Source organism: Amblyomma americanum, chromosome 5, assembly GCF_052857255.1.
Source record: "Amblyomma americanum isolate KBUSLIRL-KWMA chromosome 5, ASM5285725v1, whole genome shotgun sequence".
NCBI classification, from domain to species: Eukaryota; Metazoa; Arthropoda; class Arachnida; order Ixodida; family Ixodidae; genus Amblyomma; species Amblyomma americanum.
In genome coordinates, this window is record NC_135501.1 from 111275574 (window position 1) to 111347350 (window position 71777).

At 47.3% G+C, this 71777-nt stretch overlaps 2 protein-coding genes across 2 annotated transcripts; both read left to right on the top strand.

Annotated features, from left to right (window-relative positions):
* The first annotated feature begins 15833 nt into the window (after window positions 1-15833).
* On the top strand, window positions 15834-19579 carry LOC144134116 (uncharacterized). Its single transcript, XM_077667094.1, has 3 exons — window positions 15834-16064; window positions 18799-19499; window positions 19574-19579. The coding sequence occupies exons 1-3, from the start codon at window positions 15836-15838 to the stop codon at window positions 19577-19579; spliced, it is 936 nt and encodes a 311-aa protein (XP_077523220.1). The 5' UTR covers window positions 15834-15835.
* A 548-nt stretch (window positions 19580-20127) lies between these two features.
* On the top strand, window positions 20128-58885 carry LOC144134117 (uncharacterized). Its single transcript, XM_077667095.1, has 11 exons — window positions 20128-20480; window positions 23514-23712; window positions 27288-27430; window positions 28923-29158; window positions 30243-30336; window positions 32797-32957; window positions 40451-40757; window positions 45079-45294; window positions 48902-49024; window positions 56785-56991; window positions 58685-58885. The coding sequence occupies exons 1-11, from the start codon at window positions 20253-20255 to the stop codon at window positions 58877-58879; spliced, it is 2109 nt and encodes a 702-aa protein (XP_077523221.1). The 5' UTR covers window positions 20128-20252; the 3' UTR covers window positions 58880-58885.
* Window positions 58886-71777: the final 12892 nt, after the last annotated feature.

Consider the following 71777-nt stretch of genomic DNA (forward strand, 5'->3'; position numbering starts at 1 on the left):
TGAGAAAACTTCGAATGTATCTCTGATGTTGATGGCCCTTACGGGCCGCTTCATCTGCTTTTTCATTAGCCATAATGCCACAGTGAGCAGGTACCCACTGAAATGGTATGCAGTGGCCTGCGGCAGTAGCTAAATGATGGATATACCCAATGTCCAGGGAAACTGGCTGGTGATTCGTTTTCTTCAGCACGTTGGCCAGGATCTGCAGAGATGCTTTTGAATCGGTAAAGATAACCCAACGGCCGGCGGTTCGGCGCAGGATGTAAGAAACAGCTTCCTTAATGCCGTGAAGCTCAGCTGTTGTAGAGGAGGTCCTCCGCTGCAGCCGGTAAGAAAGGGCATGGCCTGTTGAGACACATAAAGGCCACAAGAAGAAGTTTCTTTAGTAGTTGAACCATCCGTGAAGATATGGGTGTGCTGCGTATATTCTTCGATTAAGTAGGCGAGAGTAGCTTGCAGAAGTGCTGCCTGTGGCATGCGGCTCTTTGCATTCGCACCTGGAACAGACTTCTTCACCTTTAGAGGAGGGAGTGTCCATGGAGGAAAGGCCAGAGGGAGTAGTTTCTGTGGCTGATTAATAGTAGGAAGGGGCAGGAGCTGCACTGCCTGGCCAAAGCTAGAGTTGCTGTGAGTTAGGTGGACACGGTGTAGGAAGTGCTTCTTCCCTTGCAGGACATGGCGGAGATGGGTACGCATAGTTTCCTGGGCGGCAATTACCTCTAGTGGGAGACATCCTGCCTCCGCTACTGTTCCTGATGCAGAGGAACCGTTTGGAAGGCCAAGACATATTCGCAGGCTGTTGTTCCGTGCGGCATTGAGAGTCTTACTGCTTGATGTAGATAATCTTTGAAGCACTGGTAGACAGTAGCGCAAGGTTCCTTCAACATAGGCTTTTTCAAGCAGAAGCATTGATCGGCAGTTGCTACCCCACCTTGTTCCCGCTATGAACCTGAACACTTGCGATGCTGCAGTAATCCTCTCGCGGAATTTTTTGATCTGAGGTGACCATGACAGATTATAGTCGATTACAACACCCAGGAATCGCTGACATCGTACATATGGCAGCGATCGTCCGCCTAGAAGCAGCGGATATCGGGTCATCATTTTTCTTGTAAACCCCATTGCAACACTCTTTTCTGGCGAGAGACGAAGACCTCTGGAAGCCAGGTACATCGAAATGTGCAATAGCGCTCTCTGAAGACGTTGCTGGGTAATATAGCGCGAACGTGACGCGGTCCAGATGCAGATATCAGCAGCATAAATTGTTATGCGGACCCCTCGCGGAAGGTGTCTTCTTATGTGAATAAGGACAATATTGAACAGGAGAGGGCTGAGCACCGCTCCCTGTGGTACGCCCCTCTCCACTGCGTGAAAGCGTGTTGGACCGTTTGGAGTGGTAATAAAAATTTGTCGTTCTTTTAAATAATGCCCAATCCACTTGTATAGCCTTCCTCCAAGGCCAAGACTGCCTTGATGTCTAGGAAAACGGCTGTTGGGTTGTACCCAGCATGAAGGTACTCCTCAATTGATGAGACGAGGGCGATGATATTGTCAGTCGCAGACCTGTTTTGACGGAACCCGTTCATTTCTTGGGGGAACACATTTCGGCTTTCTAGGAACCAAGTTATGCGCTTGCAGATCATGCGCTCCATGAGCTTACCTACGCAGCTCAGTAGGGCAATGGGCCGGAATGATGCGTAGCTTGTTGGCTGCTTACAGGGTTTCAAAACGGGCACGATTTTCGCTAGCTTCCATTCCGTGGGGACGTCACCAGCCATCCAGGAAGAATTGTAATACTCCAGGAGTCGAACACGGGAGGTGTGGGATAGCTTTGCAATGGCGTCATAGGTCACCTCATCATGACCCGGAGACGTGTGCCTGTTTGTCTCCGCGATAGCTGTGGATAGTTCTTCCATAGTGAAAGGCAGGTCTAACGCTGGCACTGCCGCCTTTGGGATGCCTGTTTGACCATCTGCGGAGAGTGTCGAATGCCCTGACCCTGCCGACACCAGCTTGTAGTATTCTTCTGAGACTTCTTTTATAGATTTTTGTTCGTGAAGGGAGAGTGCAGCGAAGGGGTGGAGTTGAAGTGGCGTGCGCATACCTCTAACCATCCGCCAAATATTGGTTACTGGTTTGCGCACATCCAGCGTATAACAAAAGTCACGCCACTTTTGCCGACTGAGTTTATCCATGTAGCGTCGAATGTGACGCTGTGCCCGTCGGCATGCACGTAGGTCACCGAGGCTTTTTGTGCGCAGAGCTTTCCTTTCAGCTCGCCTGCGTATAGCGCAAAGCATTTGGAATGTGTCATCATTTGAAGGTAGGGTATCATTTTTAGCTGTAATTTGTGTACTCGCCCTCAGGCAATACGCAATTGTCGATGCTAATTCCTCATTGCGAGTTGCCGCAGTAACTCCTCTGCTTACTGCGTCCTTGTATGCGTCCCAGTCTGTAGATTTTATAAAGAATTTCTTTGGGTGCGGTTCAGGTGTCCAACGATATATGAGACAGATACTGCGCCATTTCCTTTCCCCAAAAAAGCAATTATTATTAATATTAATATTATTTGGGTTCCTCTGCACATGGAAAGCCGATATGAGGATTGGGTAATGGTCGCTTCCACGTGTCTCCAAATCAGTGCCCCAGCCAAAGTTGTGGGCGAATGAACTTGTGACAAATGTCAAGTCGATGCTGCTGGTAGTCGTCGGGCCTCGAAGGTAGGTGATGCTGCCGTCATTTAATGGCTGAACTGAATGCTTGCAGAGAAGTTTTGCAAGCTTGGCACCTCGGGCACATGTATGTGAGCTGCCCCAAATTTCATTATGAGCATTGAAGTCTCCGCAAATAATATGCGGAGAGGGCGTCCTTGCTATCAAGTCTTCAAGTCTCAAAGCATCAAATGGCGTGCCTGGCTCAAGATATACTCCAATCAGAGTGTACTGTTGTCCGGCAATAACTGTGACAGCGCATACGTATTCATTGTCGCTGTGAGGCGGGACATCAACCGGTGAGGCCGGGATATCCTTGCGAAAGCCAATCAGCAATCTGCTGACGTTATCTGGTCGTTGTGAGTGATGGAAATAGTATCCATTGAGTCGGAAAGTTTCCTCGACGCGTGATTCGCAGATGACTATGGAGGGGAAGCGGTACGCTTGCACGAGCTGTTGGAAATCTGAGAGTTTAGAACGTAGCCCGCGAGCGTTCCACTGGAAAATGGTGCATGTACGAAAGATGTTGTGGATTGTCAGCTGCGGTGAAGTTCTCGCTGCGGAAGCCATGATTACTGAAGTGTGCTATTACGCCTCTGCGGAGCGTAGGAGACCGACAACAACGGCTCCATTGCAAGGACAGCTTCTACTTCTGGGAGTCCTCCTGACGAGGGGTTTGCACGGATAAGAGCGTTGATGGCTGCAAACAGCATCGGAACCAGTAGGCATGTGACATCTTGTTCAGAGCTTCCGGTTTGCTGCCCGCCGCTGATCTTGTCATGTTGTGGCGCCCTTGGGTCAGAGCGAGCGACGCTGTTTGTCGGGTCTTGTGTAGTGCGTTGCAGTAGCTTTGATGAAGGAGAAGAACCAACGGACTTCCCACGCTTCTTTTTTATCGCATCTGCGTAGGTCTTGTCAGCTGCTCTGCCACGCTGTGTTGACTGATTCTCGGAAAGAGCTGCCGTAGTCGTGAAAACCACGTCGGGGTTAGGTGGTGGTTCATGGCGCTTAGGGGGTTTCCCTTGTGTTTGCTCTGCCGTGCGAGCAACTGTGGCTGCTTTCTTTTTATAACACCCTCCATAGGAAGCAGGGTGTGGGCCACCGCAGTTAGCGCATTTAGGTTGCGCTCTCGAAGTGCATTCTTTGTGCGAGTTGGGGCCAGCACACACTTTGCAGCGCACGGGGCCGTTACAGTGTCTTGATATGTGGCCATGCCTCTGACATTTATAGCACTGAGTTGCTGCTCCGACGTATTCAGTTACAGGGTAACTACAGAACCCCAGCGTTACTCGTTTTGGTAGCGGCGCATCTTTTGCAAATTCCAATATAACTGTGCGACGGCGTACCTCTTTTATCTTTCCACCATCCTCAGGAGTGTAGGCGGTTAGCCTCCTTGCTGAGAGGACACCTTGGTCGCGTAGATATTCCTGCAGATCTTCGTCTGTGTAGGTGACAGGTACATCTTGTATTTTGCCATAGCTTGCCATGTAAGAGTATGGGACTCGGGCCTCTACAGCAACTCCAGCCAGCTTAGTTACCGTGAGCAGACGGCTGGCGGCGGGCAGCGTCGATACTGTAACCATCAGGCTCCCATCCTTGTGAATGCGATGGCTGAGGACTTTTTCTTGAGCCGATGCTACAACCGCCGAAGCCACAATGTTGGGGTTGGCTTTCCATAGGCTTCCTCCTTCCTCAGTGGGCCTGAAAACTACAGGAACACCGGTAGCTCTCTTTTTCTTGTACGATACAACTGTGAATGATGCTTGGTCCATGTCCTCTGGATGGTCGGTCAGAGGCTCGTTGCTGGCTTGGTCGTCGCGCAGTCTCTTGTTTGGCGGGCCCTGGTCTGTAGCCGCAACTACAGTGCCGCTGGACCCGCCGCTGGCGCTGCTGCCATCAGTGCAGCTTGGAGTTCAGCTGGCGGTGATGTTCCGTGTCGGCGTTGATACGGCGCACAGCGCCGAGGAGGTCGCTTGACGTGCTTTTGCCGGCGGCCAGGGACCCCCAGGTCGTCGCACGTCGAGGACACACGCCAAAAAGACTGGAAAACCTCTGAAGTGAGAAAATAAAGCCGAAAATTACGGACCGGTGTCATACAGCCGGCCCACTAATCGCCGTCTTCTTCTTCCCCCTCTCTCGCTTCTTTTGTTCCCTTTCCTTCTCCAACTCCTCCTTAATTAGCTCCCAACATTCTGCTATCTCCTCCTCGTCCGCACCGAAATCCTCAATTGCCCTAATCAATTGGGTTTTCTACGGATCGACCCACAATCAATGCCCAATTCCCCGCATACGAGAACTAGGTCTGGTTTGCGCAGCTTCTTCCAGTCCATGACTATTTAAGCAACGGCAAGTCTTTACTCACGTGGTCAGAGGAGCCCCGGCTGCCTCTTATACCAACGTTCGATTACCTAGGCTAGCAATTTTCCAAAGTTGTAAAACCTGGCAATGCTCCAAGAGAAAGACCGCGCACTTACCATACCAGAGTCAGGACCAGGCGCAGACCATCCCACCGCTGCCAACCAGTTGATATGCTTGGGTATCAGGACCGAGGTCTTCACCGCATGACGATGAACTCTGCAGACGACGGAGGGAAGCCTTCAGGGTTGGTAAACTTGAAGGTTTTTTTACATATTTACAAGAAAAGCAGGGAGACCAAAAGTCAGTGATGAAGTGCCGTGAAACCAGCCAAATCGCGGCTTAAATACAGTGGGTATTCCCTAGGCACCTAGCTAGGGAAACCGGTGGCTGATCAAGCGTCCAATGGGCAGACACACTCTTCATAGTCTCTTCCCTAACCCCGTGACCGCTCCGCCCCCACAAACACGTGCACAGGCGATAAGGAATCCTGGCGCCTTGAGGTCCTGGAAAGCTGTTTCCGACCGGTTGAGCAGGTGCATAAGGTCGTTGGCTTAGCAGGCGGTGACCCCCTCCGTGGGAAAGAGGCGTCCTGGAATGTGGTTTCCGACGGGTTGATCATGTGCATAAGGTCGTTGGCTTTGTAGGCGGTGATTCCCTCCGTGGAAAGATGTGTCCTGACGGCCCCGGGCATTCCAGAGGGTAAGATGAATCAGCCGTGTCCGCCCCCGCTTTGTCTGGCCGCGAAAGTGCAAGCGAGAGAGGCGGGTCCGGCGCCTTTTTTCGGGTCTTTCTGCCGGTCCACGTGAGGGCGCAGTTCGGGAGAAATACCGCATTCCATACTCCGGACGAAGGGATGAGAGGCCTGTCGTCGCAGCTCACCGTCGCCAGGAGCCGTTCCTAATCCTCTTCTCAGGACTGTCGACAGCACCTTTGGTCAAACATAGTTCGATGGCGCCTGCCGGGCTCGTCTGTTCCCGCTGTCGGTGCCTCCGATCACAACACTGCATTCTTACCACAGTCACCGCACACATGTTTACACAGATGGGTCAGTTCACTCGACCAGTTATGCCGGGTCGGTGGCGATACCGGCCAGATCCATCTTCATGAAAGTGAAGACGACCTATCCAACACCTTCAACTGGTGCGGAACTCGCAATCTTACGGGCTGCGGTAGAGTTCATCAGTCAAGAACCTCCACATGACTTGAGGGTTTTCATCGACTCTAAAGCAGCCCTTCAAGCCCTGCAAGCTGCGCTACGTCGCGGGTCGCAGGAACAACTTGTTGCTGAGATCCGTCTACTGTACCACGGTACCATATCCAAAGATCATGACATAATTTTTCAATGGCTGCCAGGACACTGTGGTATTAACGGTAATCACCAGGCCGATGCGGCTGCGTGTTCTGCTCACAACGACAGACTTCCAGTGAGGATCCTAATATCAAGAATTGATGCTGCGTGTGGGCTTCACCCTTTGGCGCTGGAGCTCACACTTTCAGCGTGGAACACGGGAGAGTTTTGCATTCTCCGCCCCAAGACACTAGACCCTGGACTGCGCCTTCGTCTTCCACATCACTTACTAAGTCGCGAAGTAACATTGTTATGCCTTTTATGGATCGGTGTTGCTTTTACCAACCGCTATGCTTTCCGGATGGAGATGCCCGACAGTTCTGCCGTTGAAAGCTGTGGTTGTGAGGAGACCATCGCTCATCTTCTCTGTGAGTGCCCTGCATTTGCGAGTGCAAGACATACACTTAGTTGTGCCCTCGACCGCCTCGATCCTCGTCCATTAACAGAGCAAAATATCCTCGGCCCGTGGCCACAGCAGTCGACTGCCCTCAAGTCATACAAGACACTCTTTGCCTACTTGAGAGCGACTGGATTCAGTGACAAATTGTGACAGCGTTGTGCGTGTGTGTGTGTTGTATGCCTTTTTCTCCTTCTCTCTTCCTCATTTTAGTCCCCTAATTCCTCTTCCCCAGTGCTGGGTAGCCAACCGGAACCCCTTTCTGGTTAGCATCACTACCTTTCCCTCCTCCTCTTTATCTATTTATTTATTGTGCTCGGCAAATTCTAAGGAAGCCGACGGCTTTCGCAATGAACACTCCGGGGCTCAGAGCTCCATCGTGTAGAGATCCGTAGTGAAATGCCGAAGAATATATGTCTTGTATATTTCACGAAAGTGCATCTTAGTCTGCCGCACAAAGAACCCGTCTTTTGACATTAACGAATTCATAAATACGATACATTTTGTAGCGCCTAATAAAAGATCAGTCAAACGGTGTGATTATGAACTGGCAGGCCTTCCAACTAAACGCAGAGGCACAAAAAAACATACCAAACATCCTGCACGTGTCCAAGCTGCAATATCCCAATTTCGCATCTATTCTTATCCGGATCTTCACTGGTTCGCCACAAGAGCTACGTTCCTGTATGTTCTAGAGTATCTCATGCCGAAACGTATCAAATAGAATATCTCGGCAAACGCCCAGAAACGTTCAATAAAGCTTTGGGTGGGCTAAATATTTTGTGACAATGTTTTTAGCTCTAAACGAATTCGTGAAGCTCAAAACTCGCATGACGTACTAACACTTCGATTCGCCTTGTTTAGACTGGTCTGAGAGGGGCAACGAGAAAAAAACTATTTAACTGGGCCCCTTGCACCCCCGACAAGCTTCGCGTTTTTGATTTCCTCAGAAAACTGTATTCAAGAGTTTTCTTATTCAGTGTTAACTAAAGCAGGGGAGCATTTTCTCGCCTACGTAGAGAAATCGTCCTATATCAGTGAATGTGTTTTTCTTTATATAAGACTCACTTAGGTTATAGGGTTTTATGGTTACTGTGGTAGGTAGGTAGCGCCCGCCCAGTTTAAAAGCACATTGCGGTGTCCCTCATAGCAGTTGTCAATTTTTTTCGGAATGAAAAACTACTTTATTTGGCTTGGCTATACACTCCCAGAAACAATTATATTGCATATTTGTACGCATTGGAGATAGCTTTAGCACATCAACGTAAGATTACGTGATTCATTTCAATTGAAGTAATTTCTTTATTTATTTATTAAAATACCTTCAGGGCCCCAGTGGGGCGTTACAGAAGGGAGTAGATAAAAATGTAAAAAAGTAAAAACAATGCAGCAAAATGAAAACAAAAAGTAAATTGAAAATGTAATGTAATGCAGCAAGGAATGAAAAAACGTAAGCTTGATGATGATGATGAAAAACTTTATTGAATTCTTTTCGTTAGTTCCGGAGAGTCTCCTTGCAGCTGCGTCTTGGCGCTTGCCGCAGCCGCCGCCGCCGTCGGGGGCTCCTTAGCAAGCGTGGTCCCTCATTCCAGGGCTCCACTGGTCCTGGCCACCTCGCACGCGTGCTGCACCAATGCCCTTCAAGCGGTGAGCTCGCTGCTGGTGAGCAGGCCCTCCCATTGCTCCGCACTCGGGTTAGTCTGTTTGTGGAAGGTGTAATTGTGTTTACACTCCCATGTGACGTGGTAAAGTGTCGGGACGTCCCCCACCAGGGGCAGCTGTCGCTGTACTGGGTGGGGAACATTTTGCTTAGGACGTGTAAGTTAAAGAAGGTGCCAGTCTGCAGCCTCCTCCAGATGACCGCTTCTTGCTGTGTGAGGAGTTTGTGGGGCGGGGGATACTTGAACCTGCAGCCTCTGTAGTGATTTAGGATGTCTGCGTACGTCGGGTCCACCATCGAGGGGTTCTCGAGGTCCTCCGTCAGCAAGGCTCGGTGCGTGATCTCGCGAACCTGGCTGTCAGCCCTCGAGTTGCCCTCGACTCCGGTGTGTGCCGGTACCCAGAAGACCTTTTGCTTCGCTTTGAATCCCGAGGCTCTCGCGCCGAGGAGGATGCGTAGGGCCTCCCTGCAGATCCTTCCTTGCTGATATCGTCTGCAGGCCGTTTTGGAGTCCGTTATTATAATCTGTGGCTTGTTTCTGCGGTAGCCTTCGACCGCTGCAAGCGCCACAGCGATCTCCTCCCCTTCTGCTACCGTACGTCCTCTCGCGGATGCGCAGCTGATCGTGTCGCCCGTGTGGTCTACGACCGCCACCGCCACTCTCGTGATGTTGTTGCGTCTATCCCTCGGATATAGTCCTGCGTCCGTGTACACCGTGTTTTCCTGCGTGGCTAGGTGTCTCTCCACGTATTCTGCTCTTGCTTGTCTTCTGGCCGCGTGTAGGTTGGAGTCCATGTTGCGCGGCAGTGGGCAGCTTGAACAAAATACAAATCAGATTACGTAAGAAAACAGTCTAGTCAAACACATAGTTTTCCGCGGCATTTTTGAATAAACAGGTGTCAGAAATGTCGGCAACCAAGGTGGGCAGGTGGTTCCAATCGCTCGCCGTCTTGGGTATAAACGAGTTAAAATATGCATTGCTTCGGCAGTATGGAATGCGTACCTTGTGGCGATGATACGTGCGAGGTGATATGAACGATGGTTCAAATAGAAGATCCCGTTTTAGCTGATGATTGTGGTAGTAAATCTTGTGAAAAGTTAGTATTCGCGCGAGTTTTCTACGAAGGGAAAGGCTAGGAAGGTTCAAAGTATTTTTCATTGTAGTTACACTAGTAGTGCAGGAAAAATTAGACAAAATAAATCGGGCGCTACGATTCTGTACTGACTCTAACTGATTATTAAGAGTTTCAAGTCCCGGGTGCCACACAGAGCACGCATATTCTAATTTTGATCTAACTAAGGTTTTATAGAGTAGCAGTTTTAAAGAAGATGGAGCCATGGAAAAATTACGACGCAAGTAGCCAAGCATGCGGTTAGCATTGTTAACAATATAATCAACATGTGCCTGCCATGAAAGGTTAGCAGTTATATGAACCCCTAAATATTTATATGTGGTAACTTGCTCAAGGAGAGAACCTGAAATATTGTAGGGAATAAGATTTTCGTTAGCAGACCGGTGTGAAATACGCATGACCTTACACTTGTTAGTATTCAGTCTCATGAGCCAAATATTACACCAACTAGATACCTTATTTAGGTCACTTTGAAGTAAGGATGAGTCTGAAGCGGATTTGATTACTCGATAAATAACGCAATCAACTGCGAAAAGCCTAATTGTGCAGTTAATAGAAATTGGTAGATCGTTAATGTATATTAGAAACATGTATATTAGAAAATTGAAAACATAAATAATAATGGATCTTGAAGACCGCACCTAAAGCATTAAAGTCGTCACCAGTGCAGCGCCATCTGTTGCGATAAGGCTGCCGCAGTTGGCAAACTGAGGGTTTATTGAAGGGACACGGGAGTGGCCTTTTCCCTGCAGTGGGCGTAGTCGGGCTGATTATGATTATAATACCTACAGCTTTACTGAGACGATTTCGCAGTAAATTCTGTCTTTTGCGTCTTTACAGAATGCATCACAGTATATACAGTGTGAGATTCTTTTCCGAAGAGAACTCGCTTGAGATCAGATACAGCACATTCTGCGTACGAGAAAAGCTGTCTGATTCCAGGCTACCAATCTGCTTAGCACTGCGTGGGAGCTTCTGTGGAAGCTACAGTGGGACACTTTTGTGTTTCCTTTTGTACAAAGATCACCCAGAAAAAATCCACAATAATTCAAACAAAATTAACAGAATTTGTATTTCATGAAATGGGATTACTCGGCCATTATGACCTCAACCAAAGTTGCCCTGAAACAAATCTCCCTATTTCAGTGAATGCGTTTTTTTTTTCGTAAGGCTCCTTATGTTATAGATTTTTTATGGTTACTGCTCTAGGTAGCGCTTTCCCAGTTTAAAGGCTCATTGCGATGTCCCTCATAGCAGCTGTCATTTTTTTACGGATTGAGAAACTACTTTATTTCGGTTGTCTATACACTCAAAGAAACAATTATATTGCATACTTGTAGGCATTCCAGATAGTTTCAGCGCATCAGCATGAAATTACGTGATTCATTTCAATTTAAGTGACTGATTTAAAAAATTGAAAACATAAATATTAATAGATCTTGAAGACCACACCTAAAGCAGGAAAGTCGTTTTCACCTGTGTAAAGCTGCCTGGTGTGATTTTTTTGGCAACATTTACTTTTTCCGGCATGTCATATTGAAAAGCGCCTGCAACCAAATGAATATCCAAGGTTAGGATTGCTGGGTTGACAAAACAAAGGGAGCTCGGAGTTGAAAGGTTGCGTCGGTCAAAAAAATATTCTCACTGCTCTAGCATTATATGCCTTGCTTGCAAAAAAATCTGTATTGTCTGCAAATGAAGCCTAGGAGTAACTCGAATAAGTTTGGAGGAGCTACGCGCCAGCAGCCGCCAATGGGCCGAACCTCGGGCAAACTCGAAGGAGTGTCGTGCCTGCGGAAGCTAATTAGAGAAGGGCGACAGGTGTGAAGCAGAAGAATACGGAGTCGAAGGCGTTAATAGTTCTTTTTTTTTGTCTCCCAGACGCACCTGTTTTTCTTCAAACATTGCTCATGGTATCAACTTCCACATGTGTCACGAAATTCGGTGCACATTCAGAAAACTGGTGCGGCGAGGAAGCACTCTCGCCAGCGTCCACCATCGAGAATTCTAGAACACAGGAGTAACGAACCTCAGAAAGCCCGTAACCTTAAATGTGTTCCTTTCCTCTCTACTTCGCTGGCCGGCATGGCGCAAAAGGAATCACGCCCGCGCACGCCGTCGATCATTCAAGAAGTCTGTAGAAAATATTACTCATCGCCGACGGAGGTGGTGGTGGTAAACATTTATTGAATATATAAAATGAGATGTTTGCGCCCAGGCCCCATGGCCCAGGTCCTCACAAATATAGGTGTAGCTCCAATTAGGAATCCCCAATTGCGTCTAGCACCGCTCGCGCCCTGGCGACCATGATTCTTGGGTCTGTGGGTCATGGCAGCTGAGCAACGCCGTCTCCCATGCCTCCCTAGAAGAGTGGGAGATGAAGGATTGGGAAGTGTGGGGACTCGAATGGCAGGCCCAGACTGTATGCAAAGCTTTCGAGAACGTCGCTCCGCACAGGCTGCATCCACCATCAAATTCTGTATTGAAGTGTTCCAATACTGCCGGGCACACCATTGTATTTGTTAAACTTTTGAGAAGGAGTCGCTCGTCTGCTCTCCGGAGACCCTTAGAGGGTTCCGGAAAGCAACGACGCCAGTCCTTATAATATGTAGTGATGTATTTGATTGTAATTAGAGATTGGGTAGGTTCGGAGTAGACTTCCACAGCAGCTGTGAGTGCCCGGGGCAAGAGCGCGCGGGCCACCTGATCGGCTAACTCATTGCCCTGGAGTTAATGGCGGCCGGGAGCTCAGATGAGGTTCCAATTTGGAGGGTCGCTGACGCGTGTTCTTGAGCATGCTAAGTGCTGCCCTCTACACTTCGCTCTCGCGCCGGCGGCAGCCGATCGGAAAGAAGACTCGAATTTTCTGGAAACCAATCTCCACTCCTCACCAATGGCGACACGCGACCGGCGCGAGTATGAGTGCGTTAATTTATGGTTACAACTTTGTGTAATCGAGATTTTGACGGAATCCCATCTGGCAAGGAGGAAAAATTGTAACAGAAAAAAGGAGCACTCACCAAAAAAGGAAAAAAAACAATTGACGTTTCGGGGCCCATACGGGTTCCTTGTTCACAATCGCAGCGGATGGACGAAGGTGGTGACTTATGTACGGTGCAGGTGGAGTAATGAGCATGCGGAAATCTCAGGAAGATTACACCGCATTCGGTTCAAAACCTGTGGTGTCGTTTGGATGTGGAGTGATTCCAGAAGTAAGCGGGACGATAAATACTTCTCCGTCGCGATGACTGAGGCTCTGTCCCAACCAATTGCATGCGATTCAGCTTGATTGAGTTCAGACAAGGCATTTTCTTTCGTGCGGCTTTTGGCGATGTCATTTTGATGTTGTTTTAGGCGCCTAATAAAATTGCTTGATTCACCGATGTATGCAGCTTTGTAGTCCTTGCGCAAAATTTTGTACGCCACAACGGGAAATCTGCTTCGTTCAACCTAATCTTTAACTCTAACAAGTTTTTGCTTCAGTTTACTTGATGAAACGAGGGCGATACGGACTTTGTAGTACTTGAAGAACCTGACTAAGGCCTCGCTGACTCCTGGACCGTAGGGGATGCTTGCCCGCTTGCTTTTCTCGGTAGCTGTTGTTTCCATGTTTTAACGTGAACAGCGGCGTTCTGCTGTCATTATTATATTTTGCGAGCAGACGTTGTTGGCAAGACCCTTCCTCACATATTTTAGTCAGGATCTGATTGTCTTCGGGCTTGAACAAAGGGGGAAAGCGCGACCGAAAGGTGCGGTTGCAGCGGACCGATTATGCGCGAGAGGATGGGCCGAATGAAAACTCAGGCACCGAAGACACCGACCACTGTGAGTGGGCTTGCGGTACACGCACGTTGCGAACCCATAGCTTGTTTTTTGCACAGGTACGTCCAGGAAGGGAATAGCGCCATGGTGTTCTTCTTCCTTGGTGAGTTGTATTGTCGGCTGAAAGGAGTTCAGATGCTCAAGAAAACGGCTTGCATCCTGCCGACGAATCAAATGGAAACAGTCATCGAGCTACCGGAGAAACAGTTTTGGGGCTATATGAAATTAACCAAGTGCTTCTGCTTCAATGCGTTCTAGAGCAATGTTTGCTCATACGACAGAGACGGAAGCACCCATGCCTCAACCAAACAGTTGTTTTGTAGTGTTGCTTCTTAAAGACAAAATATGTGTTGCGCAAGGAGAATTCGAGCAGACGACAAAGGTCAACAACCTCAAAAGGCGTACGTGAAGGAAGCGAGGCGTCGTTTTCTAAAAGGCGATTGCAGGACGAAACTGCGAAGTCCACCGGGACGGAAGTAACCATTGACTTCACGCCGAAAGAGACTAGCACATCCTCGTCGTCTACAGTGACGTCCTTAAGCTTCTTGACGAAGTGGGAGGGGTACTTTACATACGTCGCTGTTCTTGCAACCAGAGGGCAAAGCACTTGATGCAAGTAGCCGGAAAGCGCGTGCAATGGAGAGCGCGCAAAGTCTACGATAGGGCGTAGTGGTACGTCAGGTTTGTGCACCTTAGGAACGCCATTGAAAGCAGGTTCCAAGTCACTAGAAGTGCTTGCTGTCTGGTGGGACAAACTTAAAGACGTCGGAAGATCGTCTTTGAAGCTTTGTCTCTACCTTCTTTGTGGGGTCACGTTTAACTTCTTTGTGGGGTCACGTTTCAGCGACTGCTCAATTTCCATGCTCCGATGCATAAACGTGCCTCTAAACTGACAAAGCTTCGGGTACTTGGGTATGATATTGTTGCTTCGCATCATATAAACACAGCGTGGATTGGAGCCACATTTTTTAAAGATGTCTCTAACGGTCGTGAGGGCATTTGGCTGCACAATGACGACGACGCCGACAGCTCAATTGCGTCCTCTGCCCGTGATATATGAATCTTAGCAAAAGTAGCGCTTGACGCGTCGTGACTCGGCTTACTCCCACACCGAGAGCGAATGAAACACCGCGGTTAGAATCAACACAACCGCTGAGGCTGCTCTAGAGCTCCAAGCCACACCTCAGCCCTCCTCCCTCCACCCCCCCCCCCTTCCCTGACTGTTCCTCAAATTCGGCATGTATAATGCTGTGCTCCAACACATGCCGGGTATTGACTAATTAACCTTCGTAAGCCTTTTCGGGTGAGTTCGTTCATTTCTATACACTGCTTCAGAAGCGCGAAAAGGCACAGGAAAGGCCATATACCACACGAACGGGCGAAGGCCGAGACTAACATATCTGTGTGACGTGTTACCGGTTCTTTCTTTCCTCTTCGTATTTAAATCGCAGTCAAAACAATGCAATGCTTACTCTCTTTATATTCTGCCCTTCTGTCTTTCTAGAGTAGCATTGTGAGAGTGTGGCTCTGCATATTTTGGAGCCAAACTATTTCTGGTCTTGCCGTCAGTTAACCTGCCAGCAGTTCATTAAGGTTTCGAAGAACCTTTCAGTATAACTCAGGATCGGCTTTGAAATTTAGGAGTTGCTCGGGTCGCTGTTCTCACCCGTAGAGGTGACAAATGCATTTGACGAATATATCATCGGGCAATATTTTTCTCACTTAATGATGCGCTCCTGTTCTTAAGATTTTGAATGTTCAGCTTCTGGTGGAGTGCGAACACAGAGCGAGCATAACGCCTCCCGATGCGCTCACAGTAGAATTTGTGACGCATGGAAGGCGGAAGAAACACTTTACGCCTGGAAGGTAGGACGCCTGATGGCGCAACTGTGTGATGGGGGACCAATGGAACGGCTTGAGAGAATACATGAACATCTTCAGTAGCTCTGGCTTGAGCAAATGCGGTCTAATTTTCACGTTGTTTCTGGCGACATTTTCATTTTTAGGAACGGAATTGTTGAGCACTGATTTTTATTAAAACTTTCATTTGTGTAGAATGCTGAGGTAAATATCCACTCAAATGTACTTTTAGGCAAGTCTCTCTTTCTTGTTGTCTACCCATTCACCCCCCTCCGCCCCAAATAAAATATCTAGTTATCAGAATTTTGTCAGCAGAATTTTCCCCCTTTTTATTTTCGCACTTTTGAAGGTCAATTTTTATCGTAATTGAACCAGTGTTTGCGTTTTGCATGCCCTGAAAGTGGTGTGTATACGTTTTCTGACCAGAGATTTTCTGCTAACTACACTGAAGAGTATGGGAGTAAAGAAGAAACGTCGGCTTCGCGTGACGCGCGCGCAATGCCTTGAAAGGCAAGAAGAAGCCGAGCGAAGAGCCTGCCGGACGCCATGTTGTCACCGTCCTCTGGGAGCACCAAAGACAGCGAGAGCCCAGCCACCCGCGACGACGGGGGGTCGCCGCCGAGGAGAGACCTCCAGACGTTGCCGCCGACGAGGCCAGTGCCGCCCAGGCCGCCGCCTCCAATCGCCGCGACCTTGTACAATGGCCCTCCTCACGCATCGCAGGCCACTGAGGCGTCGCCGATGGACCTGCGAAGAACTGCGAGTCACGGAGGCCGTAAGTGTTCCTTCAATAGGAACCCAAAGATGACTGGCAACAGAACTTTTCCCTCTGTAGTTGACTTGCAATGAAGGCAGCAGGTGCCACGCTAAAATAGTGAGCAGCTTTACACACAAAAGAGGTGTACACCAGTCACACGTCCACTGCTGAGCAATGCTATAGGTTTTCGAGCGTGAACGCAACCCTCACTATAGTTCGCATTATGAAATTGTCAGGTCCACAAGGCAGAACAAGCAGAGAAAAAGGAAGCCTCTAAGTCGTCTGTTTGCTCTGCTCTTTGTTCTGTTATGGCCACTTATTCTTGTCTGTCTTTATGAAATATAAAATAGAAAACTGTGGGCCACACTTGTCAAGAGTTTGATTTAGTCGCCCTAATCGATTCGTAACCAAAGGCCAAAATTTCGTACATCATCTTTCCTGTGTAACAACAAGTGATCAATCTTCCACTGCGCTAACACTGAGGGAGTAAATATGCGCGTTCTTCTAGAACGCAAACACGTGAATGCAAGTTGGTAGCTCATGCCCCTATATCTGCACGACTGGCGCAAGCCATGGACGAAGGAGCTAGTTAACGGAAAATAACGAAGGAGCAAGATGAGGAGAGTAGCGGGCAGTGCGGTGACGATTCGCCAAACGAGAAGCGCCTGTGATTTCCTCGAGTCCAGTGAGAGGCTACCGTTGCTTCGCGTCGCTCATTGAAGCCTCGATTACATAAGGCAACTAAACAAGCATTCAATAAAATTGAGTTTACATGCAACTGTTCCCTTTAACTGACAACCAAACAATCACGCACGTGTACGCTATAACCAAAAAATAACTGAATGAGAGGTGTTTTTTACGATATATTTTCAGAACAATGAAATAGCAGTTGCTATGTCCCCTTTATTCGTACATCGTTCTGGCATAATATAAACGGTCGCCTCCAACAAATATTCACAGTTTTTCATACAAGGCAGGTATACGTTTTGAATGAATTCTATTTTCCCTAAAGCAGTTTTTATAACACAATTTTCTTTTTTAACCCGTCATGCACCGAACCAAAGCAACTTTTCGCGCGGTGGTTTGATTATTCCACGTCACAAATAGCTTGCATTGCCGCATGTGTAACGCAATATACGATTTCTTATAAATATTGCGCTCAAGTCATCAGCTCATTACATATCACCAATAACCTTCGTGCCTGCGTGAGCTGTCATGACAGCATTTTATTCTCTTATTCACCCTACTACGACCGGGAAAACGTCTTAGTACGGTCCTCAAGAAAGAAGTATTCTTTTAAACACTGACGTTTCCTCTTTTTGGTGCTTAAATTCCTTAAATTTTTCTGTCATCCTTGTTCCTATGTGTTTTATCACTTCATCCCCTTCTAGTCGAATACCCTGATCTGTAACAATAAACCTTTGTTCTAGCCTAGTCTTATTACTCATTGCATTTAGATGCTTCCAGAATTTTTGAGCTGCTTTTTTATCCTTTTTATTTACTTTTGACATCCATTGGGCACACTTTCTTCTAATTTTCTCATTAATCAAATAAGATGCTTCCCTTCAACACTTTATGAAGGTATCCCATTTTCTGTCTACTTCAACTTCTGGTTCCCCCTTCTTCTTGGCATATCTGTGTTCCCTGGACGCTTCCTGACGTTTCTATATTGCCCTCTTGACCTCCTCATCCCACCAACTCGGGTTTGCGTCTTTTCCCTTTTAGCTTTACTCGCACCTTAGCTAGCTCTTGCTCCAATAATCGAGTTAATTTGGTATAAGTTCATTCTGTTTCACTATCCTCAAAGATTACTTTCTCAATTAGTTTGCCTGCTGCTGCTTCCAATTGCTCTTCTGAGTAAAAATTACCCTCTGATTGTTCATCTCGCTTCAGTCCTACTTTGGTTTATCTCCTGAAACTCAACTTGATACGCTTGTGGTCACTACCTAGACTTCTGGAACCGTGTTCATCTATGCTCATTATCCCTAATCTATTATGCATCCTCTGTTACATTAATGCATAATCTATCGTCAAGTGCAGACTCCCTGCCTCCCACGTTATGAGCCTTTCACACTTCTCGGTACTGTTGCATAAAACTAAATCATGCCTGTCACACATGTCCTGCAGCATGCTTCCTGTCGTATTTTCTACATGTAGTGCCATCTAGCGAATGCCACAGCAATTCACATAAGTAGCTCAGGTTAGCCTGGAAAGATGGCGCTACACATATGCACCAACTTTTCTTTTCGGAAATCCTTTCTAGAGAAGAAAATAAACCAGTCTCAAATCTTTACGGACAAAGGGTGTATATCTCTGCAGTGATATTATGTGTGGTAGTGAGTTGAAGGTGACCAGGCAACTCAACGATTCATTTTCTTGATATAGTGCGATTTCGGCCTTGCGTGCTTGTGTACAAATAATCATTAAACATGCTTTGTGGGTAAGTCAGCAGATTGGCCAGAGCATCACAGATAGCGAGAGCTTCTCTCTCCAGTGGGGCAAGTTCACATGCGGATGTCATGCCGCTGCGCGGAACGCTTAAGTTTCGTTCAGCGGCGGTCGTGTAATCCTCCCTATTCGACGCTGTGGCTCTGGATTTCTTCGCATGCGATATCAAAATAGAGATGAAACAGCCTAAATTTCGGATAAAAAAACATCCTGCTATCTCTTACTTTTCACGCATATATTGCATGAACTAAGCGCCGAGCTGAGAACACGAGCCTTAACTGTATTTTGCGTTTCTCACATACAGAGCAGCCGGATCTCGGCTCGGCCGCTGATAAGCACGGGAAGCTCACTTTGCCAGCGGTGCCGGATGCGAGCGGCGTGAGCCCCTCAGTAGGCTGTGATGACCGGCCAAGCGACCGAAAAGAGCTTACATCATCCTTGAAGACCACAGATGGCGTGCTACGGCGAGAGAACCAGCACGACCGACAGCCACAGGGAGGCCCCGCACCTGGTGACGACACCAAGCGGATCAGTGTGCTTCCTGGTCAAGTGGCCGTCGTCGGAAAGCACCCCAGCGCTGCCAGTGGCGAGGAGTCGACGTCCAAGCCAGCTTCCGCAATACTAGCGCCTGCACCGCCACTGATGACTCCGCGACCGATGATCGAGATCGATAGTACGGCGCCGTCGACCGCACCACGGCTCATCCTCACTAAGGACAAAGGCATCGTCCCGGCACAGCTCCTTCCGCAAGCCGACGAAGCCGTCAGGTCGACCGCCGCACCACCTCTTCATGAACAAGGTGGCATGGCAGCAAAATCGCCTTTGCAATTGGGAGCTACTGTGCTTGTAGGAGCCAAGAAAGAGGAGAGGCTGTCTTCTGATGACACAAGTCGGCGGTCCCATGATGACCACGTACATGCTATGCTGGGCCGTTCTATACAGCCTGATGAATCGACATCCTCGGACAGTCATGACAGCAGCTCGTCGCCTGCGAAGCGCACGTCAGTAAATGTCAGGCATCCAAGGACAAAAGCAAGACCTACGTCTCAAGAGCCCAAACTTGCCTCTCTGCATGTCAGACGTGAGTCGGCGGAGTCCATAAGTTTGCCGATACAAGCCAGACATGCGACGGAAGGCTCCATTCATGCACCGGTAGATCACAAAGGCCCGTCAGTACATGTCCGACGTGCGTCGGCGGAGTCCATACGTTCGCCGGTAGAAGCCAGACATGCGACGGAAGGCTCCATTCATGTACCAGTAGATCACAAAGGCCCATCAGTACATGTCCGACGTGCGTCGGCGGAGTCCATACGTTCGCCGGTAGAAGGCAGGCGTGCGACGGATGATTCCATTCATGTGCCGATAGATGACAAAGGACGGCCAGCACATGTCAGGCGTGCGTCGGCGGAAGCCGTACATTCGCCGGTAGAAGCCAGACGTGCGACGGATGATTCCATTCAAGCGCCGATAGATGACAAAGGACGGCCAGCACATGTCAGGCGTGCGTCGGCGGAAGCCGTACATTCGCCGGTAGAAGCCAGACGTGTGACGGATGATTCCATTCAAGTGCCGGTAGATGACAAAGGACGGCCAGCACATGTCAGGCGTGCGACGGAAGACACCCTACCTGTGCCGATAGATGGCAAAGGCACGTCCGTACATGCTACGCATAAATCGACAGATTCCGGACATCCGCCAATATCAAGCGGTGAGCCACCCTTGCAGCAAGTCACTTCGAAGACAGCAGAACGAGACGTTATGGTGCCGTCCGAGAAAGCAGAGACAGTAGCCGTCGGCCACAATGCAAAGAGGTCGTTGACCGAAGAAGTACCGCCTCCTCCACCGCCGAGTGCCGACGGGATCGGCGCATCGACCAGAGCCGCCGCATCTTCAAGGGCAGACATGAAGAGAACCGGAAGCATCGCTCCGACGCCTCTCGCTCAGTCGTCTGCTCCACCCAAGTCCAGCTGGTGGCCCGCCTTCGCCGTAAGTCTGCAGTCCTTCGTGCTACTGATTTGAGCTTCTGCACTATTATAGGCTAAGGGAGTAACTACTCATTAACGTGTGCCCGACTACTGTCATATATGGCTACAAATTGCGTGCAGCTTTTATATAAACCTCGCAGTTTAAGATTTGCAATTTTTCTTCGTCGTCAGGGCAGATTTAAAATACAAAGTTACTGTGAAAGATGTATAGTTGCCTTTATAGCAAGCGATTCGGTGAATACTAATGCATAATTGCTTATTTGACACTGCTCCACATTCTGGGATTCTACGCGTCGCGGTGGCCAGTGGCTTTGACGTTCCGCTGCTGCTCAAGGTCACGGCTTCCATCCCGGTCGTGGCGGCCTTATCGTCCCTTAGTTGTCGGCGTTGGAGGAGGTAAAACATTTTACGGTCGATATGCGTTGTTTGTCCAAATATGAATCAGGTCCGCTGGCACACCAGGTTCCCAAGTTCGGATCCATTGTTCACCAATGGAAGTTGTTCCGATAGCAATAACAGGTTGATGCACCTATATCTAGAACGCGTCATTCTTGATTTTAAATTCATCGATCCCTGGGAGTCCTCATACTAGTCCTAGCATTGTGGTGCAGCGGTTAAGTGATGCACCACTGCCCTGCGATGTCAGGTGCCGCCACCGGTTGTGCTCGTGAGACCCAGGTTGCTATTGCGTCCACCGGCTGCGGTGGCCAGTAACGTATTGCTGCACTACTAACCCCTCCAGAGGCGCCGTCACGCGGCCGAACCGTATTCTCGGGCGCCTGGCTTGACCTGGACATGCTAGGGCCTAGCAGTTTCCGTCTTCCTCCTCTCGTGGTCCTGCTACTCTACTTCTCTGCGCGTCCCAATACGTCTCAGTAAACCTGCTTTGTGTACATCACCTCTTGTTGTAGACAATATATAATAAAGGAAGGCAACAGTCGCCGCAATGAAGGAGCATTGACGAATGTTTTTTTTTTAGTTTGATAGCCCTTTTAGTTGCCGTTCATCGCTTTTAGCCGATTTGTGATTGATTGCCTGAAGCTTGTTTTGTGGCTAGCTGCCCAGCTACAAGCCGGGATTGGGAAGACTGCTTTATATATATATATATATATATATATATATATATATATATATATATATATATATATATATATATATATATATATATATATATATATATATATATATATATATATATATATATATATATATATATATATATACGCTGCCTACTGACAGGTGGCACTTCAGTGAATGACTGGTCCTGAGAGGTTGCTCGGAAAAAGCAACCAGTGTCTCAAGCCAAACCGTGCAGCACCTGCTGTCACATAGCAGTGGCTCAACGCTTAATCTCCCACCTCTGCGCCAGTGGTGGTATGAGGGCTTCTAGGGATATGTATGTAAAGTAGAGAGCGGCCAATTGAACATATATAGGCATTAACCCATTATCGCTATCCGAACACTTTCTATCCCTAAAGAATGAATCCGAACAATGGAACCAAATTAAAAACCGACGACCTAGCGTACCTAATTTGTGCTTGGCCTAACAAATCGACCGTAAATTACTTGTAATTTGTGGGGTTAACCAATGGGAGAATAATAGTGTAACAAAGAAAACCGTATATAAAGTGTGTTCAGATGAAAAATTTAATCTAGGTCCTATTACCATTTTTTTGTGTTAAGTAAATTTTTATATTTGATAGTTAAATGTGCCCACACAATGTAATAGTACTTGGTTTGAAAGAAACGATGCAGTTTTTTGGATAAAAATCGTACATCACAAGAGGTGAAAGATATCGCCTTAATGATTTCGCAGAAACGCCAATTTGGTTACCCGCAAAATTTAGAGTAAAATTTTTTGGAGACTGATTATTTTTTCAGAAATTGTATGCAATCCTTGCTCTTGGAAACAATAGAAAATTTCTTTGGTTTCTCTAATTTCGTACAAAGAAAATACTTTACTATTGGAAACGACAGAAAATTTCTTTGGTTTCTCTAATTTTGTACAAAGAAATCGCAAACAGTGTTGAGAAATGTAATAGACCCCAATCAGGGCAGCTTCTATTTTAATTTCAGTAAAGATGGAGCAACAACTTGAAACTGAAATTTTCTCTACCGTCGGACAAAATTTGTACTCTAGAACGGCAGATGATTTTTAATTAGGCTGTTAACTCAACAAGAATCAGAAAAATTCAAAAAGGGTGAATTTTGACACATTAAAAAAAACGTTGATATTTTCTTCAAAACTTTTGTTGAAAACCTTTAGTACCTGATATAAAAGACGAAAAAAGTGTTGCATTATATTTATTTATTTATTGTTTCGAAGTATAAAATTAAAAGCATTACACAGGCCATATTTCGTCGAGCCATACTGAGGTGTTTGCCACTATGAGAGAGGGCTCGATGAGGAAATTAGAAGAAATAGAAAATAGAAGAAAGAGAGAAATAGGGCTGAGATATCGACGCCAAGGCCGGTGTCTCTTCGTCGCTACCCTGTCGCATTATAAGCAGCAGCACACATGGCTAAATTATTTGTTCGTTTGTAGGCGGAATTTTTGAGGGCGCCGTAATCGCTGTGCGTGATCGGGCATCTCGCGTGGTAATTTGTATTATTTCGTGTTTATCGGCAGTGAGCGAAAAAACTAGTGCATAATAGATGTAAAGTTAGAAACTTTTCAATCGGACTTTTTGCAGACCGCTCTACAACATTCTGTTTGGAATCTGTCCCCTAATTTCGTTGCTTGCGAATTTGGCTAATTAAACTCGAATATTTATGCGGTTACGCACAATATAAAAAATAGTTTGACTTGCTCCACGCAATAGTCGGCGGCATGCATTTGGTCGCGTCGCATTAAATGGCTTCGCACATTTTTAAACCCCGGTTGAATTTCGCTAGGACACCCCGTATAGACACATCCACTTGGAAGATTGCCCGTAAAACGAAGCACTAACACACCTGATTTGTATTTGTCCTTAGCCTACTAAATTGTCCATCATTTTTATTGAGCTTACACATGGACGTGGCACCTCACAGAATCCTTTCTCACTGGCGGCTGCGGACGCCGTCCCACCGGCCGGTGGACACGAGGAAGCGGCCGCTCCCTCCCACGCGCATCGCCACTCGGTTGCGGTCACCGAGAACCAACGCGCACTGGGTCGCACCAACCTGCGCATGAAGCGGGCCCCGGTCATCGCCGAAGAGCTGAGGGAGTACGCCGCCGCGCTCGATACTGGTGCGTTGGTCTCTGGCCACAGTCCCAGCTGCCCGTTTAGAGGAGCTCTGCTCTGGCCCATTTAGTCAGCACCCGCAGTGAAGATAACGTGCAGCAACAAACCTGAGCAGCGGTAGAAATAATGCGTTTCGTCATTTTAATCCGGGGCAAGTCCCTTTGTGGTCAAATATCTCTGCCAGATTAGCCTTATTTTTTTGCCGTTCGTAATTCCTGATCCCAACTGGCCGTTGGTCAGCATAAACTAAACCTTTTTTCTTCATATACACAGCTGTCCTAACTGAAGCTCGTTCGTCAGTTCAGCTCATTACATTTCCTGACCCAGTTCAATTTACCTCTTAGTTTTTGCCTTGTTATGAATAACTGATTGAGGTTTCTTTTTCCCCGACGGTGTCTTTGAAGTTTACGGCCATCATTTATCTTTGTACAGCACTCGACGGCTTCATAATTTTAATTTTTACAGTGTTATTACCATTCCACACACATTAAAGCTAGTCTTGTGAAACCAGGTGCAGATTAGTTTTAAAAAACCTCTGCAAGAGTAAGTTAGTGCTTGCGAGAAGATTTCAGCTATATCCACCTCCTGCAGTGGCTTAGTAGCTGAGCTCCAGATCTCAACCTCGCTACCGGCGAGGGGTGCATTTTAAACCGGGCAAATCTCAACAACGACCAAGTTCTGTGCATTTTCGGCGCAGCTTAAAAATACTCCAGTAGGTCGACATTAACCCGCAGCCCTCCTATGCGGCGTTTCTCGTGGCCCATGTGCAGCTTCGGGGCGTTCAAACTCCGCACACCACATTTCAGTTAAAATATAGAAGATTCTTTGCTCAACAGTGTTCCAGGTACGCGGGGCTGGAACAACGCTCTGCTTCAACGCCTACGTTTTTCTGTGGGACTGCGTTTTGCAAGCGCTACCTAAAATGACAACTCCATCCAATTAGTGATCTTAGTAAAATTTGATTCTTTGACTCTTTCAGGCCATGTTCACATCTGACATTCGGAACTTGGTCCTTTTTTTGAAGTGTACTTGCATACTCTTCAGTAAGGACGCCAAAAAGCCATGATGTCTGAGGAGAGCATTACTCCCTGCGGTAGACATGTTGCATTTGATGCATACATAAAAAGAAACAAATGCAATTAGCGTAGTAGTCATGTCGGTGCTTTGCTACAGTGAAAAAAAAAGTGAAATGCGCAAGCAACAACCACGAAAAAAAATGCGCTGGAGAAAAAGAACAATCCTGAACTTGAAGTACTTCATTTTCCATAAAAAAAGACAACGCCATCACATGCACAAGGGCTGAAACAGCAACTGAAGATAAATGTATAAGAAAGGAAATTTAGCGTTGGTTTAGCTCTGGTTAAACCTGGATTGACGCGATAGCTGCAGCTGGCCGAGTGGAACTTGGTCAGATGAATTGCAAAGTCAGCCTTTCGCCGCTTCGTTTAGCTGAGCGGTCCTCGTTAAACTTCTTCCCACTTGACACGGCGCATGCGCACAGCTGTTGCAGCTTGGTTTCGCCGGCAGCGGAATCTGCTCCGCACCACGTGGCTGGTCACGTAACCAACCACGTGACGTTGGTGTGGCTGCGCCGCCACGTCACGTGTCACCGCCAAGCTGAAGGCTCGAAATTCTACCGTAAAGTAGCTATCGCTACAAAACTGCACAGCACTTGTTACAGTGGGTGCAGATTTGCTAACCATATGAAAGCTCTAGCCACGCATTGAGCTAAAGATAGCAAGTAAGCAATGTTATTCACACTCAAAAATCTTGCAGGATATCGCACGATGTACGAAGTAATCTTGCAGTAAACAATGCAATCACTTTTTCTTGCATATTTCTTATTTTTACACTCGCACAGAACGTCATGAATGTATCTGTTTTAATTGGGGATAATCACATAATGCCGGATAATCATACACTTTCTATCGCCGAGATAACAGGATTTAAAACAATTCCCAGCGGCCGATTAAATCGCAAGCCGCACTGTAAAGGACGGGTTGCCACCGTTAGATGGCAGTAATGCGTAGTTTCTAGGATCTGCGTAACTGAATCGATGTCGACGCCCATGTTGTACTTGCCATGCCGGCCGGTGGTGCCGACAGTTATATTTGGTTTTCAGGTTGTTTTTTTTTTGCTGATAAAAGTTCTATTTTCGGTTAAAGTAGTCACTTCGTGATTAGAAAGCGGTACCCTATATCGATGTAGGCCATCTTTTATCAATCCTCAGTTTTATTTTGAAGACTTCAACCTTTGAAAAGTTTCATTGCCTTGCTCTCGTGCTCATTTGAAAGAAGAAAGCATAACTAGAATTTCTCTTCGTACACCTCTAAGTCCGCCGTTAGCTCGTCAGACGTTCCCTGACAGATGCGAATACTTACGCAACATGCTTCCGTCGTGCACAGGAGCCGCTATTCTACGCCTGGGCGCTAGGCAGGTAGAAAAATTGATGCTACCAACAACTACCTAACAACTACGAGACAGCTACCTTCCAGTTGGCGTTCCGATCTCCTAAGCAAACAACTTCGACGCGGAACGCAGCAACGGGCACCTAAGAACAGCGCTCTAAAATTAATTACGCCGAGCATGCCTATCAGAAACCCTGTTTCGTCAAAAGCGTATTGCTGCAGATCTCCCCCCGAGCAGAGGTGCAAATTTTGATTATTACCTCCTGCGGCAGCTCAGTGGCTTTGGTGTTCACCTGCTGATCACAGTGGCCTGGGTTCGGCTCCGGCTGCAGTGGGTGTATAAATTAGTCATCAGTCCTCTACTATGGCTTCCCTCAAAGCAAATATGTCGCTTCGGGATAACTCCACATGTCACATTTCCTGTTATTGTTTCCTGGATAACAACGCCCAAAGCCCAATGCAAAGAAAAATTTGTCTTCTCCCTGTCTCTCCTCTTTTATTTTTCTTGATCTTTTGTGTATCTCAAACACTCCGCAGGATTAACTAGAACAGATATAGTTATAATGAACCAAAAAAAATGAGCGGGTCCTAAATAAAAGGTGCACGTCCCAATTAAAAGTAGCCAAGAGGGCTCAACTCAAGCAGTTGTTCGATATGAAACGAGGTAACCTGTCTGTAATGAAGACTCGTTCAATCGGAATAACGTGAACAGAGTTTTTAGGCGGTTGCTTCATCATGAACTAATTACGCGCGCAACCTGTACACATTTCTTATTGTGTAAACAGTTTGTGCATATCACCTCGCCTCCATCCTTATTCCTGCCCCTCACCTCTTTCATTTCATTTCTCCATTCTGCCTGCTATCCTTTATTTCCGCTGCCCCAGCGCAGGTGCTTCAGTATCGATGGGAGGTGCAGGGACTAGCAAATATCTTATCCTTCCTTTTTATTGTTATTTTAATAAACCAGTACTACTTTGAGGTGGAATCCCAAATTAAGGGTTTAGCTTCTGTGTTGGCCTTGACGAGGAATTTTGGTTACCTGCAATTATTGTAACACTTCGCCTCTACCCAAATTTGAATTCTGGAGTTTAGCAGCTCAAGAGCCGCGACCACTTACCCACGATGGCGGGATCACTATGCGTATTATCGGACGGGGCATACTTTATTCTCAGGTGGAGGAGCGTGGACTGGTTCCGCACCTGTAGCGCCGCTTGCAACGACCGGAGGGGCTGCTCCGCAGCAGACCGGGTTGATTGAGGACTACCTGGACTACGAACATGGCCCACAGCTGCTGCACAGCCTGGACAGCGAAGTGGTAAACGCTGCGCTTAAAGCGTCACTGAAAACAAACTAAACTTGGCCCTTAGTTATATACATTACCGAGTTATGATGAGAAAGTGAGTAAACCGTGTTATGATCTGAAAGACAGTGAGGACAGACAAAAGAAGTTTTAGAGGCACACTGAAGATGAAGTCAACCTATTTTTGTTCTTAACAAATCCTATGCCACTTTCCGGGTATGCCCGCGCATTCGTTGCCAACGAAATTGGATTTAATTTTTTTTTCTGCCACTCTGTTCCAACTGCTAATCTTTGAGACTGGTCAAGTCAAAACTGGAATTGACTCTAGGATCACTGTTCTGGAACTGAATGTAGTAGAAAATCAGCCTCAAGAATTTGCTAAAAAAATATGTCTTAATGCACCGCAGTTTGCTTACATGAACGGCCGGTGGTGAGGGCGCCTGTATTTCGGCTAAGCACGTTGAAGCTTGTAAGAGCTCTGGTTTAAATAAAAATGGCGTCTGTATAGTAAGGACGTGGGAAATGGCGACTCTGTGAAATGTATTTCTTATGCATACTTTTAATCAAGTTACAAAACGTTTAGAGCTCGACCTCCGTGCCATGGGCGCTCCACATCGCGCAGAGCGACGTCCAGCGGCAGCGTCTGGTTCTAGATAGCGCATGTGTGATGCTCAGACGACACTCAAAGATTCGTATTCTCGAACCATGCGCTGCCACTAGACGTCGCTCTGCGCGCAGCGGAGCGCAGACGGCACGGCGTAGCTTCTTACTGTACACTAGAGGGAAAGTGCTTAAGTGCTTAGTGCGCGCAAAGTAGTTTGTCATAGAAAAGCGGGGGCTCAGTCAAGTTTCTTACGGCACGAACATAGCCTATGCGCAGACAGGGAGCGTCCCGCAATAACAGACTACACCAATAAAACGTTTTCGTTTTTCTCAATGCAAGAACGGAAGCTTCGAAAGTGCAGTATTTTAAGCGCTAACAATTTTTTTGAAATAATGTTCGCTTTGAAAAGAGTGTCTGTCAACGCAAAAATATTATTTTCAAAGGTGTGCTATATTTGCCGGCACGGAGAGAAAGCCCTCTCTCGCCATGAGCAATTCGGTTATCGTTTACGCCTATATGCCGTTCTGCCCACTTACGGTATTGTGCAATAAACATATCTTTTAGAGTACATGTTTACTGTAAAACTACGCTTTCTTGCAGCGTATAATTTCCGAAAATTTTTATTTCTGTAGTAGTTATGTTTAAGGGCGAGGCCAAGTGCACTACGCTGTCTTCCCGACATTCCTACGGTGAATGAAGCGCTCTGTAAGAAACTCGTTCAGACCGTGGCACCAGCTTTACTGTAGGTAATATTTAAAAACTCTATGTGGAATGGATTTCGAGTGCTCTAGACAGTATGTGGAAGAGTGTACAACGGCAATCGGCCTGTCGCTGTCGAATGCATCGAGCCCCACTATAAACCTTGGCAGAGATGAAAATCCGTTCACCTTATACGCCTCGCAGAGCATTTATGATACCTCCCGGCGGCGTCGCAAGCGTCGCACCTGTGCGGGCCTCCTGGGCAGGTGCGTGCTCTTGTTAATCCTGGTCATGGTGCCCTGCACGCTGCTGTTCCTCACCTTCCGCCTGGGGCAGCTCCTGTACAAGAACACGCCGCAATACAACGTCGCCCAGACGACGACGACCAACGCTACTACCAACGCAGCAACAGCCGCTGACACCACCACCGTCCCCAAGGAGTAGGCAGTTTATTGCCTAATTCCGTAGTATGACTATGTTTTCGATTAGCCCCACCTGTATGACAATAGAGCCTACCTGCACAACAGTAGACGCCTCGGATAAATAGTTAATTTTCTTTATCACGTTTCACGTTGCCCGAATAATAGCATCTTTGTTTATCTGTGAAACGAGAATTGGTGGTTTCTGAGGAACGTAAATGGTACAATAATTACCTCACATCTCGCTGGACACTTCAAGCGTGCCGTGAGGAAAAGGAGGAAGGTGGGAGTGAAAGAAGAAAGATAGAGAGAGGGCCGTAGTGGAGAGCTTAATAATAATTTTGACCACGCGGGGATCTTTAACGTGCGCTGACATCGCTCAGCACACGGGCGCCTTTTGAGATACGCCTCCGTCAAAACGTGGCCGCGGCAGTCCGGTTCGAGCTCGGGTGCTCCGGCTGTAACCACTATAACCACTTATCCACCTCGGCTGGTTAACTAGGGTGAGTTGCTCAAGTTGCGCATTACTTCTTCGCTTGTTGATGCTACACTGTGACACTAACCACGTGGACATATTTACCTCATTACGTGCACCCCCATCGACTTGTGGTTCTAGGATCGGCGCTCTCTATAACAATGCGGGGCCCGGCTGCCGTTTGAACCTCTCTCTGTCTGCTGGTATGTTGAGGGGCACCGTCGGGTGCTCTTTCGAGTAATAGGAGATCTCACTTCATACGTATCACTTCTGACACCATTAGCAATACGGCAAAACCTTAAAAACCTATGAGAAACACAGGTGACGATGTATTTCATCTATTATGCACCGCTGTCCCAATAATCGAACATGCTGAAATATAAAACAGATTTAATGAACCTAAAGCAACACTGAATATGGCACAGTTTCATCACTTAACCACTTCTCATTAAGCCGGATATTTACTTTACCGAGAAAGCTTCAACACCGCTGTAACACCGATAACGTTTGTTTGAGTGGTCATTCGGGCTTGTTGGTAATTAGTTGATACCTGACAATTGTCGAAAGCTACTTTAGCGCCTGGAACGAATACACTCGCCACTAAACCTCATTTTCGTTCCGTGATCGCAGATCGCAGACCACGGCCTCAGCTTCTACGACTACCTCGGTTTCTACAATTGCCGCCACAACGACGCCTAGTGCCACCACCATTTTTCCTCCTATGGTAATGATGTTTACTGCCTCAATTGCTTCAATTCGCCTAAGCTGAAAAAGCCTTTGGGTTCAGAGCCAAACCTCTTGACATAATAAAAAAGCTAGAAACATTACGTCCTGAGAAATCTTACCGCGCACTGCCTTGTGATATTGTTGTCACGCCAAGAAGAACAATTAAAATAAAGACACCACTATCCAACGCTTCTGAATCGCATCAGTCTTGTAGACATTTAAACACAGTTGGTTTTTAATAGCTAGTAGGCGTTACAATTCGTGTTCGGGACTTAGCAAAGGTAGAATCACTCCCAACCATCGGCCGCAGCGCGCATGAGCTATCACTTCAGATGAAGGCAGAGGTACTGATTACGTGGTAAGTGCCGTTACAGAAATAAGATGGCGATTGCAGCCGTGTAATTACGAAGGATCAGCGCCAGTTGGTCCACTTTGCGCTCTTGCAGTTCTACGCTTTGCTTAAGAAAAATTTTTCTGCCCATAAAAAGAGGATAAACGATTTAAAACCGATTTTGGGGTGCCTTGTGTTCTTGCATGCTCTTCAACTTCTTTAAAAAGATAAAAATCAAAAGCAATATCCAAGACTGCATCATCAGATGCATCTTTGCTTTTACTGTGAACGTAGAGGACTAGCTCACATCGGGCGAATTGGACTGCTGCATAATGTTCCGATCATCACAGTTCACATATGTGCTCATACATTCCATTGGTTATTCTAGAACAGAGGTGGTGTCGTACCCAATGAAGTGCAAACTGAGGGGCGACTATTGCTGGAACCGTGGTGATAGACACAAGAGTTATGCATGTTGATCCTAACGCATGCCAAATATGAACATGATAAACCATGCAAACGATGCATTCAGTTATGGGCATTGCGCACATTTTTAGCATATTTAGAGATGTATTGAAAATAACACATACACAGCCAGCTTTTGTACCGCAGTCTTTCATGAAGACTAAAATCAGGTGGAACAAATTCACTCCTCATCTATTGCATTGGCTAGCTACGTTTTCGTGAGAATGGAAATGCCTGGATTGTGTGAATGCAGTAGTGCCTCCAGCTCAGTATTCTTGTTTCCTACACTTCTAAAGTAAAAACAATCAATTTTAGTGAGCGATGGTTTACACTGCGTAGTCAAGTTCGATTCTTTCCATTCAGTCGATAACGGCAACCACTCTCCTCATACCGTTTGTACATGACGTCAACCCCGTTTAACATTTACAGAATCTTAACTTTCACGCGTTTTGAATTTTCTTTCACTGAACTTATCCATAAGTATTTGACTGTTTCGCGCACCCTTTAAAAACATCTCGCATACAAAAGGATCGCTATTCCATTATTCATAAAAAACTTTCTGTATAGGTGTTTTATCACGACGGTTCATAATTTTTAAGACATCTTTCGATCAAGTCCATGATATCTTTTGATACTTGTGATATTTCCGCTCATTTTATGGTTGAATGTTTCTTCTTTTCGGCTGACTTATGTTGTGACCTAATATTTCTATTGTGCTGACACAGTTAACGTGTTCGTTCACAGGTGCCTCCTTAGCACCTCGCATCAAAAGCTCCACCTTCTTCGCGTCCTTCATATCGGAATCAGCGCGTCGGAAGACGCGATTCATTTCTTCTCCGTATGCAGTTATTTTACGCCCTCAATGAAAGAAACAACACCATGGCGGCAATTGTAACAAGAGTGCTCGGTGGTCGACAAAGTGCGGAATTTCTGGCGCTCTCTGATGTGCTCTTTCAAACCTGCGAAGAACTTCCCAAGATAAGGCGCGGTAAACGTCTACGAGAATCTCAAACAACTTTGAACAAACTGCGCGGCTAGAAACATTCCAAATAAATCTGGTAGCATCTCCCGTTAAAAACAAAGCGATGAAGCCGCGTTTCGGCGACTTCGATCATTTGTAAATATACATGACAAAGCTTCGCCACAAATTCACAAATTAAGCGCGGCCGAGTGCAGTGGGCATTAAGTCCTTCGACGGCTACCGAGCTAGCTTGATTTTGTCGCCGCCGCCGAGTTGTTCCTTTCTTTATGCGCGCAAGTCAGGAAAATTACCCGTATTCCCTGTGCGCCTCAGTACTGGACTAGCGCCACCTTAACGTGACAATGCCATACCATACAACACCAAACCATCCTACAAAGCTACGCCACGCAACACCATGCCGCTCCGCACCACGCCGCACCGCGCCGCATCGCATCGAGCCACATTGCACCACAACACACCACTCATCGGAATCTACCGCACGACATACAGAACATACTAAACCGTACCATACCATTAGAGCTTCCCTGGGTATCCAGCAAGGAGGCTAGTCTGCCCTAACCTGACTTTTGCGGGAATTTTGTTTTCCTTTGTCTTGAGTGCTAACCTGGACTGTCCCTGCAATGTCTTGCCGCGGCAAGTCTGTGCCTCCCGCCATGTCACGTCTAATGCTCATACTGCAGGAGGAGCTCTACGACGACACCTCGGACAGGGACCCGAGTTGCGCAGAGCCGGTGTACACCGCGGGCGCAAACCTGACAGATGTGGTCGACTTCAGCAGCCGCAGTTACACCAACCGGACCGCCACCCAGTACCGGAAGCTGCTCTGCGTCCTGGACAGCAAGTACGTAGGCGACAATATTGCTGCTTCATTCTCGTCCATTTAAAGAATAAAGAAGCACCATTGTAAACAACATTTCGATCTGAGAGCGGCCGCTGTGAGCGGGAGTGGTTGGAATGAATACCATCACTTTTGATTTCAGTTCACTTGATCGTACACTCTAGCACCCAGTGACATAGTGGATGCACAGTTCAGTATTTAAAGCCACCTAAGTCAACATCTCTGCCCTAAGGCGATGTTGAGAATTGTAGCTTCACAGAGCATGGGCGCAATACGCAGGTGGTGTCCTATCTTCAGGTATTTGCAGAAAGAGTTGCTTCGCCAGTAGATGCCGGCAGTACAAATTAGCACAGTGCCGCTACATGACGGTCTCGTGAGCCGTGCAGTTTCTTGTTCGAATGAAAATCCATATTTGCTGCTGTAGTCACGTAGTCACCCATGAAGTCATTGCAAGTACCGTAATTTTCACCAAATAGTGGGTGTACTGAGTATGTTTGAACGATAAATTTTTACTCTGCCTGGACTACAGTGATGCATATTCTTCGTACACAATAATTTAGTTTTAAGCTCGCCTTATATAATTTGCCGTGCCTAATCTAATCCTCACAATCACGTGTTATTTAATGGCCATACTTGCGCTGTTTACGACTTCATCACACTACTTGCGGTTACGGGGTCGGCAAGCTATATCTCCACTTGAATAATACCACGCGTGTTCTCTCTACAACCGAAGTAAAAAATTATAGACGGCAAACAAGAATCATGCGGGGGTGCATGATTTAGCATTAGGTACCCCACTTTCCTACTGATTTTTGAGGGTGGAGTGGAATCACAGAAACCAACTTAATTTAATGATGATGATTATGGATTTTTATGGCGCAAGGACATCTGTGGCCAAACAGCGCCATGCAACAAGGTATTTTTGATTGCTCAAGGTGGGTTCAAAGACCCCTTTCCCAAGCATTTCACCCTGAATACGCCGTGCACCAGACCAGGGGAAAGCTTGTACCGATTGTATCACCGGTGGGTACACGGCGCGGCACTGGGGATCGAGCCCCGCACCTCCTGCATGCGAGGCAGATGCTCAACCACTTGGCCACCGCTGCGGTGCCCAACTTAATTTAATGCTTAGTTCAAGAAATCATTTTGCTATTTCTTCTTTCCAAATAAGTTGTGCGCTATATCCAATATCTAGTAATCTATTTTGGTTTAAACTCAAGGTTACCACCACCGCTTTTCGTCCGACAAATGACAACTTGTGTAGTTGACTCACACTTGTGTGAAGAGCGAAGAACAGAAGGAACGAGCGCAGCCCCCCGCTGACAGTGACCGCTTTCCTCCTGTCAACCCCTCCTCTCTCCATTTCTGGGATTGTCCGCCACGTTCCATTCGTAGCGATAGCTACATTACGGTAGCATTTCGAGCCTCCAGCGTGGCGGCGACGCCATCCCGTGCCTGCGCCGTCACGCTGTCACGTGGTTGGTCACGTGGCGCGGAGCAGCTGCCAGCGGCGCGGCGCCGTGGCTGATCAAGTGGTTGGTCACGTCACCAGCCACTTGATGCGGAGCAGCTGCTGCTGCCGGCGACGCTGAGCGCAGGTGAAACAGAGCTGCCATAGCTGTGCGCATGCGCCGTCTCAAGTGGGACGAAGATGAAGAAGGAACACCCAGCGATACGGAGCAGCGAAAGACTGACTTTGCAATTCAAATGAGCAATTTCCCCTCGGCGAGCACAATCTATCGCGTCACTCGGTGTTTAACCAGAGGTAAATCACCACCGATTTTTTTTCTACCCTAAGTACCACACACCGCTTCTCTGATTGGCCGGTCCGTTCCCTCCTGTCCTGTGAGCTCTCCCACGATGTCTGATTGGCCACTCTTCACCCTCCCACATTCTCTATATTCCAGCCAGCGAAGTCATTCAACACCAGATGGACAAATTTTGCGAATGCGGCAGAAGCAATCCTGACGCCTGAGTTCATGAGGCATTCGCGTAGCCTTTTTGGTATCACAAGCGGTCAATGCAATGCGCTGGTATGTATTTCGCCTCACGGACGGAAAGATTGTGAAGTCAGTACTATGGACATCTGCTTTAGAGGAAAAAAATGCCGGATGTCAACAGTAACCGAAACAAAGGAGCATAGAGGGTGTCTCTTTAAATTCCGTAGTTATTATCAATTGGAGAATAATAAAAAGAGAAAAAACAATTATATTCCAGTGGGATCAGTGCTCGTGGTCATGGGTTAGGTCTCCACCGGTGGCATGCAGTTTTTTCTTCTGCTTTTAACAGTTTTGCACTGATATAAACTACAAATTTTAAAAACAAAGGACAACCCCTATGGCTCTTGGTTACGGTGACTGCTGGCTTCAGTCATTTATGTCATAACGAGCACTTCTTTCCATATGCTCTTCTCTGCGGCTTTCGAGGAAGTAAATTAGAGAGGATTACATTGAATCGATCCCTTTTTTGGTATACAAATTGTACCGCTTTGTTTTCTGCTACAACTTGGATACTGCTGGTCATGACAGGTTCTCATGTTGCATAATTAGTAGTAGCGATTGAAAAGGAAGGCAATCTCAAAGAAATCGGAGCGAAAAAATTGATCTTTCGGACGCCTTGTGCATTCGCAGACAACACCCGCTGTCTGCGCGCCGTAAACGCGTGGTGCGAACACTCTATGGAAAATTTTATTTTCAGCAATAACCGAGCAGTGCAGACTGTACAGCGGGTGCGGAATAAATTACGCTGCACGAACTTCAGCAGTCTGTTTACTTTTGCCACAAACCCGCCACTAATACTAATACTGCTCCGTTGCGCAGCATCTTGCCTTGTCTTTATTAAGTTGTTTTAGTGTACAGCGCTCGTGTTTGTCACATTCCCTTGTAGCGGCAAAATGTCTGGAAAATTGTTGCCATGAACATAATACATTTAATAATATACTTATGTATCTGTGTTTAGTAAATGCATCAAACGGACACTGAGCACGAGTTGAAGTTGGCCTGCATCGACAGACTTCGGCATGCTAAGCATAGAAAGACCACCCTCACCAAACACGTGCATTTTTATTTCGTGGATTTCTTTTCTTTCTAAATTCTATAAACGCCCCAAAGAAGAATTTTATGAACTATAACGATAAAGATAATAGATAATTATCAACATTTTCACACCGCAGATGAAAGCTGACGGAGACGACGATGTGCAACGCTCAGCGCGAGAGTGTGTTGCTGTTTAACACGAGGCTCGATCGTCAGCGGCGGTAGCCTAGCTGGTGCTCTTGTTCACTGGCCAGGTTTCGAATCCCAGCCGGGGTTATTTATCTGATTTACTTTTCCTACACATTCCAGTTGGCAAAAAACAGAAATATCGCAAGATAATTGGTACAAACGCAGAAACATCGTAAGATCTTGATCGCGTTTACCCGTCGGAATACTGCTTGTGCACTAAAAAAGCGGCAGGTGTTTAACGTAGTCACTCGGTTTAACGTAGTAAAGGGGACACATAAACTGCGCCCTAAGGGTATGATGCTATACCTTTCGTGCGTTAACGGCCATATATGCAGAATTGATCAATCTCTACTTAACATTCATAGTTCGCTGTGTGTCCACATACCAACCCTGACGCCGTGGTGCAGCGGTTAAGCGTTGCACTGCTGGCTCGCGGCGGGAGGTCCTGTAACCGGTGTGGATTATGTGACCCATGTTGCCATTCCCGAGGAAGCTGTCGTCACCGCTATTTGCCACCTGTCACGGTGACCAGTTTGCTCGCAATATGTTAGGCAGGATGTGCTGAGGGCTCAAGGTTACGTGACCTGCGTGGTTAGACGCCCTCCTCTGCACGAGACGAAACGCAGAAGAAATGACATGATTCTCGCATGTGCTCGCGGTTGATACGTCTAGTGTAGTGCTTTCACTCCAAAAGCAAAACGCAGGTGTCGCCATCATCGGCCGCTTTCGCAACTAAACTGCATGGCTTGACAGAATTCTCAGCGCGCATCCCAGGCCTTATGCTACACCGCAATTCCTTTAAAATCGGCGGCAAACAGCCAAGCAGCACAGGTAAGCGGCGCCATATTACGCACATATAACGCCAGATATTGCGCGGACTACTTGTGCTGCTTGGGCACAGTTTTTGGACGTTAAAATCGTTAGCTTGAATCCAATGCCGAAAAAAATTGTAAATTAAATTTCTCCACTTAAAACGCCTCTTTTTTGCTTGCTGAAAATCATTAACTTAGCTATAAAAAGCGAAGGAATTATTTTTATTGAGAACAATACATGAACGGAATTGTCCTTACTCTCCGTTTAAAGTGAATTCAGACAAGAGGACCGGATCGCGCTTGGACCACAGGTCTGAATGTAACATCAAAATGGGTCCGGGACTGATGTTCCGCATTCACATTAACGCCACGCACCACAGCGAGCTATCTGCGCGTCCACTACGTATTGCCATGCTCGCAGCGCTAGCGAGGCTTAATTTGCTGAACGAAAGCGTCGTCTCGCTGCACTGGCTTTGGCGCTTGTAGCATTACAGGGCGAAGCCATTTGTTTAATACGATGTAATGGTGTCCAGGACTCGCAGTGCAAGGAGCTGTCAAACATATCTAGGTGAAAACAAGCGCCAGTGACTAAGGCCAACGTGCGTTACAAACGTGATCAATCTGCCACTGAGTGGCTTTGCAGTTCTGAGTGCATTCGCAGTTGAGAATAAACAACAAAATTTTATCACAGACACTGAAATCTGCTTATGTGTGGGAATGCGAAAGCTGTAAATGTACAACTGCACAAGGTAGATGCATAAATTTCGGTGCCGCATCAAAATATCTTACAATATCCTTCGAATTTCGTGCCATAGACAGCGGACGGCGGCGTTCGTGCTGGCGGGAAGTATAATGCTTCCACATTAAAAAAAGACTCGGTTTTGCAGCACACACGTCAAACGAGAAACAAAGAAAACTTGAAACGCGTTCACGCACAAATCACGCAGCGGCAGAAACACAGTGCTAGACGAGCACCGTAATTCCATCGACTAGAGCGTGCCAAAGCGAAGATTGAGCACGGAGTACAAAATCGGCTTCATTCCGGGCAGCTAGCCAGCGAGCGACCGCACGTTAACACACCAAGTACAGATCCCACTGAAACATAGGCTAAACAAACTCGGTGCGCCTCCAAGCGAGCGGACTTAGATAGGAGCCGGTGTTTTCAATTCGGTCGGCGACCCGGCGCCAGCGGACTCTGCGAAGGCCCCTCAGGTTCACTGAGATTAGAGGCGTTTGCGTCACGTGGTAGTGGTCCGCGCGGACAACCCGCGATCCGGTCCGCTCGTCTTAACACACCAGTGACAGTGTTCATAGCTGCTCTTTCCTTTCTTCATGCTAAATGTTTTCTTCCACATTCTCGCAAAAAAGAAAACATTAGGGCACAGGGGCCCAGTGCAATGCTGCCCAACCAATGGAAAAGTTGGCATGAGGAAGAGACAACACGTTTCATTAAGAGTCATGAAATTTCCTCGGCTTTACATCACACTCACCAGCATTCCATAGCGTGTGTACTATCATATTTGCCGCTCCAGCAGACATCAGCACCACAATTCTTCCAAGTATTAAAATATGCACCTGTTTCCCCTGAGCCGCCTGCAGAGCGCTGCAAAAGACGCGCTACAGCTCCTATTTGCGATTGAATTATGTAAGCTATCAAAGTACAGCGCCACAGCGTGTTTTGGGGGTTGGTTTACTCAACGATCGGACGAAGTTGAATTATGCACATTGTGACAGGAATCATCTCAATCTCTACCCCAAAGTTGGAAACACAGCTGTTTACCAATCGACCGTAGGTCACGGGGTCGAATAAAAATAGGGTGTGGGCGCATTTCATTTCATGCCTTTTTGTTTCTGGCAGTGCGTATACGACTTAACTCTACATGGCGTGGTCAAGCAATGTGCGCTCAGTTATGAAGTGCGGACCGCGGGCCGGTGCGGCCAAGTTGGCCCAACGATGCTCTTGTACTGTGCATTCTTCTCTTCGTCCCTCGTCGTTTTTGCGCGGTTGCAATATGCACTCCATCGCTCTTTAATTGTGCACGTCAGAGAAGAATATCAGGTTAAGGTAAGAGAGCGGGCTGCCTCTATTTTTTTAATTGCCGTTCGCGTGGCATACACGCCTCATTTACACTAAAACGCATTCGGTGCAATATATTGTAAACTAACAGTGGATTCATGTCTTCATTGAAATGTACCTGACTTAAGAGGACCTTTTAACGTAATAAACTAAACTTGAACTCAAGTTTCAAGCTGTTGTTCAATAAACTCTTTTTAAACTCGGAACTAAAAACTCCCTTCAATCAAGTGCAGTCACCTGCACTCGCATGTAGTGGCCGTGCTCATTTACAAACTAGTCTTTGTCGTCTGAAGCGATGGGGAACCCAGTATTACTGTTGACGAGACAGCGTCAAGGGCCGCGTGTCGCAGAAAAGCCAGCTCCGCCGTCGTTCGCAATGTGCGAACAATCAATGAAATATCCCCAGGGAAGCAACCTAGGGACCACCTAGCAGGTGGGCCGCCTAGATCACGTCACCCTGTGAAGCCATCCCAGCTTGCCCACCGGACTGTGAGCTAACAGCCCACCGTGAAAAGTGGCACTTCAATAAATGATTCGTCGCGGGAGGTTGCTCGTGAAGAGTAACCTGGTTGTCACGAACCCCACAAGGGGCAGGACCTGCCATCGCAGTGAAGTGCCGCATCGCTCAACCACTGCGCCACTGCGCTAGGAGTGGTATGAAGAGTACCATGTATCTATGAATGTAAAGTAGAGCATGTCCCATATAGAGCCCATATATTCGTTAACCAACTAACGCTATAGCGCCATACCAGTGCTGTGGCATGTTGCAAGTTGCGCGTCCGCGCCATAAGTGTCGCCACGGTCGGAACGATTGCAGCGATCCTGGTATCTGGCAGCAAACGCGGCTGGAGTCAATGACACAACGCGTCTGCGCCGCCAGTGCCGCCGCGGGCAACGCTGCAGCGCAGTGGCAGCAGACGACAGCGACCGGCGCAAGCATAGCGAGCAAAGTTTTGAGCAATTTATGTTTTTACCGCCAACTCCCAGGCACCGCCACCGTCGCATTTCAAAATCGTCCCCATTGGCTCTACGGGAATGTCACACCCTTGGCCATACTCTTGAAGCGGAGCTTCTGTGTCGCGTCCAGTTTTTCTCCCCTTATGCATACTCTGACTCGTCATGGCTCATTCAAGCATAAAGCTTCGAGTAGACGTATAGAGTATAAAAGGAATAGTTGAGGCCTTTGTGAGGTTGTGGGAGTTTAAGCGCTGTGGCAAACTATTTTCGACTCTGAACTCTGAGGCCTTTTATACTTTATTTCTTCCTTCTCAAGAATTTGTAGCGATAACGATAGAGGAAAGGGCCACAGAGAGTAAGTCATCACAAATCCCCAGCGACTCCATCGACCGTAGCAAAAAAATGGCATGCTTATTTTTCACGCAGGTACTTCTCCCCGCGGCGCCTGTACGTCCTAGAGCAGCTGCCAACTGCTTACTGCTCGGAGCTCATCTACTACGCACTGTACGTCACTAGCACGGTGAAAGTGAAGCGTGGCAGACTGGACAGCGAAATATTTGACGCCATCGTCCGCCTTCGGGAGAGGCGTCTCCACCGTGGCAAGAAGATGCGTCTCCACATTGCCCTGGGAGGATCGCGCCGGGACTCACCCTCGCTGGTGCGCCTGATGGAGAACTACGAGGTCCGTGACGCCGTCATCAACGATCTCCACGCGCTCAGTCGACACTACGATGTACGTGCACGGCAGTGCTCTACCGCTGCCCGGAGAGGGTCAGCTTTTTCTAGCGGAGGTTATGAAGAGAATTTTCTCCGACGGAGACATCCGTAGGCGTCTTCTTGTTTAACCAAGAACTCCCACGCTCATCTGCTGACCTAGGCGGACTTGAACCGCAGGAATAAGTATCCAAAGAAGTGGTCTGCTAGTATTCATCTGCATTAAAGGAAGTTCCCCTCTTTTTTGGCATATGGGATACGGTGCGATCCACGAGCCACTTAAAGATGAAACGAGCAAAAGGATATGATTATGGTACAAGAATGGGACTTACTGCACCATTTATTTCTTATGAGAAAACAGTTATTGCGTGCGGAGAGTAAATGTGGCCGACGTCTATTAGTAGCTAGTCTCGGACGGGGTAATGTTTGTCGTCTTCAAGGATTGAGTTGTCGCAGCGCAGTGACTGCGAAAAGATAATCCTTTCCGCGATTTTAGTTCTTCCTGGCTCCGAGTGTCGAGATCACCCGAGGTTATTGAGTGTACTAACGACCTCAAGCGCAGTTAAGATTACAAAGATGTTAAGGCAGTGATAACAGCAAAGGTAACATAAAATTGGAAAACTGCAATGTCATTAAGTTTATCTTTGTCTGCAAACGATAACTGTACAGCCACTCTACACTGCACTGTGGGTATTGCTGTGAGCCCAAGAAGATTATACTATTTTCAGCAGGATGCTCAGCAGCAGATTTAGTTGATGTCATCACTCATAACACAGGGCCAATAGCTACTACGATGACATCTATATAATGAATTGTTAGATGGCGAAAACCTCTAAATTAGGTGGAAAGATTGGAACTCATGCATGCACTTTCTAATGAAGCACCTAATCGTAACGCACATAAATGCTTTAAGAAAGACATATGCGGCCGGCACAACACTGTTCGTTTTAAGAGTGCGAAAACAGGAACCAGAAACGCTGTCAGATGAACAAGACCAACCTCATTATTGCTGTTCGCTGTACCTCGTGAGAAGTAGTCACGACGCAGGCCTTGAGAGAGAGAGAGAAACAACTTTATTGCCATAAAGTATCGGAATTCAGGGCAAGTGGGTTTGGTGTAGCCCCCAGGCGGGACGACTTCCTGAGCCCAGAAAGCGAGTGCCAGTTGGATGGTCTTGTCTGTCCTTCTGAGTATTTGGTTCCATCCCTTCTCGGAGGGAGCTGGCAGTAGGGTTGGTGGGGGCTGGTCTCCCGCAAAACCGCAGAAGATATGCGCCTGGGTGGCCATTTCTCTATAGTTACAATTTTGGCAACGGGGGTCGTATTCCTCGTCTGTTATCAGTGATAGCCTAAAATGGCTGATGATCGAGTATGCGACCTGCAGAGCATGGTGACTTCCGCTCGATTTAAGTTGGGCTGAGGAGGCGGTAAGTGGTGTTTCCTTTCTCTGTGGAGGTGGTTTATTTCGGCAAAGGTGTGAGGAGCCTCGACAAGAGCGTGTGGGTCCGTGGGGCCAGCAACTCGGCCGCTTAGGCCCCGGGCTACTCGGTCGACCCCTTCGTTTCCAGAGTTTTCCGCGTGCGCGGGTACCCAGACAAGGTTGATCTTATCGTCGGGAGTGCATCCGCGAGGGGTGCATGCAACGGGGTGGAGCATGCGCTATGACAAATTGAATTCGCGTAAATCAGCAGTACATGTTAAATATCCCCAGGTGGTCAAAATTTTCCCGAGACCTCCACCACGGCCCCTCTTTCTTTTCTTCTTTCACTCCCTCCTTTATCCCTTTCCTTACGGTGCGGTTCGGGTGCCCTCCGAGATATGTGACACAGTTATTGCATTTTCTCTCCCTAGAACGCATTTTCAATTTGTTTATTTTTTCAGTAAAAAAAGTGAGCTGCACACATCGTACTGACTCCTGTGGCTATGAAAACAGTTCCTGAGGTCTTGTTCTGGGTGATTTTCGGCCACAGGAGGCTTTGCGGAATGAAAATTTGTCTTTTCAGAATGCTGCATTCAGCATTACGCAAGATATACGGGGTATAATAATAACTCATTGTATGGATTAGAGTTTTACGTTTTTCGAATGTTAATGTGCAGAGCGCAGCAGGCTTAAAACGTTAATGAATCAAGCTGATGCGCTTAAGAAGTCAAGCGTACGATAGGCATATAGGCTTTAAAAAGTGACCGGTATGTTTGGCTCTGCCCTGGCTCGTTAAGGCCGAGACCAGCTACTCCACAGCTTTCGTTTCCCCGCCTCGCACGTTCTTGGGCGAGTACACAGAGTTCTCACTCATTGCAACGCATACAGTGTGAAGAAGAAATGTGCAAGATACAACCAACGCATGCTTCGTAGATTACGAGTCGAATCCCGAGCAGTCGTGTAGGCGTTGTGGAATCAGGGTGTAGAAGATGGTTGTGCAAAAATACTGGAGGATATCTACAACGGCTGCACAGCTACCTTAGCCTTACACGGTGAGCAATATAATTTCTATAAGGAAGGGTTTCAGGCAGGGAGACGCAATGTTGCCAATTCCATTCGCTGTCTCTTTGTAGGAGCTTATCACAGGTATAGATCAGGAACCGCTGGGGATAAGAGTTCATGAAAAATACGTTCGTTATCAGCGATTGACTGATGACATTGTCTTTCTAGGTCACTCTAGAGATCATATACAAAGCGTGATCAGTGAGCTAGAGAGCAGACAAAAATTATGCAGAAAACCAAAGTAATGTTCCACATTCTAAACGAGAACGACAGTTTACAGCTGAATGCGAGGTGCTGGAATTGGTAAGAAGATATGTCTACATATTGAAGGTAGTGGCCGCAGATCAGAATCACGAAATGGAAATAACTAGAAGAATAAGAATACAGCACAGCAGATTTCGCAGGTTCCCTCAGATCATAATGGGCAGTTTACCAATATTCCTGAAGAACAAAGAATATAACAGCGGCATCTTACCGGTACTCACCTACGGGCAGAAACGGAGAAGATAACATAAAGTGTACAGCTTTCGTTAAGGAAACCGCAGCGAGCTATGGAAAGGGATGGTAAGTGTAACGTTAACAGAAAGGGAGAGGGAAGAATGAGGCATGGCTCAAACGCGGGTTTAAGACATCCTAGCCGAAATCAAGAGGAAGAAATGGTTTTGGGCAAGGCATAGAATGCAAAGGCACGATAACCGACGATGCTTAACGGTAGCGGACTGAATTCCAAGAAAAGGCAAATGTAGCAGAGGCCGCAGAAAGTTAGGTGGGCAGATGAGTAAAAAGTTTGTGCATATAAGTTGGCTGCAACTGGCACAGGACAGGGTTAATTGGAGAGCTGTGGGAGAGTCCTCCGCAGTGGGCTCAGTCAGGTTGATGATTGTGATGATGTGTGAAGTTACATCAGCGCACTGGCCGGATGCTGCGCTTGCTGCTCTAAACGTTAATCAAAAATGGCAAAAAGGGCGCGATTTCGCGTGCTCTCACCGCGAAAGGCGCAGACAGAAAGCAAAAATATGCTAGTGGTGTGCTATGCGCAGTGTTGCCTTCTTCACGCCTTTAACATTTAGGACATAGAAACATGTTGGAACAGGTAGCTAAGTACACTGTGCACAAAACTGTAGAGAAAAATGCAGCTTGAGATTGGAAAAAAAGACAGCTGTTGTCACAGGCTACAATGACCTGGTGCTTACTATCCTGTTTCGCCTTCTTCGCGCCTTACACTTTTGTAACATAGATTGATATGGAGGGTGATAGCTAGGTGTGCTGTGTGCGAAAATAGAGAGTGCAAACATGGTTCACATTAAAAAAAGGCAGCGAAAGTCGCGACGAACAAGCGCAACCTATATTCTGCGAACTTAATTGTGTCGCCGTCTTAGGACCTGTATCATTTGCAACATACATAAACACGTTCCAGGCTGTAGCCAAGTGCGCTGTGAACAGAACTAGAGAGGGAATTACGGCATGACCTTGGAAAGCGGGCGCCGAGTGTTGTGTCGCCTTATTTTTGCCTTTAACATTCGGAAAACAGATTCATGTTGCGGGCGGTAGCTATGTGCACTCTGGAAAAACGTGAAGGACAAAACTAGCTTCACAATGGAAAAAATGGCAGCTGATGTCGTGACAGAGTAGATTAACTTTGCTGGGTGCGGGAGCACGTCTTCCTCACTTCGCGCTGTCTTTATACTGAGGCAAAAATTCCGTAGTAATTTTATAGCACACCCTATTTAATGTCTTTACACTGACATCTTTTGCCGCTTAATTGCGGGCGATTAACATAGTTTTCATGGCAGAGTTAGGCTGCACCGATGGGTAAACCGAGCTGAAGGCATAGTCTGAGCGGATGTTGCACTGAACAGGGCGTGGCCATTCACTGGGACCGGCCGGGAGACGCATGTGACAAGGAGTTCACGAGGACCTTCTTCCGGGCTCTGATCGAGGACCTGCGCAGGCGCAGATTAGCCGTGATTCTCATCGTGCCACCCGTAGTCGAGCTGGTGCGCAGGTTTTGGCTCATCAACATCATGCGCTACCTGGAATACGTCATCGTGCTGACTCACACGCTGCGCCGGAAGGTATGTATATGTATGCCACAGACGCCGTCGGGCCCACTTATAGCCAGGCTGGAGGTTAAGCGGATTCCATTCGTTGCATATGCAAGGATGCTTTACAAGCTATCCAGCTTGGTCATGTGGCCCTCGCCGAGACTCTTCCTATTAGCTGCTTTAGTGACAGGATGTATAACTAAGCACGGTCGAAGTGTTGACTGCACGGTATGGTAGGTCGGCCTCCTCGCTGAGGAGTCACTAGAATGAGCAGCACGCGTTGCAGTGATCCGACGGTCCTGCTTCCTCCCAACTCTCTATGGACCCGTGCCCCATTTCGGTGCTGAACCCGGTGCGGTGCGCACCACCAGCGCCCTAGTATAGTAACACCGCTATTCTCCGCCTCCAATTCTTGACAAGGTCATGAGGATGCCGCGAAGAAGTTGCGCAGCAATATAGCGTATTGTCTGCTGTTTTTCAAGGTATTATGCATGTTGCAGCTACGCCGAAGTTGGAGAGACGAATGGGCAGGTGATACACGCCACGTGACCGGCTGGGTCAGCAAGGCATGTCATGTGACTGGTGGTCAAGCTGCTCGAATTGCTGTCACTGGGTGACCGCTGGATACAGCTATTGTATCGCTTTCAGCCTTGCCCCTGTCTTGCACACACCACGCTTCTGATTCGTCCTACTGCAACGGAGACACGCCTTCACTGACCTTGCAGTCCGTCGGCGCGCGATTTGTTGGTGGTTATACGGACTTTCAGTGCAGATTTTCCTCTTTTTTTAGAGTGGTAGCCGCGTTCATTAGCAGCGGCGTGGTCACAGGGGATGGGTGATGTCTCCGAACTTCGAGAAGCGCATTTTTCATTAGTTTTAGGGCAGCGTGACGGCGCTCCTTTTCACTTAATTATAGTTGCGCTGCCAATGTTATTAGTTGTATCTAAGAAGCGCTGCCATTGGCCTGATGCGTATTTTGACGGCAGCCCAGCCCTCTTTCATATTAAACGAGCGTTCCTTATAACTTTAGCCGCAATATGTGTTGTCGGCTCTAATTTGCCCTTATTTTATCCCCCATTTTCGACTGGAAATTGTATGAAAAAAGAGAAAGTCCTCGAATGGTACATCAATGGTTGGAGGAAACAATTTGCGTTCTACACACGGAGACCAAGGAGAAGTAACGCCAATCTGTACGCCACAAAATGCTGCGGCATGATTGGAATGAAAGCGTGTGACGACAGCACTGCAATATTTTCTTTCATTCGGAGTGATATGATTCTTTTCGCGCTTTTTGCTTTGATCTTGAACCCTGCTGTAGCGTTTGCAGTTTCGATCCCTTTTACCTTTACTATAGTAAGCTGACCGGTTGTTTCGCAGTACGCTTTTAATAAGTGGTTTATTCGCACACCGCTAACGCTTTTCCTTTTCTTCCTACCTAAAGAGAACGCTGTGTACGTCGTGTTTATTTATTTACACTCAAGGCCTATGAGACGTTAGAGAGGGGGTGGGTACAGGCGTTAAATTACAAACAAAACATCAAGACGCACCCGCCGCGGTGGCTCAGTGGTTAGAGCGCTCGGCTACTGATCCGGAGCACCAAGGTTCGAACCCGATCGGGGCCGCCGCGTTTGGATGGAGGCGGAATGCAAAAGGCTCCCGCGTGCTGTGCGATGTCAACGCACATTAAAGATCCCCAGGTGGGCGAAATTATTCGGAAGCCCCCCGCTACGGATCGTCTTTCTTACTTTCTTCTCTTAGACCCTCATTTATCCCTTCCCTTACGGCGCGGTTCAGGTGTCCGCCGATATGAGAGACAGATACTGCGCCAATTTGCCCAAAAACCAATTTTCAATATGGAAAAAAAAAAGAAATAGATCCAAAAGCAAGCGCGTACGCAGAAAATATCAAGCAAAGCTTTAAAAAAAATGTTCTTTGAACAGCATCAAGAAAAAACTAAGTATCTAGCTAGACACCAGAAGAAATTTTATTGTGTCTTTGAATGTCATAGGGCCTCGAATACAAACAATTAGGGCGGGCAGGTGACTCCAATCTGCTATAATTTTCAGTTCGAAGGAACAAAATATAATTTTAAGGTAATGTAGGGCGTAAACACAATATTTATGATGGACAAGCGTTGATAAGAAGGTTCGTCCAGAAATGAATTGAATTTTCAGTAAGGGGTTAGGGAAACATCTTTTAAACAGGCCAAACGGAAGACCTTCCTTCTAATTTGTGAGTTCCGTAGATCTAGTTGGGACTTCATTAAGAAAACACTCTCAGTACGGGCATAATTAGATAGAATGAAACCCTCACTCATAAAAGTTGGATCGATGTTCTATGTCGTGAGTCAGTGTACAAAGAGCTCCATCCCGTATTGCGCAGGTATACTCTAGTTTAGGTTTAGGCTTTAGTTTTAGGTTTAGTGTTCAGTTTGTTTTATTTTTAAATTTAAGTGATTAGTTTGAAATTATTGTGTTAAAATATTTCGAATTATTTAAAGTAAATTATTCGGTGACACTAAATATATGCTACGAACGTCAGTGCTAGCTTACGCCGTCAGTGACGAATTAGTTAAGCGCCAGTGACCTCCACAACATCATAGAAAGTCCCTGGCAACAAGAATATGCAGTCACCAACGTAATATATTTGAAAAAGCACTAACTGTCTTGACTGTCACCATGGCGGTCCTGCTATCGCTTTGCGTCTCGCGAAATAGCGTACGCGGACTCGAAATTTATGATTCTGGCGGTATTGCCTCATCTAAGCAGTGAAAGCTCTCGCATCCAGATTCCCCGCGCTGCTTCGCTTAAAGGGCGTCCGGCTCTGTAACTATAGGTAGTTGTCGGTTTGGCTGGAGTCCATGCCCATGTTCTCTAACCTCTTCTACGGGTGTTATATCGGGCTACAAATATTCAGTGCTACGGTCTAAGCAGCACGAGCTGCGCCACGTTTGAGCCCGCAATCAAGCTGCAGGTGTTGCGGGGCGTCCACTATGTAAACGGCTTCTCTTTTCCTGGACGACGACGAGGCTATTGTAGTCCGATCTACCACTGATTATTAACGCAGTGAAATGATGGACGATTAAGTGACTGATGTTTTTGCTGAGTCTGATAGGCTAGGCGAGTGTAAGGTTTATGGGGGTTTAACGTCCCAAATCGACTAAGGCTATGAGGAACGCCGTAGTAAAGGGCTCCAGAAATTTCGATCACCTGGGGTTCTTTTACGTGCACTTACATCGCACAACACACGGGCCTCTAGAATTTTGCCTCCATCGAAATTCGAACGCCGTGGCCGGGATCGAACCCGCGTCTTTCGAGCCTGCAGCTGAGCGCCATAACCACTCAGCCACCGCGGCGGCCTCGGCAAGTGTAAGGTAATTCTTATACAATAGTACCAGGATTTGTATTCTTTCAAAATTTGGCATTTTTTCCCCGGTCCCCACTCATCTAGACCACGTGATCACGTGGACAGCATTCTTTAGACAACTGTGTTGCCAACAAACCTGAAACCGATTCTTTCTTCATCAAGTGACTGCGAGACCTTTTGGTTATGGCATCTTACCCCGACGTTTATCGTTGCTGCTGTAAAATGAAGCCTTGTGTTTACGCTCGGAGTGCGAAAGTTTTCTTTGCTGCAGGAATTGTTGGATTGTCCAGGAAGGCGACAATTCGCGGCAGCTTCTTACCACGCTGTCAGGGAGCACGTCTTCAAGGAGACGTCTAATCCCCTGCATGCCGCGAAGGTCGTCTACTCTATATCTGTAAGTGATCCCGACTACCAGAATATGTTCATGGACGTAGTGTAACTTGAAAACTAAACGGACGTCACCCAGACACTGTCTGGATGATGCTCGAGACAGCACGTGGGCAAAAATTAAAAGCTTTCAAACCTCAAAAAGACACAAAAAGAAAAAGTTCGAAACTGTTAAGCTATGTTAAAATATATTTTTTTTTATGTCGGGTTCGAACCCGACAGCGGCAGCCGTGTTTCGATGGAGGCGAAAACGATAAAGCGCCCCTGTGCTGTGCGATGTTAGCGCAGATTAAAGGTCCCCAGGTGGTCGCGAGAGAGAAATAACATTTGTCAGCATCCGTCAAACGGTTGAGAGATCCGAGGCGCAGCTCAATCCCAGCCACGTCCGGCTACGAGACCCATTGCTGCTTTGTACATATCAAATCAGCACACTCTACAAATTGAGCCGCATGACATGACCACCACCCCCCAGTACCTTGTCGCCCTTATCCAGCGCCACTCGGCGACATTTACAGACGGGCTGCTTTATTTCAACCTACCGTCTGTCATGCTTTCACCCCACCTTTTCTCCTCATTGTAACATCTGTGGTGTGCCCAGATCCACACTTTCCACTACCTTTGGGATTGTCCTTCCCCAGAGGCAGCACCCTTCATTCCCAATCCCACTCATTCTTCCTGGCAGGCTGCTTTACGGACCGCTCAGCCCGCCGGCCAGAAATGGCTGGTGGATCGGGCTTTATGTGAAGCGCAAGCCTGTGAACTCCTGGACCAGTAGGAAACCACGATGGAAGATTTTTTTCGTCCAATAAAAGTTGTGTCCATCCATCCATTCATCCCAGCCATGTCCCCCCCCCCCCCTCAGCCGTCGACCGGGTTCTCTTGGATCTCAGCCGCGGTCAGGGCGAGACGGATGACTTTACGCTGCCCCTGTTCCTCCTGTTCGAGAAGCAGTGCCTCACAGGACACGTATGTTCCCTAAGATTCTCCTAACTTACGACATGTCCATGTCATATGGATCATGTCCGCTATGCCCTCACAGTGCTTGCACCAGGGGGTAAAAATATCCGGGTTCCACTTGCTATAAAGCTGGGGGTTTGGAAACAGTACAATTTGTAGCTTACACTACACAACCTCTTCATTTTGGTCACCTGCTTGCACACTTTTGGGAATACCGCTCGGCCTAATCTTTAATTATTTATCATTTCTTCACGCGTACTAAGGTTTTCATCGAACTCTAGGAAATCCTCATCGCGCGAGGGGACGGGGTAGCGTATGAGGCGACACTGGGATTACGGAAGGTAGCTACTCCTCGGGACAGTATGTGTGCTTTCTCGTTTCCCCGCAACCCCTGTTGCGCCGGTTTCCAAATAAGCGTAGCCTGTTGTGACAGTGGCAGGACACTGGCCAACGTTTGTGCTGCTACTGCTTGCTTTCTCCTCTTAGTCCCTCCTTTATCCCTTCCTTTACGGCGCAATTCTCGTGTCCGCCGATATTTGAGACCGATACTGTGCCATTTCCTTTCCCCGAATACCAATTTTCAATTTTCAATTTTTTTAAGAAAGGAAATGCTGCACTAACTGGCTCACCTCTCGGTGGACACCTAAACCTCGCCGTAGTGGAAGAGAGAAACTTAGGAGCGAAGGCAGTAAGAGAGAGAGAGGGGCCATAGTGGAGGGTTCTGGAATAGCTTAGGCCACCTGGGGATCTTCAGTGCGCACTGAAGACCACTTACTTTACTCTGCGTATAAGACAGCACTGGGAAGTGGACTATTTGCTTCGTAGTGCTGGTAGTGAAGAACTTTTAGTTGGCGGAGATCTTATAGTTGACAATTTCAGAGGTGGACTGGGTCCTGGTCGTTGGTGGTGGCCGGCAGCCCGTCTCTGCCGGCGACCTTCTCCGCCCACTACACTAGCCTCAGTTGCGAGGCCGCATCGGAGCTAGAGACCAGGACCTCCCACCCCTCTGAGTCCGCAAGGGCCCATTGGGCCTGAGGTTGAAGTTGTTGGCAGACGAATATAATGTGGTCGAATGGGGCTCTCGGGGCCCCACAGAGAAAACAATCGGGGTATGAGTAGAAGGGAAGAAAAGCGCAAGTAGCGCTGGGGAGGGAAAGGTGCGACCCTGGAGTTGTGGCCACATCGTCTCTTTTATTGTCAGTGATATCTGTGGGGTCGGGTAAATTAGACGTTCTTCGCGTTAGTGTAGCACGATGTCGTGGTATGGGATCAGCCGGTCTCTGACGCTGCCTGGGTCTTCGGTACATACCGTTCTGTTGACGTACGCTCGAGCAGCGGAATGGGCTGCTTCGTTCCCCGGATTGCCTGAATGGGCCCGTACCCAGATTATTTGGATGGGGCGAGGTGGCTGGGGGTTGGAGATGAAAATTTTATAGGCGGCAGCATGTATCTGCTCGCGGGCAAAATTTTGAATGGCGGTTTTATAATCGCACAGGATAAGAGGGGAAATGGAAAACGATATCGCTAGCGCGATGGCTGCTCCTTCGGCTTCTATCGAGGTGTTTGCCCTAATCAAGCATGATGTCGTGTGTATTAGGTTCTTGGATAGTACGCAGGGGGCGTACGCTAAGGGCTGGGAGTACTCTGCGGCGTCTACATAGACTATGGTTTATTTTCATGTGCTTTATGCAAGGCGGGGGCGCGGGCTGCTCGTCGAACCTGGTGCTGGACTGGATGCATGTTTTCAGGTAGGGGGTGAATATTGAGATAGTCCCAGGCGTATTTCGAAACCTTGTGGGAGTTAATGGGAGGTGGACCTACCGGTAGGAGCTCGAGTGAGGGTAGAATATGGCGCCCAGCGGTAGTCTATCTGAGTTATGTGGTGTTCTTCAATCAGCTCATTGAGTGTGTTGTGGACTCGAATGCCTAAGGTACTAAAATTGGGGATGAGTTTGGGCAGACTTAAGGCCGCCTTGTAGGGGTGTTCGATTAGTGCATCGGCCTTTTCTGTCTCCGTTTTTTGATGTAGAGGTAGGGCAGGAAGTATAGCATTCGGCTCATCACGAATGCCTGTAAAGGTCTTCGGAGGTCGTGTTCGCGCATGCTGCGGTGTTTACTGACTATGCGTTTGATCAGTCGAATAATCTGGTGCGTGGTGGCAGTGAGTTTGGAGTCTCCGTATTAAGCCCGTTGACTTGCAGGTACAAGCATATCAGGCGATGCTTGTGCACTTCTGGCACTGGCTGCCCATCTGTAGTGATGAGAAAGGACGGGTTATCCTTTTTGGTGGAGGAACACGTGTTCGCGCTTGACTGAGAAGCAAGCGAGGCCTGTGGAGGCCGCGCACTCCGCCACCACGTTCGCTCCTGCCTGAAGTCTCTTCCTTGCTTCCGACATTGCCTGTGGTGGCCCACCGGTTAATGTCGTCTGCGAAGAAAGAATGGAAGTGTCAGAATTTGTGAAAGATTGTGGGCCCTCGGGATGAGTCTGATGTTAAAAAGAGAGAGTGTACAGAAGCTTGAGGTGTTCCTAGCTTACCCAAAGAGAAAGCTGTGCATTTCAGGGGACCGATTCGGATTGCTGCTGTGCGATCCCGGAGGAAAGCGGCGGTTTAGATGCGCGTTCGACGCCGTACACCCAGATCAGACAGAGCGGCTATTATGGCAGCGTAGTATACGTTGTGAAAGCTTTTTGAAGGTCTCAGGGCAGCAGCGCTGGCGTTCGTTTGCAATGCCGGGGTTGGAGGATGTCTTTCGATATCTGAAGCATTATGTAATCATGTAGAAGGGGCCTTCGAAAACCCAGTTCGTGTGGGGAAACGGGTTGTTGGTTTGCATGTGTTTAACCTGTTGAGGATTACGTGCTCTAAAAGCTAGCCGAGACAAGAGGTGAGCAAGATTGGAGATTTGTTAGGTTTAGCGATTTGCCGGGTTCAGGAATGAAGGTAAAATGAGCGTGGGTTCACTCTTCAGGGAGAGCGCCTTCATTCCAGCGCTTGCTGAAGAGGTTCGTTATAGCTTGGATAGAGTTCTAACCTAAAGTCCCTGGAGCTTTGTGATTTGATTGGCTCCAGGTGCAGACGAGGTGCGAAGTTGGAACATGGCGGCTCGGACGTTCCACTTATTTATGTCCTCATCTATTTCGGGGTTTTCTGCTCCCAAGTAGGGTGGAAGAGAAGTCCTGGGTATTGTCGTGAGATTTGTGGCTTTGAGGTTCTTGATCAGGGTGTCGTCGTTCATGTCTAGGCTATGGATGATACGGGTTACACTACGATGTTAGGTGTTCTTGGTCTGATCAGGTTCTAGTAGGCAGCGTAGGAATTTCCACATGTCCTTTAGCCCTTGGTTTTCAGCTAGGCGGTCGCCCACCGGTCTCCACTGCTGTCGGCTTATTTGCACTGCATGTGCTTCTGTGTCCTTCATCAGGGCCGTGATTCTCAGCTTCAGGAAGCGGTTGTGTTTGTTTTTAAGCCAGAGTTTTGCACGCTGGAGTGGGCCACCCACATGTGCAGTGGTCTGCTGTCGATCACATCCCACTCCCGAGTGCTCCGTCTATCAGAAGTGTCCGTCTTCACAATCTTAGCGAGATCTGGCATCCAGTGTGCTTGATGTTCAATGTTGGCGCTGGCATTTGAACGGCGGTGTCCAACCAATCCCAGTTTGAGATCATGAGTTCTTTTCTGACGCGTTGGGCAATGCAAGTTATCGAGAGGGAGGTCTGAACAATGTAGTGATCACTACATAGAGAGGTGTGCATGTTCGACCAATGAGTGCGTGATGTTCTGTGTGAGGCTGAAATCGGTGTAGTGGTGTTTTGAACAGTTTCCAATGCGTGTGTATTGTTGCGGATCGTTTACAAGGGTGAGCCGCTCGTTTTGGAAATGTGTAGTGAGTTTGACACCTTTGCTGCGCATCCCCAACATGTCTGGCGTTAAAGTCGTCTAGCACTATGCGTGGGTGTTTGAAGCTGATCTGAAGTTCGTTTTTCATGGCTTTTTTCACAGCAGATGTAGAGACTAGGGTTTTTTTTTGGTTTTGGGAAGGAGTTCTATGAAGTGACAATCTACATCTGCTATGTCCATCGGGTGCTCGGCAGCTGTGTAGTTCCGGTGGACCAGCGTGGCCTCTCTGTGTGTAGATGAACTCGCGGCTTTGTTGGTTGTATAGTTCAGGAATTTGACTGGGTTATTCGTTTCTTGAACTGTGATGATTGTGGGCCTCTCTGCGTCCTGAAGAGACTGAATATAGAGGCGCACATTACTACGCTTAGAGAAAAAGCCTATGCAGTTCCACTGCTACACCTTAATGTCCTAACGATGTCCTGCCACCTTCGATTTGCGGAGCGGGTTGGAGTAGTTGGAGTGCTGTAATAGAGAATAATTTGTCCAGCTTAATTTGGATCTGCTGCGGCTCCATCTGCAGCTCGAGCTTCGTGATCCGGCCGTTCATGCTGCTAGCCCATGTGTTCGGGCTCTGCGCTGTAGCCTTAAACTTTTCGGCGAGCTTTTGCTCTTGTAGAGCTAGGGAGGCAATCGAATCAGACTGTTTAGAGTTGTTTTCGGAGGGGACGTCTTGTTCGACCTCTTTGCGCTTGGCTGTTGTGTTTGGGGTGGTGGGAGCTGTCGATGCAAGAGGAGGGGGTGGGTTGTTGAGAGTTGGGAGGTGGGAGGTTGGGTTGAAGATTTCCATTCCCTGTTTTGCGGAGAGCTTGTGCATGAGTGCCTGCATATACTGGGTTAAGGTGATGATGTGTTCACTTTGTTGCTTAAGTTGTTGCTTGAGTTGATCGTTCTGATGCTTAGATTGATCGTGCTGTCGCATAAGTTGGTCATTTTTAGATGCCTGATTGGATCGTTTTGTTGTTGGGTTTGTTAACCTTATATTCCTAGTCCTAGTCTGTTTTCACGGCTAAGGAGGGAGATCATGGGCTCGAGCTTACCTTATTTTCCGGCAGAGGCTGGCAGGTCCAGAGCGGGAAGGATGGCAAGTGATTTCTAGCATTCGTCGAAGTGGATTCCTTGAGTTCCACCGACTAACACCTGTGGCGGAAGTGATTAATGGGAGGGGGCGGGCGTTTGAAGATTTAATTGTAGCCTCGGGACATCGTATAATGGGTTCACCGCAGAGGATGCATCTGGGCGACCGCGAGCACACGGGGGCTATAGCTGCTGCGTGAGCTTCGTCACAACGCATGCATAGGTCCCTTTTGGGCTTGGTGCAGACGTCGCTGTGATGCTCAGCACGGCGGCAGTTAAAGTAGGCGCCTGCTTTGGCGAGGATAGGATGACCGTTGTATGCTGCACAGTAGAAAGGGAGTTGTTCAGAACTTTATAAGTGTTAATGAAGCTGACAAGAATGGATTTTGATCAGCCCAGTTGTCTAGCATCTGATATTATCTAAGACAGACTCTGGTTGAAGGTTTTCAGTTCTGTGAAGACACTCTTCCGGAGCTTGATCACAAATGGCATTGTAGATGATGCCCCTAATCGCATTGTCCGGTGGGGAAATATATGCTTTCAGTTGAACTGCAACTCTGAGCGACGCGAGCTGCATGTAGCGTCTTGCTCTATCGTCTGCCGGCGTACTTATGGTAAACCAGATGGGCCGGGGGTTGATGCTGATGGCGTCTTGGTAACCACTTGCGTCTAGCGGAAGTTTCAGGGTAGTGCTTACCAAGGATAATATGTACCCTCCGTTATGCTTGCCGAGATCGAGGCCTCCGCCGGGGCGGAAGATGATTTTAAGATCTCGAGCCGGGAGCTTCGGCAGGGCAGCCTGACGTTTAACGACGGGTGGGGAAGACTTGCCTTGCGTTGGCTGCGCTAGTCTGGCCGGCCGGTGGTTGAGGTGGCGAACACGTGTCGGCTTGCCGGGACATGAGGGAGTCTGGGAGCACCTTGTGCCGGGCTTCTACGGCCCTATCCCATCTCGATTCGGTGGCGGAATCCTCGGGTGTCACCCCTTCACTGTGCCTTGATGTGTCATGCTGCAGGCAGGTCGCAGCGTGGGGAGACGTCCGTGCTGCACAAAGTAGGCTAGGCTTAAGCCGAGCTTGGGTGCAGCGAATGCGCTAGCCCTGCGCAAGACCTAGCGGCCGCCGCCGCCTCCGATTGAGGTCGAGGTTAGCCGGCAAAATCGGGTTCCGAAAGCATGAAAAGTGTCCGAGACAGAGCCGGGCACTTTAACAAATCGGCTGCAGGACTCCGATTTATAAACAATTGAGAAAACCGCAGATTACAGTTTGAAAACGACACAGCCGATGCGGACGCGTCCAGTCGCTCCGCTGGCCAAAAACGCTCGTGTAAGCGTGTAAGCTTCGTGTAAGCGGGCCCTGGAGTCCATGAAGTGTGCAGTAATGCAATCGAACCTGAGACCTCAAGCGGAAGAAGGCCGAATATGCATGGAGCGTATAGACGCCAAAACAGGCATGTGGTATGTTCAACCGGCAGTCACCTGTGCAACGTCAAAATAGCCTGCCACTACAGAATTGTCGCCCGCTTGTGCCAATAAGCTTTCGCTGATTAATTTGTCAAATCGGCAAGCTTAGATGTCATTTTTTTCAGACGGGAGCCATTTTAGAATATAGTATGAGTTTGCAGCAAAGCATTTCACGCTCGCACTTACTTTACCGTAGTTCAGTGCTAGCTTTTTCTACCTAATAAACCTTAATTTTCAGCGTACTTTGCCTCTCTGCCATTACTACGCGGTTATTATTCATACCAGCCGAGATAAGTATGTTCTCAACGCCAATTTTATCCATACGATGAACTGCAGCCTTTTACTCAAGCTTGAGCACGCGTGCTTGGCGCAGTTGGGTGCCGACGTATTCAAGGCGACACTGCCTCTTAATTACCCCCGGCTTTTGGACGCCGCGACGCCGTCCAGTGTCTTCAACGGCCCCACGGTGCAGACTTACAAGACCAGCTACGACCACGTCTGCCGGCTGCCCAAGCACGCCTTCGACAACGACGGCGAGTGCGTCTGGGTCCTCGGAGCGAGCAGTGCTAGCGGAACCGAGGTACACTGCCCAATGCCTCATGATCGTTTACGCTCCACGTGTCAGGTGTTGCCATCGTTGCATTGCGCTGGGAAAAGTCTCTTTTATTTTTTCAGCGCCTGTTGCAGGAGAAAAATTACCAAATCCAGCCCTTAACTGTCTGTCTCTTCTGCTGTTCACAGTAAAAGTATCTTACTATTTTCCAATTTTCAAAATTTTTGTCCGAAATGTTTGGACATGGGCCACGCCTCTGGTTGAAAGAGAGTACTGATGCTCTGTTTTCGGAGGGCCCAAAGTGAGTCTGAACAGATCCCCGACACAGCCCGGTGATAATAGTGGCACATGTTAACGTGGTGGCAATTCGGCAGGTCTACACATGTGCCAACTAAGTTGAAAGTTCAAGCGCTTGTGTGCCGCTATCCAGCGCTGGGCGCCAGACTCTTCTCTGAGGCAAGTAACTTTAAACAGTGCACACGTCAGTGCGGGTGTTGCAGTCGCAGTGATGTTGTCGGGCGATGAGCCGTGATGTAGCTGCTCCAGGCACACCTTAGGCACCGATCATAGATTTTATGGCACTCAGCTGCTGACTCGACAGACGAAGGAGCGATCTCTGTTTTGGCGGTCGAATTTTGATGGAGGCGAAATTCTAGGGGCCCGTCACTTCGGCGTCCCTCATAGCCTGAGTCGCTTTGAGACGTTAAACTCTCTTAAACGAAACCTAAACAATCTTAGATTTTTATGTGTACGCTTCAGCTATGCTCTGCTGGCCCTCCAATTCTTATTCCAATTCCTACCATTATCCCCTCTTCAGAAGGTGAACTAAGTGGAAAAACTGCTTAGCTATGTTCCCAATCGTTTTCCTATGGCGTCTGAGTATGATCGCGTTTTTCAACAATGTAGTCGCACACTTTCTTCTTAAGCAATGCCCTGTGGCTGCAAATAGCGTGTAGGTTTTGAAAAATGTAATAAAAAAACCTAATGGGCCTTACTTGAGCCACTTACATGGCGCAATGATTTAGCTCTGCGTTTTTGAGCGCAGAAGACAATATGATCCTGGTCATTAAGAACGTAATGACTTCTTTTCGCACCAAATCTTAATACCACAGAAATCAACAACCATCTTCCCTGGCTGTATGTTACTTCTGGGATTGAATATTTAAATAATTTGGACCCAAAATCACCGTTTAAAAAGCTGTCAAACATTCCGTGAGGCGAAAATTGATGTTCGGGTATTACAGTGTTTAGATTACAGAAATCCGCAGTTCCCCGCGTCTCTCTTAAGCACTAATGCGCTGATCAGAGCTGAAAACAAGCACAGCAGCGCTCCTTGGCCTTCACAGGCGCTAGGCAGCTAATATCCACGGATCTCACCAGAGCGCCGCCAGTCTGCTCAGAAGGAAAGCCTCCGGTATCTTTACTTTTGAAAAGGGCTGTACTTCTACAAACAAGGCAGCCGCTGTATGGCAGTCGCTGAAAACAGGGATTTGTTTTGAACTATGAGAAACTTCATACCCATGATAACCTAGTTAACATTACCCCCAAAAGAGCGGATCGACTCACGCGCCGAGCTACCGAAAACCACCTCTAGTCCAGTACACGGCCTATGGAAGAGCAGGAGTTGAGCAGAGCGGAGTCACAGCTGGCAAGTAGGCTACGTTTTCACTATGTTCTTCTGTAGCATGTGGTGGACATGTTGATTTCGATGTCTACTCAGATTGCTCTTTACTCCGGCCCCGAGGAGCTGACGCTGCGCATGCGCCGTTCGTACGCCGACCGCATTGGGGATACCACGGTGGCCGTATATGACCTGTTCTTGGACGACTTCGACAGCCACTGCAGCCGTCCAGGACAACAGGGGGTGGAATCGCCCCTGGTGGCGGCCATCGCTGAGGCTTCCCTGCCGCACTGAGGCCACTCCGCTACGACCAGGGCTCCGCAGTGAATGCCCGATGACGACGCTTCTTCAGCGGAACTAGCGATGAAGGAAGCACTGATTCGAATTTTATTTCGGGTTGTAACATTTTAATTGCGTTCGCCAATGAACGCTTACTCGTTTAAGATCACAACGAGCACTTACTCCTACGAAGAGCACAATATGTAGGAAAGGGAATGAACGTTTCCACGATTAATAGGTGACCGCGGAAAGGACAAATTTCGAGGTGTGTGCAGTTTTCTATATTTAATTCCTTTGTGGCTAACGCTTTCGCTTCCAGAGAGTCGTTCTAGGCTTATTTTGTGTCTGATGTTTGATGCTTTTCTTTCATTATTTAGCACCCGTTATTTCACTCTTATGCTCTGGTTATGCCTTGCAATTTTCCGTCAGTGGACCTGCGGAAACAATTGTAATCAAAGTAGTGGCTTGACTTCCTGCGTTCCACTTTTCTCTCCTCATGTGCATGCGTTGCTTTGCAAATTGATTTCTCTGTATAGAATAAAGCCACACTTTTGTAAGGAACAATATACAGGCTTTGAGATCCCCCGTCTGTTAAACAGCTGCCCGCTAGCTTTGTAATCCTGCTCGCATTCTCTGGTCATTGCTTCTCTACTCTGACTGGCGTGCCATGGTTTCGTGCTCACACTCTAGTAAAGCGGTCGCTGCAACAGCACTGTTGCGTCTGCAGATGTGGGAGGGTACTCTTTGGTTTGTTAGTACTGATGTGCGTCTGCTTTAGCGAGTATACGACATCCTGTAAGGTGGCACCCTCAATGCTTTCTTTCATTTCAAGCAATTTTCCACATATCATATACTGTTCCTTCTAAAGGCTCCGGGAGAATGTTTTGTTTTCAACAATAAATCGGTGAAATGGATGGGGCTCTTTGCTTCCCGTGGGTTCAAAGCGCAGCTGTGCACATGCACAGCAATAGACTGCATCAAATGGGATATCGGCGACATGAAATGTAGAGAGCAGTAATTAAGCACCATGCCTACCACCGTGTAGGCAACAGTAAAGAAGGTAGTTGATGCTTGAGTGATTGTGCTAGTATAAACACAAGAGTGGCACGATCTACATGATTGATCAAACTCCAACCTCACTCTCCGAAGATATACAAGTTCATTGTGGTATATATGTTCCACCGCAACGCTCAAAATCGTATGCTGTGGTAAACTCAGTTCTAACCACCTCACACTCTTTGCATAGCGTATTGTTTTTCTATTGCCGAACAAATTTATAGTGCCAGTATTGATGACCTTATTTTGTTCATTGCAAAATAGCGTTCCAAACAAGGCTATTCAGAGCGGTAAAAATTATTATTTAAAAATATATAAAAGATTTAAGATAATTATTATCCCTCACGGCGACAGAGTTGCGGCCCTCATGCTACACCCAAGTGGTAAAACTCGCTCGCGTTCCCCAAGGCTGGCTCTTTGATCCAGGGGTATGATCTTCGCTTTTTGCAAGAGCATTTCCCAAGATTATACTGCCTCAAAGTATAGTTTCGTTCGAACAGTCGTTGGGTACACATCACGGCGGCTGACGCTTCTGCCAACGGGCCCGTCGTCTTCCTGTCTGCTAGAGACTTCGACGTGCAGTGTCCCGTTCTGTGGGGACCTGCATCCCTGGGATGTGCTGTCTCGAGCTTTGAATCGCGCCAATAAGGAAGTTATAAGAAGGGGGTGGGGGGGGGGGGTATTTTATATTGGGAGGGAGAACGGAATAACCGATACAAGATTCACCTTATTTTCGACCGGCCTGGGTTATTTTAAGTGTACGTCCTACTGCGCTGATCCGGACCATCAGAGGTCGATGTTTACTTACAGCTGCGGGAACTAGGCGTGGGTGTTTTAATTGCAGTTTTTTTTTTTCTTACTGCGTGCTGCGCTCATGTTAACTCCGAACATTATTTTTATTTTTGTCTCTAATCCATACTTAACAGTCCTTTCTTTTGTTTTTCCTTGGTGGTCGTCGTTGTGAATATACAGTTTGAAATTAATCTCGTTCCTACAGTCTACTCATTCTCACTTATCTTTCTTCCTTCAACGCGTTATCGTCATTCAAGTCACTGTAATTTTAACTAAACAAGAGGAGAGCTTGGGCACCACTTTTTGAGGACACGTATACAAGCTAAATGACAAGCGCATTCAATTCGTCGAGGTCAGGCACAGCATGAAGCCACAGACAACCACTCCAAGTGGTAAAACGTGAAGCGTGAGCGATAGGGCAGGAAGAATGATGCCACCCAAAGCTGTAGTCGTTACAGTGTGCGGTCGCATCAAGACTTAAGCTAAGTGCCGCCGGGTGCATTACTCGCCGTGGGACGTCGCTCGGGAGGCTGTCGTCACAAGCAAGATGTAACCGCCATGAGAAGAATCTGCCTAGAACCAGAGTGTCGCTGGAACAAGACTCCTGAACATTTTACTAAAACTACAAATGCCAGCCCGAAATGCAAAGCACTGAACGCTCGGAGAAAGGGCTGTAAGAAAGAGTGAACGAATAAAATGAAAGCCGAAGCAAGATGATGAACAGGAGGTATATCCAAAATAGGATACAGCCTATTAGTCATCTACTGAAAATTATTTCCTGCTTGCGAGATTCCCATAAACAAAATAGATAGCACGTAGGTGAAGCCGACACCGTGTTTTTCCCGAGCACTAAAATGCGCCCGTTTGTCCCGAACACTAAAATAAGCGCATCTAGCAGGGGCCCGATTCTCTATATTCTCATTCGACTGATGGTTCCACGTTGCCTTCTTATTGGATCTCACAGCTATCGATCATTTTCATGGTATATGTGTAAGTCATCGTTAGTAACAGACTCAATTTTTTTTCCTTTACGTCTAATTGTCGTGTCATTAACGATAAAAATTTCGCAGGACATTTCCTGGTGCCCAGCTGATAAATATAGTGATTGTGAAAAGCAAACGAAGCTACAGGTGATAGGCATGAAGATTTTCTCGCGACTTGCCAATTTGTAGAAAATATCTGCATACTGAGGAGGGCTGCTTTCCAAAGTCTCGTTGGCTGCCACAATGTCACGGGAAACACATGGCACGAAAACATTAAGGAGTGATGTAAAAGTGACGTTTCATGATGTACACAATCTGCCACATTGCCAAAAATGGCTGCAGTTCACCGCCATAATTAGGCGGTACCCAAATTATCCAAATGACTAAATAAGCACTGATTCATACGGCGTTAAGACACCGATATTTAACAGGTATCTGCACGAAGTCAAAAATTAAAGTTCACAAAAGTCGTTTTTATTGCATAATGCAATGAAAAGGTGTCATAAGGGTACAGTGAAATAAGCGAACCTTGGAAGCGTTAATAGTGAGGGCGTAAATGTGCAGCTGCATAGGAGCGCTAACTGCTCTCCCGTCGCAAACCCTTCATTCGCAGTTAGAAATCATCAATCCATGCGGTTAATATAACGCGGTAATTGCGGCGCCGGTGGTGCTTTATGCTACACGTCCCATATATTGGTTGTTTGTTAAACCATCGAAATGCGAGAGATTGCCGACTGTGGAGAGCACCACGATGCTTTGGAATTGTCTCTGACTATACAGCCCGTCTGTGCTATCACTTGCCGTGGACTATGGTGGGGTGGTTGTGCAGGGACGCATTGCGGCGACAGGCAGCGAAAGGCAGCGTCGAACTGTTGAGCTACAGAATGCGTTCGTCAGCAGTGAACTTCGCTGAACTGATGGTTTTGCGCGCTTGATCAAGTGACACAAGGGGTGTCCATGCGGCCGAGAAACAAACTCCAGGAAGGTTTCGGGTTTCTCGACGACACATCCGTGTGCATTAGCGCACTATCTGTTGACAGCGGTGTCAAAGACAACGTAAACGTTTGCCGGAAAAGGTGCGACGTAACAGCGGCTCCACCATTTTGAGGTAAGGAAAAAGAACGCTGTAGCGGTACATTTTGTGTAGCGTAATTCTAATTCTTTTTACATGCAGGCTGGAAATAGCTGTAAACAAGCCAAGGAGCATGTGCAGGACGCATGCTCCGAATCTTAAACTTCTGTTCGGCATTTGGCGTTGCGCTTTGCACCATACTGCGTTTCACTATTTGCTCACAGCGCCAAATTGAGAAAACAAAGCCTAGCATGCTACCACGTTTGTCGATTTCTTGGTTTTTGGTGTCGATGAATCTGAGAGGACGTACAGAGGAAATAATGTGGAATAGGGAGTTCTCTTAAGCATGAAAAAAGGTGCTTGAAAGCATAAACGTATACTATATCTGTGTTAAAGCATTAATAATGAAAACTATAAATGTGACTTCGCCACTCAAGCATAAGTTTTCATAATAGAGTTGCAGCATCAGTTACACAGCAGTGACGTGGAAATGACCGCGAGAGGGAAACGTTATTTTTGCAAGGGCACGCAGAAAACAAAAATAGATGAGTCATGCACATACTTTTCAGGTGTGCTCTTCTTGGCGCTGAAGATTCCAGCACACAAGAAGTGTGTGATATCCATCCATGTCCCATCTGTGTGGAATAGCTCTTCTGTCTCCTCTAACGCTCACATGAAAATCGTCAAACTGGTGAACACGTGCTTAGTGTGTTGTGGCAGGCACGATAGATTAACGCGTTTACCTGGAGTGAGATCGCATACGGCTAGTGACATCTGATTGCGTTTGTAGCTGATTGAGCAAGGAAGGGTAGTTTAAATATAGCGCACATGTTAACCGAGTCTGTAGTTTTCAGATGACAGCAGAGATAGGTGTGGGTCACACGCAGTGCAGTTCTGTGGCTGTGGATTTCTCTTACTGACTACATTGTGACGGTAGCCTCATTTCGATCGGTGCAAAATTCAAAAGCGTGCATGTACTAAAAAATTCAAGCTAGTTATAAATAATTAAACATCCGTCCTTCCCTTCAATATATTTTGTAGTGTTTTCCCTTACTTCAGCATAAAGAAACTAAACGTTTTCTGCCAATCAGTGTGGTAATACTGCCACCTAGTACCTGTAGCTATAATGCAGATAATTTTGGTACAAATGAATGATTTTGCAGTGAGCATGTTTTACATTAGTATGTAAATTTTGACTGTAGCTGTATTTGCAGCTTCATCAATTTCAAATATTTGGAAACCCAATGTCTAGCTTGTTCGAAGGTTTCAGTGCCCAGTGTTCATTAGCATGCCGGTGTAGGCGTGCATCTTATGCAGACATAGTGCACCACTCTCACCACTGGGTCCCATATGCTTGGGAGCCTTCCTGCCAGATTCATCTTCGCTGACCTGTCAACTGGGCTGGTCGCCAGGCTGGGTGCGCACACCAGATTCCTGAACGATTGCATGAAGTGTCTGTAAAGGTGTCGAATGCTGTACATCATGCTCAAGAGTTGGCTTCGAAGATCAGCACTACTTACATTGTGCAACACAACGTATTTATCCACAATCAGCTGCAGGACCTTGACACCACCGGTGAGTGGTAATAGTAGCAGGAGCACCAACACCTGCAACATGGAGGAGGACACAGCACCATTTGGATTTTACCTAGCAGACAGGAAGTGTATGATCACATCGTGTGGGAGTCACACTCACTGCAGTGTGGTTTTAACGTGTAGCCAAGCCACAAGAAATCGATATACATTTTCTCTGCTTCAAGTTTGGTACTATATTGCTACGTAGCTGTCTTTTTTAAGCAGGACTGTATTTACGCCTGCAAGTTATTGATGGTATGCATGACAACAGTGATATTTTTTTCCTTGTGCTCCAGCTTTTCGTGAGACAGGAAGAGTCCCAACTGCTTTCCACCTAAATTCTGCCGAATTACTGAGTGTGCTTCGACACATGCTATGGAAATTGTGAAGATCTGGTGGGGAGCTTCCTTATTTTTCTGCTTGTACACAACGCATATGTTATTTGGTGCTTCAGTGCAGTGAAACATATGGAGGCACAAAAACGTTTTCCTTCTACCACCAGAGTGCTGATTGAACATGCGTTAACCAGTGCTTTCTGTTCGATTCGGTGTTTCTGGCGACCAATATGTCCACAACATGCTCAACATACACACAGTGTGGCCGATGTGGCTGCATCATTTGCAACGTTTCTTCTGCATGGTGCAACACCTCTTGTGTACCGCTGTTTAATGTGAGCTTCGCAACATGCCTTGCCCCATGGCATGTGGTTACCATAAAAGGCTGCATTTTTTCCTCCATTCTTCGACATCTGCCTGTGTCATCGGACACAGGCGCTGAAGCTGTCGTGGTACTTAGAAAACCACGTCAACAGTAGAACGGCGACCAACATGCCTCAGATTGTGCGCCATGCGATGCACGCTGGGAATGGCCACTGCTTTCTTTCTGTCTCCCGTTTCTTCACGTGCGTTCGGGGTTCGGAGCGCCCCGAAGTTGGAACGTTTCTCGCATGCACGCGTTATAACTGGGAGCATGAAACCTGTCGCAGTCAGTCGTTGCACCTGCAAGGAAACCCCATGGGCTTTGGAGTGCACACAAGATTTTTCTAGAATGGACCTTAAGCAGGAGAGGGATATGCCGTTATTTTACCAGTTTTGAGTGAAGCGAACAAAAGTTCGATATTGGTTTCATGGAGTTTGGTTTATTGACCCAACAAGGGTGTCCCTTCTTGAACAGTAGTCTGAGACCTAGGAACAGAATTTCACCTTTTTTCAGAATTTCGAATGTTAAATTCAGACCCATAGCGTTCTCTTTAAACAGTTTCAACACATCAGCCACATGCCTTACGCGCCCTCCCTTTTTACTAGTAACTGAAAGTCACCTACATACCTCGATATCTTAAAAGCAAGACCGCTAGGATTTTCACTGATCACCCCGTACTTTTGCTACCGATCTACAGAGTATCGGGGCTACACGAGAACAGATACACACACCCGGTTTTTGAAAAAAAAATTGTCCCGCGCCAATCTACAAAAGTTGAACAAAAGTAAAAAGAAAGCAGTTCTAAAAAGGGTTCCACTGTGATACCGCTGCGCCCAGTACATGCTGCTTCATCGTTCTTTAGTTTGATGCACTGCTTCACGGTGGTCAAGAGCTTGTTATGTGGTAGGGCATAGTACAAATCTTCAACATCAATGCTGAATCCAAAACAGATTCCTGGGTTACTATCTTGGAGGTAATGAACAATGGTTTGTGTGTCAAGAACTGCCTAGAAGCCAACTACTGCTAAGGCACTAAAGTGCTTTTTAAGATATCCGGATACTGTGTTTTGCCAAGTGTAGCGCTCGGAAAGAATTGTGCGGAAGGGGATGCTCTGCTTGTGTGTTTTTCCTGCAAAAAACGTTTCAAGACTCGAGGCTAGAGTTTTCTTTAAACTAGAAGCAAGCAAGAAGAGGTTACACTCTGTTAGCATTTCGACTGCAAGGTTCCTAACTCGTTCATACTTAACGTTAATCGCCTCAAATTTCTCATCAATTGGCGTTCTAGCTTCCTGCGAGTATAATGCCTTGAGGAGCACAACAAAAAATCCTTCCTTATCTGACACCATAAGGCGCAATTCATTCTCACTAAGGAATGTAGCCAATGGTCGCTGGTTCTTAGAGTTTCGTGGCGTACCTAAAGTTTTGGTCAATGCATCGACGCACTGTACCACACAGCGATGACTGTCTTTCTCGGTAACACGGCAGGTAATGTTCTTCACTAGAGCCACCTTCTCCGGCGGAGGCAACACGGAATCAACGCTGTACTTGGGGCCAAGCTTCAGCAGTTCACTGTGCTGCTGCGGAATCTGGGCACCCCCCAAAAGAAGGATGTCCTGGCTGGCCTTTGCCGCCCGATTGTTCTTGGGGAGGGGGGCATACGAAAGCCCACAGGAACTCGATAGTCTGCTCCCCGGTCTTCGTCCAGTCGCTTAAAGCTCGTCCTTGATGCCAGTTATCACCTTCCTTGCTACAGGCAATTCTTAAGCAGTCCTTCAAGAAGCGGGCTTACCGCCACCGTTGCGAGCGGAGCACACGGCACATTCTTCTCGAGTGTCCAGTGGATGGAAGTAAGGGTCCACACATCAACTGTAGGTCAGCTGAGCAGGTTCGAGTCTAGATGCGCGATGATGCTAAACGAGCCTTTCACTCATGCACAGCGTACATTGAGGCCACACAGGCCGGGTTGTAAAGAAAAACATTAGGCCAAAGAAAAGAGCGCGATGTACTAGAAATGTGCTGCAGAAGAATGGAAAGTTGGGCTAGTTGGGTTAGGATCATCCTGCTCGCGCTGTATTTTTCTTTTATAATGAACGTAACCCAACTAGCCCGACTTTCTCTCCTTCTATAAACTGTCCTGCTGCACGTCATTTCTGTTTCAATTATTAAGCTGCAAAAGATATTTTTCAGCTCGAAATGAATGAATGAATGAATGAATGAATGAATGAATGAATGAATGAATGAATGAATGAATGAATGAATGAATGAATGAATGAATGAATGAATGAATGAATGAATGAATGAATGAGGTTAGATCCCGCTTTCACTTACTCGGCCATTTACACTTTGCTCCACGGAAGTTGATGATGCTGTTCGGTTATTTTAAGCAAAATTTCAGGCAACCTGCTTACCCTCTGCACTTGGAGTATGACTGGACCATCAAAGAATGCTTTGCCATTTTTCAGTTTAACGAGAGTAACTGCTCGCTTTTCCGCATTGACGTTTATATATAAGGCGGCTCTGACGAAAAAAAAATCGTCTTTGTGTACGAGGAGTAGTGGTCAACATTTAATGTTGCGCTAGATAATAAATCGCAGTTAGGCTGCATAACGTATTTCAGCATGCATGAAATTAAACTATTTCGCCAGTATTCCCTTTTGGAAACTTCTGACTGTGGGCATCAAACACACCTTACTCCTTTTTGGCGTAGCAACTTGTCTTCGGCTTAAAACATTCATTATTGTGATATGCGCAGGGTCTCCATACATTTCTTCTGCGGTTGGACATGTGGCCGAAATGCATCTTAACACTTTTGCCGGTTCAGCATGCCCTACAGCACTCATGATATTTTCTGGTAGAATAACAAAAAAAAAACTTTTTGTGGTCCTGACAGTACAAAAAAATGCCTATTCTCTTACTTCCTTTGATTTGATATTTCTGCTGGAGCTTCGAAATAAAATTGCCAGCACAGGAGTGGAAAAAGATCATTTTTCAGGCAGCCTAAAATGTATGCCGTTTGCAACCTTTTCTGCTCTTATAATAGAGATGAATTGTTTGTGTTATTCATGAATTTTACCACTTCCCATTTGGAATTTCAGCTTTATACTTGCCCATTAAGTTCACACTACCTTAAGCATGTTAAAACATGCAGTTTATGCTTCATGTGCACACACTACTGTGCATCTTAATTATTGTTTTTGTTCACACAGCCAAGGACTTCAACTTTCTTCCTCTCAATAGAGTTTACCACTATAACTTTGTGCATTTCAAGCATTCACTGAAAGAATGTATGAGATTGATCATCTGTCCTTCCCGTAATATGTATACACTGCTGTGCTGCTTGCGTCAGATTCTCTCTGTATACTGTGTGTGCTTTTTCCATTGCTTTAGCATTATTTTGCTCCTGCTTGCCCAGTTTTTGGTACTTATCTGCCCCCAAAGGTGCACTTGAGGCATCATAAAATGAAGAAATAAATGGCGGTTGAAATGGGCTAAGTGAATGTAATTACTAATGAACATGAAGGTGGTGGTGGTGGCGGTAAACTTTAATGAATATTGAGCCATATCTTAAACTGTTCATGGGTTGCCTCGTGGTCGCGTGAAGTGGCCGGCAGCCAGTGACGTCCGGCGACTTCCAAAGCCCAGCCCACCAGCTGCTTTTGAACACCTTGGTCGGAGCTGGACACCACGACCTCCCATCGCTCTAGTTCAGTGAGTTGCCACTCTGATGGCGGCTGGAACTCAGAGCATGTGTATAGTATGTGATGGAAATCAGCTCTTGGGGCTCCGCATAGGGTACACTCTAGAGAGAACAGCCCTGGGTGCATTAGTGCTAAAAGGGCGGGGAAGAGAAAAGTGCGAGACTGTAGCTGGTGCCACGTCACCTGCTCTAATTTAGTGAGTGATTTGTGAGGCGGAGGATAGTGGAGTCGTTGATCTCTGTAGTGGGATGGAATTTCGTTGTATGTGATCATTCGGTCACGGGCGCTCCCTCGCTCGGCGGCTTGCCCTGCTCGGTTGACGTACGCTCTAGCGGTGTCATGGGCGGCTTCGTTGCCTGGATGGCCCGCATGCGCGGGGACCCATACGAGTTGAATGGGCCTAGTGGGGGCTGAGAGGAGTTGAGAATTTTATGGGCGACGGCATGCGTCCGCCCTTTTGCAAAGTTTCTGATTGCGGTTTTTGAGTCACTAAATATGAGTGTGGCAGTGGTGGAGGAGATCGCAAGGGCAATTGCAGCTTCTTCGGCTTCTAGCGAGGAGTGCGTTAGGACCGATGCCGCTGCTAGAGGTGAAAGGTTGCGGCCGATTGCGGAAATGGCAAAGGCCGGCTGAGTGGTGTATGCTGTGGCATCTACGCAGACAGCCTCCGTATGTTGGTTCTAATATTTGTGTAGTGCCTGGGCTCTTGCTGCGCCTCGAGCTTAGTGATGGACTACGCGCATGTTTTTTGGGAGTGGATGTACTGTTAGAAGCTTTTGGGAGGCCCCGGGGGTGGGATATGTAGACCGAAGAGTGTTGGTAACATGAAGAAATTCCTTGCTCTTATTTGGCCTCTTAAAGATAGAGAAGCGTTATAGATGAAAATTTTCAAGACTGCATTAGAAGGAAAATGCCACACGTACCTCAACTTAGCAAATGTGGTGAAAACTACTAACACATGTCATTTCGGGCATCAATCACTATGGCTTTTTCCTTTCTGCCGTACAATGAATATAAAAAACAATAAAACACGCTATCGTATACACTAAACTTTCCAGACACTAAACAGATAGATATCCTGACAATGCAATGCAGAAGTGTTTTCGTAATGTTCTTGTACTATTGCAGTTTTTCGAAATGGTTTTGCAAACTTGGTTCGCTTTGGCTATTTTTACTCACATTTTTAATATGAATGCTTTTAACGAGGTTTTTGCCGACAAACTGCTCCCCTGTTTACAATGAACTACCTGCGCTGCATATGTGACTACTGTGCAGTTGGCTGGAGCCTCGTCAAGCTGTAAACAAAAAAGCTTTTTTTTTTCTGCTGCCAATTTTTTGCTTGTGCGAAAATAAAAGCCATTGACTTATTGACTCATTGGTTGGTTGATTGATTGGTTGATTGATTGTTATAAGCTCCGGTAACTGACAATCTGTGCGTTATGCCATCATTGGTACTTCAACAGATAAAGTGATACTCTTTACCTGCTGGGAGCCAAGGCAAAAATAAATGATCTGTAATGCACTATTGTCGCTAGGGCATGGCGCGTCTTAAGGGAGTAGTCGGACATGCTGACTTACAGCCGAGGGACAAGAAATCCGGTTTTTACTTCTGCCTTCCTGGTAGACCGGCATGCGGGGATGGGTACAAATACCGTATCGCCATGACTGCGCACAACCTTGTGCGCACACGTCAGAAGGACACCACATGCACGAAGCTACGACTCCCTAACAATGACAGCTGTAGAGTTCACAACCAGATATTTTTAGGCATCTTTATTCGTTTCATGCTCCGATGCCCCAGCAAAGTGTTATTTGAGGACTGAAATACAAAGAGGTGGTAGGTGTTTGCTCCATGTAACCAGCTACTATTGTGAACTATTTGGCGTTTGAAGACGTTCAGTTGGTTCCCTGATAACTCTCTGTGAGGAGGTCACCAAGAATTTACGATATTTGTTTTCAACCTGCATGATGTGGTTTCTGGTTGCAGGTTCCTGTGGCATTCTTTAAGGGCTGTATGCTGCACATTTGGTCTGACAGCCATATTTCTCATTGTCAAACAGCGCACAAAAACACCAGGAGGCTTGGCAGAACGACAAGGACAAGAGCGCTCTAGCAACTGAAGTAAACAGAAAACTACTAAATCCCTCGGTGAGCTTGCGCGCATTATTTCCGCACGTGTCACAAACATAAAGCAGACAAAACACGGTACACCCGCATCATTGAAACAGCAAGAAAAAACGATAGAGGAGCGAAAGCAGCGTTGCACAAACGCAACGCGAAAAAGATGAAAGATTTCAAGAATTCGAGTCATATTAGGATACATAATTCTTAGGAACTTGCGTTCTCTGTCAAAAAGTAGAACCAATGTTGAATTAATGCAGAAGTCAATACCTGCAGCGATAATTTTGGAGGCCTCCAAACTTTCTCTGTTAATTCTCTGCTTACCTCGTCCGATAATTCGCTTAGCGCCAGTCAAGCACACACTTGTGCCCTCCGCCTCTCTTTATCTTTTTGGCCCCATCCTTGCAGTTTTTACAATACCGGGGAAAGCTCGAGCCAGATCCTGGCCCTAGCGACGTAGCATGCTCCCCGAACCAGTCTATTATGCACCTCCCCGTATGGCCAACGTAAACACGACCGCAGCTGAGGGGAATGCGGTAAACGACACCTGTAGAACAGGGAACGAACTCGTTCTGGTGATTAATCCCAAGTGAAGACTTTTTAGAGCGCCCTTTATCCAAGAGCCTGCGCACCTTGAAAAGCCTATGTGGAACGGAAAACACAAGAACTACTCCAACCCTCCAAGCTACCTTCTTAATATTATGCGATACTCTATGTATTTAGAGCATCACCGCGAAGGGCTTTCGGCAAGGTTCAGTGATGCTACTGCTCATACTATTATGGTTTATCTTGTGGTAGCCGCTCAGCAAAGACTCGGATACGATGGAGAACTGTCCCCGCGGTAACCCGAATCCTGCAGACTACCAACTTGTAGCGAAAAACTTTCTTGGATACCGTGTGGGCTTGACTTCGACAAAGC

Excerpts from the sequence above, each read along its gene's own strand:
- LOC144134116 (XM_077667094.1), top strand. The coding sequence starts at position 15,836 with ATGTTGTCACCGTCCTCTGGGAGCACCAAAGACAGCGAGAGCCCAGCC. Across the intron at positions 16,065-18,798 it reads AACTGCGAGTCACGGAGGCC|AGCAGCCGGATCTCGGCTCG; the intron begins GTAAGTGTTCCT and ends TCTCACATACAG.
- LOC144134117 (XM_077667095.1), top strand. The coding sequence starts at position 20,253 with ATGGTGCCGTCCGAGAAAGCAGAGACAGTAGCCGTCGGCCACAATGCA. Across the intron at positions 27,431-28,922 it reads ACAGCCTGGACAGCGAAGTG|AGCATTTATGATACCTCCCG; the intron begins GTAAACGCTGCG and ends TACGCCTCGCAG. Across the intron at positions 56,992-58,684 it reads GCAGTGCTAGCGGAACCGAG|ATTGCTCTTTACTCCGGCCC; the intron begins GTACACTGCCCA and ends ATGTCTACTCAG.